Source organism: Gossypium hirsutum, chromosome D09 (genome assembly GCF_007990345.1).
Source record: "Gossypium hirsutum isolate 1008001.06 chromosome D09, Gossypium_hirsutum_v2.1, whole genome shotgun sequence".
Lineage (NCBI taxonomy): Eukaryota > Viridiplantae > Streptophyta > Magnoliopsida > Malvales > Malvaceae > Gossypium > Gossypium hirsutum.
This window is the reverse complement of record NC_053445.1, coordinates 26,997,870-27,069,958: the sequence shown is the minus strand read 5'-3', so window position 1 is coordinate 27,069,958 and position 72,089 is coordinate 26,997,870. Positions and strand designations below refer to the sequence as shown.

Below are 72,089 nucleotides of genomic sequence, written 5' to 3'. Positions count from 1 at the left end.
TTCATAATTTTCAAAAAAAGCTTGGTGTTCATAGTTATTGAAAGAATTGTGCCCTAACTTACTGAGCTTCAATTCTTCTCGACGAATTTGAATAGCCAAGTGTTTATTTTGGTAAAACCATACATTTTTAAAACAAAGCTTTTGAGACTTCAAAATGTTGGATCCTAACTTACTGGATATGGCATTTGTTATCTCGATTTTAAAATAAAGGCAATGTTTGATGTTTAGGAATTTCGAGAAATTGAACCCTAACTTACTGGATATGGTTTCGACAGCTTGGCGACTCCACTGAAGAGAGTAAGAGAGTCAGGCCGTAAAATTGATTGTTTCTTTTCTTATTGTTGAAAATTGAAAATTTGATTTGAAAAGATACATCCTCTTTTTTTGCACTTGTTTGTATGATTGCTGTAAATCGAGTTTTATATCTTGGCATCATATTGCATAAAGACTGTTTAGTCTTCCCCTTTTAAGTGGGAGTGAGAAGCTACTCCTTCGTGAGGCTTTCACCTCCATGCAGGATAGTGGATCACTTTCGGAATACATCCGTACCTATGTCTTTGTGAGATTTTCATCTCCGTGCAGCCATAGGGAAATGTATTCCCCTGAACCGAACTCAGTCTGTATGAGCCTATAATGGGTGAAGATCGAGGAATCTGCTGGTTCGGGTACCTTGAATTTAGAACCAAACCACATGTAGAAGACCTTAAGGACCCATCCTAGGCAGAGCCACTCCAAACCCCTAGTGGTACCCGACTTGGTACTTTTGTTTTCCTTGTTTGCTTCTGTTTTGTACTAACCTATCTTGTTTTGTTTTGATTATGATTGCATTGTATTTGCATATTAGGAAAGAGATATTGATTCAAATCCAATTACTAAATTAGAAAGCTTGTCATGGAATATGGATTCCTTGATAAAGTGAAAAACAATACGGCTGCCTGAATATATTCTGAGAAATACAGGAAGAGCGATGGAAGAGTTCGTGACCTTGCTTCGTGGCCTGAGGATTCAAGGAAATTTTTTAAAAGCCTTCGACGTTCCAACTCCCTTAAAGAAGCTGACGAACCTTATGAAGATGGGCAGATGATAGATTGCAACCAAGATCAAGAAAAGGAGCTAGCAGTGGCATCTATCGGCGAGATTATTTCAAGCATGCGGATGAAGAAAAAGATCGATATTGTCTCTTGGAATATAAGGGAGGGGTCGTACATGCATCTGCTTTATGTAAAGGAATTTACTTTCTAATTAAGTTTTCTAAATGTAATTGAATCAGAATTAACATCTCTTTAGGCATTCATTTCATGCATCTACATTACATGACATCATTAAAATCCATTAAAAGAGTCTAATTGAGTAAATTTATTTCAGCTAATCTGGAAAACCAACCAACCAAACACCCTTACGGTATCCAAGCAAAGATTAGAGAAATGGAACAAAGGTTGGAAAAATTAGAGCGAATGCAGATACAGATGCAGGAGCAATTGATCGAATTTCAACAGGAAATGAGAGATCAGATGCTAGAATTGCAGAGAACTATGATGAGCCAGTTCAACCGATTGCCAACTGGAGAGTTAGAAGAAGTGAAAAACCCAGTGGTCCACTTTGGGGTTAATACTGAGGATCTTGCCTATTCCCTAGATTGTACTCCGATAAGTGCACAGATCCAGCCAGATGGGCGTTCACACGGGGCACTCTTAACTATCAAATCCCAACATTATCAGACAGGTATATCAACACCAGTGAATTGTTTGACAGGCCTAGGATCCAATTTGAGGAACAATTTTCCTATTGCTCTTGATAACCCAGTAGAAACAAAACGGTCGAGGGTGGAGTATCTAGATACTACAAAGGCCCCAAAGAGGAAGCGGAATAAGGAGGATAATAGAAGGTCAGTCCCAAAGAAAAAGGAGAATGAAGTGAACCATGTGAGTACATACAACAAGTCAATTACAGTGAACCAACCAAGGAAGGTGGTTGCTAATCAACAAGGCTCATTGAGACAAGAATCTGGAGTGAAACCAGGTACTGAGAAGCTCCAGTTCACAACAATTCCGCTGTCATATAAAGAGCTATATCAAAGCCTATTTAATGCACGTGTGGTGTCCCCCTTCTACTTAAAACCCATCAACCTTCATATCCCAAATAGTATGACGCGAACGCACAATGCGACTACCATGCGGGAATTACGGGGCATTCAATAGAGAATTGCATTGCCTTCAAGAAACTGGTTGAAAAACTCATTAACATGAGTGTTGTCAGATTTGATGACTCGTCTAGCGCAGAAAATCCACTACCCGATCATGATGATAATGGGGTAGACGTAAGAGCGAGAAGGGGATTAGTTATTTCTGATTCAGTAGGAAACCATGGAAAGACAATGAACCATTATAAGTTCCATCACGAGAAGGGGTACAAGACCCAAGAGAGTGTGAAATTCAAGGCCTTGGGCATGATGGACGACAAGGAGATGAAGCTTTGTGAGAAAATTAAAGAGAAGAAAAACATACGCACAGAGTTGGGAAGTGTTCACATCAATGACATATTTGAAGACAAATGAAAAGGGACCTTGTTAGATATCTGCCCTTATAAATCTGGAGTGTTCTAAGCAATTAGACTGCAGAAGAAATCCCTGCAGTTTTTAGAGCTTATTTAGAGTAATGTTCAGAACATTTTGTTGTTTTTAACCTAAAAATGATAGAAATTTCTTTGTGAATTAGGCTCATGTCTAAACGTTATTATGTTAATGAAATACATCTTTGTAATTATTTTTGAGCCAATAATAATTCTGGATTCTTTCATTCTTTTGGATTTTCTTCCAAATTATTATTATTCATTCATAATCATATGGTACAAATAATTATTCATGAATTTATACATTCTTTTGTATATTCTTCGATACTTATTATGGGTCCCCAGATATCAATTTCGTGAATGACTCTGCTACAGACCCAGATTTTCCTTTTGAGCAAGGCATGTATTTAAAGGGATCTCATGACTTTGAAAATGACATGGATTGTAACCTGCCTTCTGACTTGTTGAGGATGGTAGAGAGGAAATTTTACCCTACAATGAGATAATAGAGATTGTGACCTCAAAGAAACGTGCATAGCCGAAGAAACAAAGTATGGCCTCGTCGAGTCACCTCTAAAGTTCAAAGATGTCTTTGTATGGTCATACCAAGATATGCCCAGGTTAAGCACTGATAATAAAATCTACACAACAGCACGATGTCAGAAATTTGCAGTATGAACGATGCAATTCTTTGCTGAGGCAATGCCTTTCTCGCTGACTCAATGTTGCTTCGCCCATTTGAAGTCGAATTTCCATCCCTTCAAGATGCTGTTGGATTTTACTTTGATTAAAGAGCAAGATCCCAAGTTTTCTGTCGTAGTTGCACCCCAAAAGGCTCTATGAAAGAAATCTAATACCAAAGAAGGTTTTTCCCATACAAGATGAAAGTGAGAGATCTTATGTGGGAAACTTTATCAAAAAAAAATATCGGTTCTGGTCAAAAGGGATAACAAGGACTTGCCTAATCCTATGGGTTCAGATCCAATCCAAAAAAATCAAAATCAAAGTCAAAATGAAAATGAAAAAAGAAATAAGGAAAAAAGGAAAAAGAAAAGGAGAGGCCAAGGCGAAAACCCGCAAAGGGCGCTTTGTGACCAAATGTAGTTTTGAGTTGAAAACCCGAAAAGGGCGACTCAAATTTTGAGCAAAATGGGCCATGGACATCACCATTATCGAAGACTTCTAATGGTAATTGCTTCACTATTGAGATCATTAATTACTTCATCAAATGGATAGAGGCTACTGCATGCGTCAATGTCATCAAATGCCGATGGTATTGGAAAATGCATTGAACTTGAATGATAACGCGATAGCTAAGAGCTGTAATCAATTCAAAATCAGACACCACGGTTTGTCACTGTATTGCAAGACAATGAATTGCAAAAATGACTGAGACTTACAAGGACTAGCATGAGAAATCACCATTTGCCCTCCTTGCTTGCCGAACATCTATCAAGATTTCTATCAGAGCAACGTTGTTCTCTTTGGTTTATGGGATTGAGGTAGTTTTACCTATTGAAATCTCCTCTCTCTGGGTATTAGAGTTGGAAGGATCCAATCGTGATGTGATTAGTTGGACCTAGGAAAAGGGTTAAAAGCTATTCATGAGGGTTAGATGTACCAGAAACAAATGATACGAGCCCATAATAAACGGGTTCGTTTTAGAGAATTCCACGAGAGAGCTGGACGTTGATAAAGATCCTTCCTCAACGAAAGGATTCTAGAGGGAAATGAATGCCAAACCGGGAATGTCCCTATGTTGTAAAGAAGACATTTTTCAGAGGAGCTCTGATCCTGAGTGAGATTGCTAATTCTATAAACTCGGATCTAGTCAAGAAATACTTCGTTTAAAAAAGAAGAAAGGACCAAGGTGAAAACCCGCAAAGGGCACTTTGAGTCAACAAAAAAGAAAAAAAAGAGTGAAAAATGAAAAAGTAAAAATGAAAAATAAAAAATGATGAAAAAGTAAAAATGGAGAGGCTAAGGGGAAAACCCGCAAAGGGCACCTTAGGCCAAAGGGGATTTGAGTTGAAAACCCGAAAAGGGCAGCTCAAATACTAATCAGAATGGGGCATGAGGTGATAAGAGCAACTCGAATCTTGACCAGATTAGGGCATGCGGTGATCTTGCTATACCTGAATCAACAGGAAAGGGTAGGCGACATCTTAGGGCATCGACAAAGCCCTGTAGATCTTCTAAACACATGTCAAACTCAGAATAGTCTTCAGAAAGTTTGTACAGAGAAGTTCAAGCAGCGATATCTAGGGCACCCAATTTTCATATTATTTATATTAAATTTGTTGTTCTTGGAATACTTCATTCTTCTCCAAGATACACATCCCAATCAATTTTTTTTTGTTATCCTTCGTTACTATTTTTGATAATTTATTCCTTTCGAGCTATGCTCAGAACCAACTTTATTCTTATCCATTGTTATGACCCTTTTTTTGCAAGCATGTTGCATTGGAATAATGATTAATGACTAATAAAACTTTCACAAGGGAAGTTTTGCATATTACTCTAGAAGTTTCTAAATAATACTGGAGGCTGAACCAGGACTATTGTTTAGAACACACCAAATTTAAAGATTGGAAATTTGAGAAAGAGTCTAAATTTGGACTTTCTCTTTGGATTTGTTGTCAAATGCATTGATTGAACAAAATGATAAGATGTCGGGTTAATGACAAAGCTTAAATAAACAAGCAAGCAATGATCACCAGGCAACAGGAAGAGGTTTCCTCGGAGAAGAAAGCCTTCATTTGTGCATGAGCCTTGGGTACGACACCTTGGGAATGGTGTAACGGACCAGAGAGATTTAGATCCTGTATCCTTGAATTGTGATAGAAGAGGATCGAAAAAAGCCATATATTTCTACCATTGGGTTACAGTGGGAGAATAATGGTACAGATTTTGCGTCCTAGTGGATTGAACTTTGAAGTTTATAATGGGGGCAATCTGACTAAGTGATTCTTTGAAAAAGCCGGTCAAGTAAGAAGGCGTTGTAGCACGTCAGTGTTAAAGCCTTAATAAAATTTGAGTAATGACAACCTAAGCGGGATCATTCTCGAAAAAATAAAATTCTGCATTCATGCAAACACCATTCACACATGTCTAGTTAGGAGCATTTGATTCATTTTGATCATGTCATCCTAATCATTATGCATAATTAGGTTTATTATACAGGTCATGTTTCCCAGAGAACAGATCAGTAAATATAGCAGATCTTGTCTCCCTAAGCAATAGCGGAGCAGATCGAAGACGAAAAATCTTATCTTCAAAAGTAAGGAAGCAGATTTAAGCCACAAGTCCTATATCCCTGGTCAGCAGTGGAATAGGTTGGGAAATTACAGATCTTGTCTCCCTAAGCAGTAGCGGAGCAGATCGAAGACGGCGAATCTTATCTTCAACTGTAAGGAAGCAGATTTAAGCCACAAGTCCTATATCCCTGGTCAGCATTGGAATAGGTTGGGAAATTACAGATCTTGTCTCCCTAAGTAGTAGCGGAGCAGATCGAAGACGGCGAATTTTATCTTCAAGAGTAAGGAAGCAGATAAGAGCTATAAGTCATATATCCCTGGTCAACAGTGGAATAGGTTGAGAAATTACAGCTCTTGTCTCCCTAAGCAGTAGCGGAGCAGATCGAAGACGGCAAATCTTATCTTCAAGAGTAAGGAAGCAGATTTAAGCCACAAGTCCTATATCTCTGGTCAGCAGTGGAATAGGTTGGGAAATTACAGATCTTGTCTCCCTAAGCAGTAGCAGAGCAGATCGGAGACGGCAAATCTTATCTTCAAGAGTATGGAAGCAGATTTAAGCCACAAGTCCTATATCCCTGGTCAACAGTGGAATAGGTTGGGAAATTACAGATCTTGTCTCCCTAAGTAATAGTGGAGCAGATCGAAGACGGCGAATCTTATCTTCAAGAGTAAGGAAGCAGATTTAAGCCACAAGTCCTATCTCCCTGAATGTGCAGTGGAGCAGATTAAAATAATAAGATCTTATCTCTCTGAAGTTTCAGTAGAGTAGATCACATCAGGTCTTATCCCCTGAAGATGCAGTGGGGCAGACTGAAGATGACAGATTTTACCTCCCCGAGATTACAGTGGAGTATATTGAAGCCAGTAATTCTATCTCCCTAGGCAGTAGCGGAATAGATTGAAGATTTTAGATCTCATCTCCCTAAGTAGTATTGGAGCAGATCGAAAATGGCAAATCCTACCTCCCCGACGTTGTGTTGGAATAGATCAAAGCACCAATTCCTATACCTCTGAAGATGCAGTAGGATAGAATGAGGCTATTTGAAGAAAAAGAGGTCAATGTTTGACAGAGCCAGGCAAAATAGGCCATTTTTATAGTCTTTGCTCCATTCTCGTTACACGACAACAAGCAAATAGGGGCAGCTGTAATAGGCCTATTTTGACCAGGCCCAAAGCATACCCAAATCCAAATAAATAAAGAATCAAACAAAACCAAATACAATAAAATAAACCCATTACAGGCCCAAATCAGAAATTACATGCCAAAACTAGCCTAAACATTGGGAAATCAGAAACCTTAGGCAGCTAACTAAGCCGCTGCAGCATCCTTGCAACACGCCACCTTCGGTTTTCACCACCATCGCGCCACGTTGGCATCCGTATGCCCTAGCTGGCCCTCGTACAATCGTACCTGTGCAGCAAACAAACAAACAACCACGCAGAAAAAGGAAATGGACAGCAAAAAATCGAAAAACAAAAATAACGGAGAAAGAGATGTTATTTTTATTTTTTATTTTTATTTTTTCCGATTCGGCTATATAAAGCCAAATACAACACTGTAAAAGGGATTCGATTTTGAAAAAAATCAATAAAAAAAAAGAAAAGAGCATATAGCAGAAATTCGAAGGTGAATTCATTTTTTATTTATTTTTTTGGCCTTCTACTCCGTCGCAATCGGAGTCGGAAGGAGGTTAAAGGCACGAAACGGTGCAGCAACGAGAGGAGACCGCTTAGGTTTTTGTTTCAAATGGCATATCAGGTTTAGTTTAAGTTTTTTTTTTATTTTTTTATGCTGATTTTTGAAACGATGCCATTTGAAGTTTGCATCAGTAGCTTCCAAACGGTACCGTTTTGGTGGCCATGACCCGCGCTTGAACCCGACCCGGATGAGACTAGATCCGCGCGTTTTTGGATCAAAGGGAAATTTGCGCAATGAGCCCCTCCCATTTTTTCATCGTTCTAATGCAGTTTTTTTTTATTTTTTTTAATTTGTTACCTCGCATTTGATTCTATTCTCAATTAGATCCACAATTAAACGTCGTCATTTTCGCTGACAAGTTTTGAATTCCCGGATTTGTGTGGTTATTTGTTGTTTTAGTCCCCCGGTGTTGAATCAATTGACAATTTAGTTCGAATTTGTTTTTTTTTTCTTTTCATTTTGGTTACAATTTTAGTTTAGTTTTTTTAGTACATAATTTCAAATATAATTAGATTTATTTTGACATATTTATTTCTAAAAAATATAATATTATTTTAATATTTAATTTGATATTGTTTTAAAATTTATTATTAGTGTAATTTTAAAATATAATGTGCTATTATTTTAATTTGTTAATTAATATTATTTAAATTTATTATACATTGATGTTTTAAATCCATCAGGTATTTTGTTTTAAATATAATATATTATTATTTATTTCATTGTTAAGTATTTTATGTATTTTATTGGAGTTTATTGTAAGTTGAACAAATTTTGATATTTTATTTTATATTGTTTTTTTTATTTTCTCTTTTTATATATATTACTATAGGGTACATCTTTACATAATAATATTTGTTATAATACTATTATTCATATAAGTATGTAGCTTATTAAATTATTTTTACTACGTATTAATGTTTTGATTTTATATGATAATTAATTTTAAGTGTTTTTTAATATATTTGCATATGTCTTTCAAATCAATTTTATTTATATGTAATTAATTCCTTTTAAATTTTGTAATATATTTTACTTACTTTTTATATATTAGTATGTATGTATCATTATTATTTTCATATGTATTATCATGTTTAATTAATAAACATTGCTTACTTTAAACCTATTCCTAATTTGTTCCAAATATTAACTATTTAATATCTTTTTGAGTTTATTTGAATTCATGTATGTAATTTATCCTTGAATTTTTGTATAATGGATATATTGATTACAATTTTTTTCCTTTTCATTGTTTTGAGGTATGTTTTTAGGAGACTGATTATCGATTTATTTGATGCTTAATTATTAATATTGGTGTTTGTATAATATTAAAATTTTTATTGCTATTTGTAGTCACCTATCTTGCCTGTTACTTCTTAGTGTAGGTTTGGGCTGCTATTTATCTTTTACATTATGTATCGTTATTCAATCATGCTTCTTTTGTAAAAAAAAAATTGTATTTTATTAAAGCATTACAATCCTTTTATTTCATAATTTTCAAAAAAAGCTTGGTGTTCATAGTTATTGAAAGAATTGTACCCTAACTTACTGAGCTTCAATTCTTCTCGATGAATTTGAATAGTCAAGTGTTTATTTTGGTAAAACCATACATTTTTAAAATAAAGCTTTTGAGACTTCAAAATGTTGGATCCTAACTTACTGGATATGGCATTTTGTTATCTCGATTTTAAAATAAAGCCAATGTTTGATGTTTAGGAATTTCGAGAAATTGAACCCTAACTTACTGGATTCTGATTTCTCGTTTGACTGAAATGACCAAATAACCTTTTCAAAATACATCAATTTTAAAATTTACAAATTAAAAAGACATGCTTAATTTTGACGATTGAATTGTTGCACCCTAACTCACTGAGTGTGGCAATTTATTTCTTCGAGATGAGTACGTCCTATTATTCAATTTGGTTTATTCAAATTTAAACTTCAAATGATCGTATTTTAAAATCTTTTCAAAATTTTGACCCTAAGACATTAAACAATCAATTTGGTATCAATTTTGGGCGTTAAATGGGTGCTAACCCTTCCTCGTGCGTAACCGACTCTCGAATTTTTTTCTCAAATTTTGCAGACCAAAATCATACCGATCACACCTCAATAAAAGATCGGTGGCGACTCCCATTTTCATTTTCAAAGCCGATCCCCGTTTTTTTTTAAATTTAAAAATGGTTTCGACAGCTCTTTTGTGACAATCTAAGAATACCTCGAGATTGGTCTTGATGTATCTGAATTCCTAAAACAAAAAAGACGTCCCCAAGATCTTTCATTTCAAAATGTTTAGATTAAAACCTCTTGATTTCGTGCAATAAGCCTACATCATTAGCAGCAAGCAAAATGTCATCGACATATAGAACTAGAAATATGTACTTATTCCTACTGAATTTGTGATACACACAATCATCAACAATATTCATCTCAAAATCAAACGAAACAATCACTTAATGAAACTTATGGTACCATTGACGGGAAGCTTGTTTGATTCCATAGATGGATTTTGTCAATTTTTTAAACCATATTCTTTGGGTCTTTTGACTCAAAGTTTTCTGGTTGCACCATATAAATTGTTTCTTCAATATCTCCATTGAGAAACGCAGTCTTAACATCCATCTAATGTAACTCAAGATTAAAATGAGCAACAAACATCATGATTATCCTGAAAGAATCTTTTGATGAAACTAGAGAGAAAGTCTCTGTAAAATCAATGCCTTCTTTCTGAGTATATCCTTTAGCTACAAGACATGCCTTATACCTCTCCACATTACCATTTACATCCCTATTGGTTTTAACTATCCATTTACAATCAATTAATTTTTCACCTCCAAGTAACGGGACAAGTTCCCAAACTTCATTGTCTTGCATTTATTAATACTCATCTTTCATATCATCAATTCACTTTTAAGAATTAGAACTTTTAATGGCATGATGAAAGTTGATTGAATCATCTTCCATCATTCCATTATCATCCTCATGTTCTTGAAGACATACAACATAATTATCTAGAATAACATTTCTCCTTTCTCTTGTGGACCTTCTTAATAACACTTGTTCTTGAGGTTGTTGAGATTTTTCTTCTGGAACAATTACCTCATTTTGAATAGGAAGTTGTTCAACATTGTCTTGTTGAGGTTTTGGATTCACTTCTTGATCAATGATAGGTATGAAAACCTGAACATTATCAAAAGTGATAGTAGGAATTGAGTTGAAATCCAATTCCTCCTTAAAAGCAATGTCTCTAACCTTATTTCTCCCTCCAAACTCAACATCCTTAAAAACTTTTACAGTTCCCGTCTCAAAAATATTCTTAATTATGGGATCATAAAACTTATAGCCCTTAGATCGCTCAGAATAACCAATAAAGTATATGCTTACTATTTTGGAGTTCAATTTCTTTTCATGTGGCCTATAAGGCCTTGCTTCAGTTGGACATCCCTAAATGTGAAAATGCTTCAGACTAGGCTTTTGACCTGTCCAAAGCTCATAAGGTGTTTTTGCAATTACTTTAGTTGGTACCCAATTCAGAATGTAAGCTATTGTCTTTGATGCTTCTCCCCAGAAGGATTCAGGTAAGGTAGAATGAGCAATCATGCTCCTCATTATTCCCTTAAAAGTCCTATTTCATCTTTCAGCTACACCATTTATACTTAGTGATCCTAACATGGTGCACTATGAGACAATACACCATTCATACCAGAATCTATCCACCAAGTGTTTCTAGGTATTGAAGCTAAATTAACCTCAGAACATACCAAATTAAGAATTATACCTTTCTTTACACTCTAGGCATGATATTTGATACATTCTTTCTTCACGTGTCCAGACTTGTTACAAAAGAAACAACTCTCTGTAGCTTGCTATCATTTCTTTTGAGTTAGACCCTTAGCAGTTTCATTCTGATATTTACTTTTCTTGTCATTGTCTTTAATGGTATTGGCTAAATGAGCACTTTTAAACTTATCACGCTTTAACCTTTCTTCCTCTTACACATAATGAGAAATGAGCTCATTTAGAGTCCATTTCTCCTTTTGACAGTTATAACTAATTTTAAATTGATTAAACTATGCAAGAAGCGATACCAAAACCATTCCTTAGAAAGCTCGATCTTAAGTGCCTTAAGTCTTGAAGTAACATGGAACATCTCCATAATGTACTTCCTCACGTTTCCTTAACCCTTATAGTTCATAAATATCAAAGAAGTTAGAAGTGATGTCATCTCAACCTTATTATTTTTAGCAAAACATTTCTCAATTTCGTCAAGGAAACCATTGGCCTGAGTAATCTCTTCAGATTCTATGCCCCTAAAGGCTTCTAGAATGTTGTGTTTCATGATCATTAGACTCGTGCGATTTAAACGATCTCACCTCCCAAAATCCCACTTAACATCAGGGGTACTTTCCGCAGTGAAGTGCAGGTTGTTTTTCCCTTAGTGTAAGGCCTATGTCCATATAGCCAAGCACCATAAGTAAGTGCCTTTTCCATTTCTTAAAATTAGTCCCATTAAGCATGGGTATAGAATTTATATTAGTATATATTGTGGCAACAGAAGATGAACTAGCTGAATCCATGGATTTCTTGAAATTTTTCGGATCTTGAGAATTTGATCTTCCAAATTAGCATACAAGTAATCTTGAGAAGGTGGCTCTCTCTCTTTTCTAAAGATGGGATATTAAAAAAGTTACATTTTGTATAATTTAGGGACCATAACCCTAATATATATAACTTTGGCACATTCGCCCTAATTTCTAATCAGCCTATCATCAATTAGAAATTAGTTACTAGAGTATCTATACATATTTGACTCATACTTTATTTAATAATTAAAGCCCAATAAACCTTAACCAAATTAGATCACTTTTAATTTGGGCTAACTTATTATGAAGGTAAATAATAACATGTAATTACCCTTATTATATATGTGATGTTCATATTTTTCAACGTTCACTACTTGCTATTACAAACCTCGAAACTGTGCCTTTCACGTGCTCATAAGCTTTTTTTATGCTCATCTTCGTGCGTGTCTCTAGAGTGAGTTGACTTTTCTTTCTGTTTTGAACCCCTTTTTTTTTCTCCTTATCCTTGTTATGGATAAATTGCTAGTGGTATAATTTACAAGAGAGGCGATATGGTATAATAATATTAATTTCTCAAAAAATATGTTTACTTGTTTCTCTTATGTATTTGAGAATGATAACTATACCTATATATGCGACGAACAAGATTACGATTCCTTCTTGATTTTATATGAAGAAACATTAATATACCTATGTGCTTGGATTGTCGAAAATCTTAAATAAGAGTTCCCTTCACTTTATTCTTCCACATCAAGCTCGATTATCATAAAATGAAGTTGTTTAAATGCTCAACCTTTAAGGAAGTTTTCATTGTGTTTAAACTAAAGCCTATGTTGGTAGTCCTTTTAAGTGTTTGCACAAATAGATAGATTTTTATGCTACGAACAATAGCAATTTGGAAGAAATCATGAATTACTATATTGATGTTGTTGTGTATGCAGGGTAAGGTCATAAAAAGGGAAAAGAGAAACCAAATAAGCAGAGAAAATAGAAAAAGAAGAGCCACCCAAGCTTTCACACATCAAGAATCAACGAGTTCCAACAATAAGGTGGAGTTTCTCCATTTTTTTTCCTTCTTGTTTCCTTTTATTATGTCTAGTTATTGTTTTAATTTTAATATGTTTCCCATATTCTTCATGAACTAAATCTTTTTTCTAGGGTTACAATGGATTTCATCCTTAGTTGATTGACTATTATCTATTTCCATATTTTTTTTATTGTTAATAGAGTTTTGATTATTTATTCATTCTTATTCATCTTTGATGATAGTCTAGCCAACTATTAGTTTGACAAGCCTAAAGAAATCAAAAAAATGACTTTTCATTTTAGGTCTTGAATGAATAACTCTTGGTCTTAATAAGATATGTTAATTTGTGGTTCGTAATTAGGATAGGAATATACTTGATTAAGTTGGGTAGCCATAATTGGGGTAGTTCTGAATCAATTTGGTCTACATTATTGGCATAAAAATATAGCTCAATAATTGGAATAAATTAGTTCTTTAATTGTTTGGAAGAGAATCAAGAGAAATTTAGTTCTCCAGGTTAATAATTAACACTATTAGGATAAATTGAGTGGAGATAGATCAATTAGTTAACACGTTGAATTAAATTGAAATTCTAGGGTTTTCCTATTGATTGTTTATTTTATTTAATTTGCATTGCTTATTTTTATTTACTTTAAAATTAGTTAGAAAATTTTATTATCGATTAATTTGGATAGGTTTTAAAGTAATATTTGGTGATTAGAGTTTCGATTAGTAATAGCTCTCTGTGGGATCAATATTTTATACTACTTGGAACGATACATATACTTGCGTGTGCAAGTTTAGATAAAAAAAATTTTGGTGTCGTTGTCGGGGACCGAACTGCTACTTTTGTTAACATCAATTTAATTACTTTTTGCCCAGCTCAAATTTATTTTTATTCATTTTATTTTCAAGTACCTTTGGCTTTTTTATGCGTGGAAGTCAAAATCTAGATTTGCTACCTCTTGATTTGGGAATTGAAAGAACTTTATGAAGACTCAAACGTTTAAACATTAATTCCTAGGTTGAACACGAAGAGTCCATAATGGCTAATCCTAATGGGAATAACAATGTTATTGACCAGAATGATGCACGATTTCCTCTTGTTGTCTCTCCTGCTCCTAGGTCTATCAGAGACAATGCCATACCACATGTCAAAGGCTTTGTACTAGTATTCGCTTTCTGACAGTGGAAGTATACAATTTTTAGATTAAACTGGCAGTCATTCAAATGGTAGAAGCTAATCAATTCCCTAGTTTCTCTCATGAAGATCCCAACCAACATCTGCGGTAGTTCATTAAACTATGCAGTACTTTCAAATTTAATGATGTTTCCGTAGAAGCTGTAAAATTAAGGTTGTTCCCATTTTCTTTAACTAGACAAGTTGCATACTAGTTAGATAAATTGCAGAATGAGTCAATTACAACTTGGGGGGTCAAGTTGTGAAAAAAGTTTCTAACTAAGTTCTTCCCTCCAGCAAAGACAACAAAATTGCGGAATGGCATTACTGGTTTCCAGTAATATGAAGAGTAAAATTTACATGAGGCATGAGAATGGTTTAAGGATATGCAAAAGAAATATCCTCACCACTAAGTGTCGAATTAGTTGGTGACTTAGACTTTTTACACTAGTTTAAGGGAGTCCATTAAAGGTAATCTGGATACAATAAGTAATGGGACATTATTGAGTAAGTCACCTAAAAAAGCTGCCAAGATAATTGAAGATATGACAGCAAATAGTTCGCAATGGATTTCAAGTAGAGTTAGGGCAAGCCAAAAGAAACCGATCTGAGTAGTAGAGGTTGATGCGACGACTACCCTTGTCGCTGAAATGGTTGTTTTGAGATAAGACATGAAAGAGAAAATTGGGGTTAGTAGGAAGTAATTGATTAGTGCAGGGATAATCATCATTCTTGGCAGTGCGCAGCTGAATCAAAACTGGTTGGATATGTTGGAAATCCAGAAAGAAAAAACAAACCCTTTTTCTAACACATATAATTTGGGATGGAGAACTCACCCCAACTTTGCTTGGGGAAATAACCAATGTAGTTCTTCACAAGTTAGACCAGTTGGACCTTCAGGTTTTTCTCAAAACCAGTTTCAAAGACCACATTCTCTATAACCACAGGTAGTAGAAAAGTAGTCGGCTACTTAAGAGGTACTTCAGTAATTCATATAGGTATCTGATGCTAGGATGATGGCTTTGGAAACTTAATTGGGTCAATTAGCTCAAGCTATTCATAGTAGGCCTCAATGACCATTACCATTAAATACTCAGCCTTCTTTTAATGTTAATAATTCGAAGGAGCATAGCAAGGCAGTCGCCCTTAAAAGCGGTAATGAGATACCTAGTATTTCTCCTTCAGTTAAAATGCTTTTCAGAGACTGAATTTTCTATTCCACCCATCGACGAGATTTTCGTCGAGCTTGACGAAAGCCTTAAAATTAGAATATCCTCATTTACATTCGCATGAAAGTTGGAAAGGAACAAGTTGGATAAGAAATTTTTGAAATTTCTTAAGGTATTTAAAAAGTTTTCCATTAATATTCCTTTTGTTAAAGCTTTAGAATAGATGCCTACCTGTGCAAAATTTATGACAGACATTTTGTCGAAGAAAAGACAATTGAGCGATTATTAGAATATAGCACTTACTAAGGATTGTAGTGCCATTATTCAAAGGAAGCTTCCTCCTAAGTTGAAGGATTCTGGGAATTCCACGATTCTTTTTACAATTGGCTACCATAATTTTGGAAAAGTGCTTTGCAATTTGGGAGCAAGCATTAATTTGATGCCACTCTCTATAGCTCGGAAATTGAGTCTGGGGGATATCATGCCATCAGTCCCATTAAAAATGGTAGACAAATTTTTGTTTCCCAAAAGGGTAAAAGTGGACAAGTTTTTTTCTGGCAGATTTCATTATCTTAGATTTGGAGGAAAAGAGAGAGGTTTCAATTTAAGCTTACCATGAGGTTTGTTAGAATTGTGTGACCCAAATTCTAAGAGATTGCTTGCAAGTCAAGTTAAACAAAAATATATTTTCTTTCTAGAAGATTTAGTATTTATTAGTATAATATATTTAGCATTTATTAGTATAGTTTATTTGACTTACTAATTTAGCCTATAAATAGGCTCCTTTACAATCTTAGAATTAAGAGACACCCATTAGATTAGAACTCATAACACATTCAGAGAATTTTGTGTTTACGTTTGAGGGTTCTTTGTTTTTTGGGTTTTCGGGGTTTAGTTTTTATCTTCATCTTTTGTACTCTTCATTCTTTTGCCATTATAGTAAAATTATCTTTGCCCGTGGTTTTTATCCTCTTTTGAGGGGTTTTTCCACGTTAAATTTGTGTGTTCATCTTCTCAATTTCTTCTACTATTTTTACTTGTTCGTTGCTTATTCGGGACGATCCTAACAAGTGGTATCAGAGCTAGTTTAACTTTCATAGATCAGCCCGGTCAGAGATGGCAGCAACAAGGTTTGAAATTGAGAAGTTCGATGGTGAGACAAATTTCAATCTGTGGCAAGTTCGGATGATGGCAATTCTAGTTCAAATGGCTTGAAAAAGGTTGTTACAGGGAAAAAGCCTGAAATCTAAATCAAACAGAATGGGAAGAGCTTGATGAAAAGGTCTTGTCTGCAATCCAGTTGTGCCTCGCGAATACAGTATTGCAGGAGGTATTGATGGAGAAGACCTCATTCGCCTTGTGGAAAAGGTTAGAAACTCTTTATGCGACTAAGTCTCTGGCTAACCGTTTAGTGTTGAAACAACGTCTATTTACGTTTCGCATGAACGAAGGTGAGCTTCTTAAAGATCACATCAGTCAATTCATTACTCTTTTAAATGATTTAAAGAACGTTGAGGTTCATATTGACGATGAAGATCAAGCTATGCTATTATTGTGCTCTTTACCCTCTTCATACAAGTCTTTCAGGGAGACCCTGATTTATGGCAGAGACAAACTCTCGTTCAAAGATGTGAAGGGTCATTTGTTGAGTAGAGACAAACTCGACAATGAGTTTGATTTGAATAGCAAAGCAGATAGACAAGCTTCCGTTTTGGTAGCATCAAAGAAACGAGACAAAAGGTGTCGCTATTGCAAAAAGTTAGGTCACGTCAAAGCAGATTGTTATAAACTGCGAAATAAAAGAGCTGCTGAGAGTAACGAGGAAGATGTAGCTGGTGCTAATTTGGTCGATGAAGGTGGTGATGATTTCTTGTTAGTGTCAACGAGCGATAACTCCAAGCTTACGTCTGAGTGGATCCTAGATTCAGGATGTTCTTTCCACATGTGTCCCAATAGAGAATGGTTCTCCACATACAGTTCAGTTGAAGGTGGAGTTGTGCACATGGGAAACGATTCATCTAGTAAAATAATCGGTATTGGTACTGTTAAAATTAGGATACACGATGGGACGATTAGGACACTCTCAGATGTCAGGTATGTACCTGATTTACGAAAGAATCTCATCTCCTTGAGTATTTTAGACTTGAAAGGATGCAGAATCAACATCGAGTCGAGCGACATTAAAGTATCTCGTTGAGCTCTCGTTTTGTTAAAAGGTAAAAGAACCGGCAGTCTTTATATTCTGGAAGATTCTACAGTGACCGGTGAAATCGGACGTCCCTCGTCCGTTACGGAGTCAAAGTCAACTCATTTGAAGCGGAGGCAACTTGGTCATAGGAGGGAAAAAGGTATGACCATTTCGTTGAAGAGAGGTTCTCTTTTGGATGCAGGTTTTGAAAAGTTAGGGCACTGTATTCGTGAAAATCAGACCCGGGTTAGTTTTGATTTGGCAGTGCACAAGTCGAAGGCTAGAAGTCTTCCAGCTTCTAAGCATAGATTCGACTCAGTTAATTCCCTGCATAGTTCAAGATAGGCCCGTGGCGGGTTTTGGCAAAGATGGCATTGAAAGAATTTGTGTCAATGTGGAGATCGTTAGAATTGTGTGACCCAAATTCTAAGAGATTGCTTGCAAGTCAAGTTAAACAAAAATATATTTTCTTTCTAGAAGATTTAGTATTTATTAGTATAATATATTTAGCATTTATTAGTATAGTTTATTTGACTTACTAATTTAGCCTATAAATAGGCTCCTTTACAATCTTAGAATTAAGAGACACCCATTAGATTAGAACTCATAACACATTCAAAGAATTTTGTGTTTACGTTTGAGGGTTCTTTGTTTTTCGGGTTTTCGGGGTTTAGTTTTTATCTCCATCTTTTGTACTCTTCATTCTTTTGCCATTATAGTAAAATTATCTTTGCCCGTGGTTTTTTATCCTCTTTTGAGGGGTTTTTCCACGTTAAATTTGTGTGTTCATCTTCTCAATTTCTTCTACTATTTTTACTTGTTCATTACTTATTCGGGACGATCCTAACAAGGTTCAATGATGAGCAGGTAACTTTCAAAATTTTCTCTTCTTTGAAACTTTCGAATGATAATGAAGAATTCTTATCAATTAGTGTGATAAACAAAGTTAATTTTGGTTCTTCTAAGAGCATTTATCTAGTTAATTCTATGTAAACTATTTTGGTTTCTAAAACTAAAAGAAAAGATGGCGTGCTTAAGGAATTTATGACCACTTTTGATTATATTTCAAAGTATGCAAGACCAATGTCAAAGTTTGAATCGTTGAGCTTACACATGAGATCTCTAAAGGATTTAAAGTCCTCTATTAAAAAGTCATTAAAAAAAGTTATAAGGTGAAGTGATGGCATGGTAAAAGGTTTGGTAGAAAACAACTTGAGCAAAGTTAGTATATTTTCTTATTAAAATCACGACAGAAGCTAAATCTTGGAAAGTTAAAAATTTTTCGGTCAAAATTGTTTCGAGTTTTTTGAGATATTTCTTTACGAAGCAATAAAACTTCATAGGCAAAGACTTAAGTATTTTTGGAGAGGTGGTGTAATAAGGATTATGTAATAGTTATTATGAAAATGAGTGTGTACTATGGATTATGTAATAGTCATTGTAAAAATGAGTATTTTCTTGGTATGAAGGGCATAGCATAGTTGTAAATTGAAGATCAAATTGAATGCATGTACATAGTCAGTTTGCTTATATTGCCTTGAATTGTAGATTTACCACTAAGTATATTTTCTCAGCGTACAATTTGTTTTTTCCGAGCACAGGTACAGTAGATTCTCGATTGTGAGAGTGGTTGGTTCAACATCCCAGAAGCAAATTCCTGACTCAACAAAGTTTGCTTATGTTATGTTTTAACGTTAATTAAGGCATGTACCTAAGTTGAATCATTTTGGTATTAAACTATGTTATTTGCACTTTTGATTATAAAATGTTGATATATAAATTGGTTAATTTTTTAGTAGTTTGTAAATGGCTGATGAATATGGGCTAATATGGTATAAAATGTTGAATATGTAAATGATCCTAGTGAAGTAGGTAGGAATGTTTATGTCTTGATTGATTTGACTTAAAAGTTAACTTATAGGAAATGAATCAATTGCATATTATTGGAATAGGCTTAAAAGTTCATGAATGGATGATTGAAATTTGCATATGTTAGCTAAATAGGGTTTGAATGTGATTAGAAATAGACTTAGAAAAATTGTAGGTTTTGTGCACCTTGAAATTACAGAAATAGTACGTTACATCGCGACGTCACATGTATGTCATCGCGACGAGATCTGGGCTCCAAGCCACAGCACGACGACAAACCCCGTTGCCATGACGAGGGCCAAGTCAGTATGTCATGTCACGACGAATAACTCCCTCATGTCGTGATGTCATCCCGATAGTATGGTTTCAGTACAATTTAGTCCTGATTCGATCTCAAGTTAGCATTAGACCTTTCACAAGCTCGCATTAGATTCGGGAATAACTACTTATCGTATTGTTTGCTTATAACTCTTGTGTTGTATTGTAACACCTAGGAATTTAGGGTTAGAAGTTTTGAGATTTGTAGGTAGAGTCAGTGCCTAGATAGAACAATTAGGTTTGTTGGTGTGTTTTTGTTGGTCTGATGGTTGGTTATGTGTTAGCGTACCTTTAAGTCCTAGGTTCGAGTTCTCAGGTGTGTTTTGAGGGACTATTTTTTATTTAGTTTGTTTTGTTTTAAAATTCTAAATAGTTATTTATTCATTTTCTTATTTTTTGGAAAAAGGAAAATCCCTTCTTACGTTCTCTTCTCCCTCTCTTACACGTTCTTCTCTTCTCTTTTCACATTTTCTTCTTTTTCTTTTAATCTTTGATTTTCTTCTGCTGCTTCGTTTCGGTGGTTTGTTTTCGTCTCGATTGGATTTCTTCTCTTTTGCTTCTACTCTATTTCTTTTGTTGCGTTTTATAATCTCGTCGACAGGAGTTTTTGGAATTGGTGGATTTGAGGCGTCGATCATTTTTGGGTGTTTAAATCGTGAATTCAGGTGTGGGTTTCGTAAATTTTTAAATTTATTCGTGAATTAATGAATCAATTTTGTGAAAAACAGTAATTTCATGTGTTCCGGTGATTGCGTGATCGTAATGTTGTATCACTGTTAAATTGAGTAAAAATTCGACTAGTTAGGGTGTGTTTCTGCACTATTAGAGGTTAAGGATCATTTGATGTCGGAATTCATGTTTTTTGGGTTGTTTTAGGGTGGTTTCGTGACCACATGGGCATGTGCATTTGGGAATTAGGGTTTTTGGGCAAATTTTGGTGCCACATAACCGTGTCGCTGATTTAGGGGTTTTGTCAATTTCCACACGAGCGTGTCCCCTAGTCACATTGGTGTGTGAGATTTCCATACGGCATATCTACTCTGCACTCAATTTTAGCACTTTTGGACAGTGACTTCCACTGGCTGCTCACACGAGCGTGTGTCCCCTCCATACGGGCGTGTGTAGCCTTTACATGGGCGTGTAGACCCCCCACATGGTCGGGGCACACGGCTGTGTGTCGCTATTTCGCCAATTTTTGTATTGTCCATTTTTATCTAATTATGATTCTGTGTATTTCGACCCTTGGCTAGGTCTTAGTAAGGGTGGTCGGGACTTCGTTTCGGCCTGGACTTGTGCGTTATTCGCAATCATAGCTCTAATTAAGCAATTCGATTGAGTGTTAATTGATGTTATGTTATATCTTATTCTAATTACGGGCATTTGAATGTGTGCATTTCTAATTTCGTATTCTATTTCTATAAGTCTATCTACGAATGGTGTGCATTTTGCATTTGCATTAATCTTTTTGGGTTTGGTTGAGAAGAGAAGGGATTCTGATCTGTTTTGGCAATTTCAACTGCAATACGTCTGTATAGCAGTTTACCGCATAGTACAACATATATGTTAGCTTTACTGCATATTAACATTTGAGTGGCTTAGTCCACATACATGGTGTGTAGGGTTGGATGTGCCTTTCGAGGTCCTATGTGGTGTGCATGGTTGGATGGGCTTGAATAGCTCATATGTGGTGTGCATAGTGGTTGGAGAGTCGTTTGGCTAGTTGGGTGGGTTTTTATTACTTGTTGCATTCATTCTACATTCTGTATGATTACGAGACTAACTATTTATAGATCGAGGTGTTTCAATATTGATACGTTCGATTTGTTTGTGAAAACTACTCGTATATCGGATTGCCATTGAGATATTTTTTTGTGACACTTTGGTGTTCGTTTTCTGTCTTTTTCGAACTCGCATTGAGCTCGTGTAGCTCACCCCCTTACTTTATCCCTTTGCAGGTACCCTCATTTTCTGTAGCTGGACTTGACATGCTGGAGGTCTCGGAGTGATATGTTTTAAGCCGGACTAATAGAATGACTTTTCAGATTTTTTATTTTGTGAATTGTTTTGGACTGTAAACATCTATAAATACAGTGGTACAATCAAATTTTGGATTTTCATAAATAGTTTTGTTTTGAATTCTAGAAACTTGGAACTTTACTTCCGAACGCCTTCAACGTGACTTGAATTCTCTATTTTGAATCCTAAAAGGGCTAAATGGTTTAGTTCGATTTTAATAATTGTGTTCATATAAGATTTTAACAACTCGCTTGTAAAATTGTTTCAGATCACTTCAGTGATCAATGTAACCTCCAGGATTCGGTCTAAACTTTTAGGTCGAGTTTTGCAGCGTTACATGTATGCCTAATGATATGAAATTGTAGTAAATTACGTCATAGTTGCTCCGGGAACGAATGTAGATTCTATGAAATTTATCTCTATTTCACCAAGTTTACCTTTGGTATTTCCTTTTCTGAATTTTTTTTGGAGTTCTCCAGTAAATGATCAAGTTTTCTAAATTGTAGGTTTTCTTTTTTTGTTATTTTATTGTTTCCTTATTTATTTTAATATCCTTCATTCGTTTTGAATCATCATTCAAAAATTATGGCACCCAAAAGATCTCATGATGTCCCAGTTGAGAGTGACAAATTTGAATATAGTACTACCATGGAGGAAAAGTGGCATCTATTAGAGTGTAGGGGGATTGAGTGTTTTTCTAAATTTAAATATAAATTTTCAATCCCTAAAGGAAAACATCACCTAAGCAAAGTAGGTTTAAAGGAAGGTGATTCGCCATATTTTTGGGTTTCACTGTATGGATTTTAAATAGGGTTTCACCTACTGTTGCATCTTTTCTTCGTGGATGTTCTGAATTCATGCGGGGTTGCACCGAGTCAACTAATGGGAGCATTTCGATTGGCCTTGGTGGGTTATTTTTTATATTGTCGCAATAAGAGGGAAGAAACTTCAGTTGATGTGTTCAAGAGAGCTTATATATTGTCTCCTGCTAGTGATACATACCAAAAGTGCTTTATGATGTTGATAGCTCACAAAGGCACTATAACGATGTTGAACAATACAAGGAATAATATGAATCTTGTAAGAGAGAAATATATCAAAGTAGAACAAATTTGCGCAGGTGGCTTTCCATTTCTACTTTCTTGGTGCAAGCTCGAGAATGATTGGAATACTTTAAAGCCCATTTTGGAGACTGATGTGGAGATGGAGAGTGCCAACATTTATGTCAAGGTTTGTCGAAAAAGTTGGAGGACACTCATATTTTACACAACATATGAAGATATTGTTTGATGGGGAAGAGCCCAAACAAATGGGACGGAATGGACATCAATATAATTGGTAGCAACTAATTAAATAAAAAAATTATATTAATACTAAAAAAAACACCTCCCCCTCTCTTTTCCCTATCGTTCCTCCTCATCCCTCTCCCTCTCTCTCTCCCTCCCTTTTCCCTCTCCCTCTCCCTCTCCCCACTTATATAATGTGACTCAACAATTTAATATTAATATAATTTTTTTATTTAATATTAATATTAATATAACTTTTATTTAATTCGATTTAATGACGTGGTGACATGGCACTTCTTGATTGGCTCTAGATTTTTTTTTTAACATGGTGTAATGGTAGGGGCCAATTTTGGCAACGAAATAAAATTTAGGTACTCGATTCGATCAAAAAAAATTTTAGGTACCTAACTCAAATTAAGGATATAGGTTAAGGGCATCCTATTTAATTAAACCCTTTGTTCATCATGAAGCCAAAATAAAATCAACTAAATTAATAAAAATGGCTTAATATTAAAAATGCCTCTTAAATTATACATTTGTTTTTCATCTTGATATTAAATTTTTTTGTTAGAATGGATACTTTCACTGTTTTTTTACATTAGTACCTTCACCCTAAGTCATTAATCAACTATGGTCAATAATAACGTGACCTAATTGTATAAGGACACGTGACAAAAGGCCACATAAGCAATGTGACATCGTTACTTGTATCAAATAATTTAAAAAAATAAAAGCTAAATATATATATAAATTACGGAAAAAATCTAAAAGTCAAATTTATATTTAAAATAGATAAAAATTAATTTCAGAAATTAATTTTCATAATATATAATTATATAAGAATATAAATAATTCAAGATATATAGAGAAATTTTTAAAAATTCAAAAAAAATAACCCAATATTCAAATTAAAAGTTTAAAAATTATATAAAAACTATTTTGATTTCTCTAATTTCCCCCGACTAAACCTCAACGATTGCACACCGGAAACAGCCAAAAAGAAGCCAAGAATAATTTATAACTAGAGAGTAAAAATTTATTTTTCCTTCCCTAAATCTGTTGTTGTCATGGCATTTTAGCAGTCTCCGTTGCTTCGTATATACACTCACACTGTACCAACATACGCTCCAACCATAGCCGGTCACAGCTCTCCCTCTTGGCTAGCTAACTATCTTCGTCGGTGCAGGTCTGGGCCATTGTTGCTTCCCTCAGTTTTTATTTCAGACTTAAGATTTAATTGTTGTTTGGATTTCAGAGAGTTGCTTACGTTTTGTGGTTACTAAATTGATTTTATTTTTGGGTTAATTGAACAGCATATAGGGTTTTCGATGAACCCTTTGTTTCGAGTCGGGTTTAGCTCACGGGATTTATTGTTGTTCGGTTTATTGGATTCGTAGGAATGTCTATATATTTTCTTGAATTTTTAAAAATCATTTCCTCTTTTTTTTTAAAAAAAATTCTATATTTTGAATTATTTGCATCCTTTTATAATTATATATTATAAAATTTAATTTTCAGAAAGATTTTTATATTTTTTGAATATTATTTTAAAATTTTATGTATTTTATATTTTTAAACTATATGTATAGCTTATTATAAATAATCATAAATTTATTTTTGAATTTATATATATTTCTAATTATTCTTATTTTTAGAATTATTTAATATTTATACTATTAATAAAATCTTTGACTGAGTTGGTGTTATTAGTCAACCTGCCACCAATTCAGTGAGAGATATTACAAAATTGATTTTACATATTTAAAATAAGTTATATTATTTGAGGGTATTTTAGTCTTTTTAATTTTAAAATATAAGAATATATATATAGTGGGATTAGAACCTATACCAATTACATTGAAAAACTTTAAACTTACCACTCAAACAATGTTTTATTTTAATTTGTTTATACATTTTAATTTTATCATGCACAATTTATTTCCTCCATCAATTGTATATATAAATATTAATATTGTTGATTGATATGGTGTCACGAATTAACTTGACCTCAACTTAGGATTGATGACGACAATATAATAAATAATTGTATTCATTTAGTATTCTTATGTATTTATGTGTTTAAATTTCGTTTTACTTACAATTTAATCTATTTTTAATTTTAATATCATATATATTTCATGTATTAATATTAATTAGTTTCAAGTTTTATATCTAATTATTTATTATGTGTTATTTTTAAACACATATTTATGTTCTAAATATGTGATTTTCGTATGTGTTTTTTTTTGTGTGTGTGATAAAGAAGAAATTACAAGAAACAAACTACATTAACAAGCCTAACTCTCCAATCGGGAATATTTCAAACATTCGCAATCCTTGGCTTCCCAAGTGAGCCAACTTAGTCATACTATCAGTTTCCTGATTCTCTTCTCTAGGTATGTAACATATATTCCAATGAAGAATATGAGACAATAATTAAAGAATTCTCCTAATCAGAGCCGAATTGGACCTTCCTATAAGACTCCCTTGGATGGTCGTAACCACCTCAAGACTACCAATCTGGATCAGCACATTACCAAAACCTTGATCAATTAAGATGTCTAATCCATCCAATATGCCTCACAATTCAACTTCGAACATGAACAGCTCCCCAAGAACCAATTAAAACCAATTATCCACTCTCCATTTTTGTATCTCACAACTCCTCATGCTGCCACAGAACCATCATCAAGCCTAACGGAACCGTAGTAGACCTAACTCCTAGATGAGTTAGAGCATAAAATCAGATCCTGAACAGTACTCGATGGACTCTTACCAGACATCAAGAATTGTTTGGACCAACTATACGAGACCTTCATAGTATCATTACTGCTCCAGGTCGCTCCCTGAAAGATAAAAAGATTGGGATTCTTCCAAATACGCCAGATGATAATCCCAAAAAGACATTCCCAACTTACCTCTCCAAAGCAAATGTCATATTGGTTCTGTAGATTTGAGACGAGCCATTCCTATAGATTACCAGAGTAAAACCTGAGACATCCGATAGTAGGAATTAAAAGGTTCTGAATATTTATTGCTGCAGGACAATCCCTTATGGCATGTAACACATCTTCAAATATATGACCACAAACTCCACATGTCAAACTATGATCCAAGCCCCGACGAACACTTTCTATGTTGGTGATTAATCTCTGCTTGAATACAGACCAAACAAAAAATTTAACCCTTTAGGGGCCTTTGAACTTCCAAGGGATCTTCCAAACATCTTCCTTCGATTTTCATGAACGTTCCCGAAGTTTCTCATAGGCACTTTTAACAGAAAAGGAACTTGTCATCATTTCCCCTAGATTATCCTATCAACTCCTGCTGCTGAATGTGGTGGGGGTATCCCAATAAGCTTTCGAATGATTGTCTCATGCAACCATATCTAAAATAAATCAAGGTTTCAAGTACCATCTGTTGCAACCATATCACTAAGAAAATAGTGCAAATCCAAACTAGAATGTCTGAGAATCATATTAACGAGAGGCCATACATTTGGAATCCAAGGATCACGCCAACACTTGATATTTCACCATCCCCTACTAACCAAAGCAGAATCTCTCGAATAAGTCGCCAAACCTTAGTAAGGGTTCTCCACAGGAAAAAGTTTCTACTACGAGATAAAGTTTCTAAAATACCAAAAGCCACCCTATACTTCGCTCGAAGCACCTATACCCAGAGAGCTTTAGAATCAGCCACAAGTTTAAATCTCAACTTCATCATAAAGGAAGTTTTATGATCTTGCAACTTTCAAAAATCGATACTGCCATGTTCTTGAGGCCAACACACATCCTACCAACCAACCAAAGCCACTTTCTTACCTCTATTCGAGGATCTTCAAACAAACTAATGCACCATACGTTCGATTTCCTCACAAAGATCCTTGGAAATCAGCATTGACTGCATGAAATAACTAGGAATCGCCAGTAGAATCAATTGAGCCAAGGTGACCCTACCAATAAGAGAAATAACCTTGCATCCCAACCCTACAATTTACTTTGAACCTTGCCCACCACAAAATGAAAAGAGCTATTGGGTACTCTACCATGAAATAGGGGTACTCCCAGATAGTTCTAAAGACTACGTACTCTGCGAAATCCAAGAATACGACACAAGTTACCTCCTAAAGCATCATATACACCTTTTGAGAAACAAACATTCGTTTTATGTGCATTAATCTTGTACCTTGAATACTCACATAAACTATCTAACATTTCATTTCATTCAAGACTGTATCTTGATCCTCTTTAGATTGACCAAACAGAATTGGGTCATCTACAAAAAAAAAAGTGAGACAGGGGAGGGCCCGATCAAGGTAGACAAATAGGTCTCTAATGTCTAGAATTAATATTAGATTGGACACTATGGCCAAGCCATTCCATGCATAGAACAAAGATATAGGGGGATAGTAGGCACTCTTGACGGACCCCCTAGTCAACTAAAATTTCTAAGTTGGTGTTCTATTCTACAAAATCCGCATAGTGGAGTTAGAGATAGAAAACATAATTACATTACAAAGGTAATTCGAAATACCTATAGCTTGGAGAGATTCACTAATAAACTCCTAACACACTCGATTATAAGCCTTCTCAAGATCAATCTTGATGGCCAACCAGCTCCTAGTCTTCTTCTTGATTTTCATGGAATGAAACACTTCCTAAGCAATAATAATATTATTCATTATGCTTTTTCTCGTAATAAACTCAGTCTGCTCTTGGCCAATTATTCTTGGGAACACTAGCTTAAACCAATTAGCAATGATTTTCATTACCCACTTGTAGAGAACCGAGTGCATACTAATCAATCAAAATTGAGAGAAACAATTTGGATTCGAAACCTTAGGGATGAAAACTATTAAGGTATTGTTCAGCTACGGATCATTTTTTTCTCTGTTAAAAATATTCTTGACCTAGGTACAAACCAAATCCCCAAGACGATTCCATTGACTTTGAAAAAAAAGCCATGAAATTTGTCACTCCCGACGCCTTCAAAAGACTCATATTAAACATGGCAGACTTTATCTCCTTGTTGGGGACTGGTTTGCTCAAAAACTGGATCTCACTATCTTCAAGCTTCGGAAATGAACTAGTGGGAAGTCCCCTCATCGTCCCGGGTCCTCACCATACAAATTCTTGAAGAATTGAATCACCTCCTGACATAGTTCCTCCTCATCAAAAGTCCACTCCCCCTTCACATTTTTTAAAGCCATGGTCCAATTCTACTTTCTCCTTTTCAGGGTGCACCTATGGAAAAATTTTGCATTGCGATCTCCCAAAGAAAGCCAGTCACACTTTGCCTTTTGTTTCCAAACAAGTTCCTTATGATACAAGACATGTCCAATTCTGACTAAAATAAATTATCAGACTATGAATAATCCATACCTCTCTTAATTGTATCGAGTTTTTGAAACAGTCTTTTTTTACGTAACCCATTATGGTCATACATCTTCTTATTCCAATCCTTAAGCTAACTTGTGAAATTAGAAAGCGAATTGGATATAGAACCAACAAAATTTCAATTTTTGTTAACGAAGTCAAAAAAAACTCTACATGCTCAACCTATCCTGCCAAAAAATGAAATAGACGACCCAAAGACGAATGAAGCATAGTTCGTAATGATAGAAGAATAAGCTCATGATTAGACTTGAGTCTAGGGAGATAGGTCACAGAATAGTTTCGGAACAACACAAACCACGCATCATTCCCAATAGTTTTGTCAAGACGCTTCGAAACTCCACCCCTTTGCCACGTAAAAGGAGCACCTCTGAAACCAAATCATGTACCAAAGAAGAGTCTATAAAGTCTTCAAAAAATGGACATATTTTTCCATTGAATCATCCATCCCTCTTCTCATTAGAGGTTAAAATTGCATTAAAATCTCTTATTGCCACCCAAATCAAAACAAATTGGGGATGACTCCAAATAATATCAACCTGTATCAAATCTTTCCATCCAACCCAAATACCCCTAGAAAAGCCAATTGCTTCCACTCGATGAGAATACTGAAAGCCAAGACTTTGCGACAATCAAATCATCTTTGTCACCGCTAACTTTAGTTTTTAAAAGGCCAACAATATTTGATTTATATTCCTAATTATACTCACAAAAGATCCTCGAAAACTTGCTACTCGCACACCCTTGACAATTCCATAAAAAATGGATAAATTCATAAAAATAAAATAGAAAAAAGAGGGTAACTTACCATATCTCTTGGCTAGCATGTGCCTTCATTGAGTTTCTCATCGTTGTTCAAGTTCCTCATCTTAGCCTTGTTATTAATTTGTGAGTTGATGAGTTTGGCCATGGAATTCATTGTATCTGACAACGAAACCCTTACACTCCTAGAATTTTTAAATCACCTCCCTCATTCTCGAATTATCTTACTAATAGCACCACCACTTCAGAAAATACCCCCTTAATTCCTGATCCCCTCCCTTTCGAAACTGGGATCCCTTTACCTTTCCCAACCAAAATATCAACTTCAATAGGATTGACATTATTGAGTTTCACATTTTCCTCAAAGGTAATAGCCGAGTGTCTTCTAGAATCAAGTAGCTCATTATTAAGTTCTACTATCGATTCCACTGGGCTATCAAAAGTTGGATTAAAGTTATCGTTCCCAAAGGGATTGGCGTTCCTTCGTAATTAACTCTCTTAAAAGGGGATTAAACTTTAAATTTCCTCCTACACTATCGTGGAATTACCCAAATTAATTGGAACCTCTAAGGCCCTATTTCCTTGAGTTGATAAAACAGGCCCAATAGACTTGGCACTTTCAGCATTCCCAAATGCCGTATTCCCAAAACCTGGTGGGTCCACCATCATCCCATTTTATTTGCCCAATTTAGTTAAAGCAGGCTCACTATACACCAAGCCCTCGTTTCATTTAAAGAATCCAACCCAACCACAGTATTTCGTCCCAAAACATTGAAACTAATTGTTTTTTTTTTTACACTAACCCATTATTTTTCTTTACCCAAGATAGACTCCCTTGATTCTTGATTGTTAGAAAATCCCCCTTTTGAAACCTTATCCCCAAAAAAATCGCCTCCATCGCACCATCTCGGCAATTCTCATTCCAGGCAAATTTGAGGAGTTATTCACGGTCAGTTTCGTCTCTAAACCTTGCTGAGCCTTAGAGCTTCACCGTGACTTCCTCTCAACAATCATCCAAGGCCCAAACAAATCCAACGGCTCCACCACCTTGTCTACCTCCAGTAAGTCTTCCATCGCTTAACTTTTACCCATAACAACATCCTTTGAAGTCCCCACACCCAAGCACATTTCTTTTGAATGGCTAAACCTTTTACAAGAGAAACAAATGAATGGAAGCAATTCAAACTCCACCCTCTGCACTGCCCCGTTAACCAGGATCTGAGAGACTAGAGGTTTCCTCTAATTGATACACACAACCATCCTGGCAAATTTCCCTCTCGACCCCTTGTCCGTCTGAAAGTCAAGCTTGGTAACCGTACCTATCAGACGCTCTATTTTCTCCAAGATTTGGCGCTTATAGAGGAAGCCCAAAAGACCAAGCAATTTGACCCAAACCATAGTATTTCTAGGGAAAGCTTGAAGAGGGTTAAACTCTGGTGTCCATGGTTAAACCGTGAGATACTAACCGAGCACAATCTATGGCCCCTGGGTAAGCACTTTCTCATAATCGTCTCAACTCTGAAACTTAACCAGAAAATATCTATTTTCCACACCCATTAGGTGAAACTGTTGGGAAGGCTTCCTAAGGCTATGAATCCTATTCTGCAGTATAATATATGATAAATTTCGACCAAGTAGCTTTACCACCACCGTAGTCACCAGATCTCTAATAAGAATTTGTTGAACCCTCTCGGAGAAACTAATAGCACGTATACCATTAACCATAGTTCTCACCACGTCTCCATCTAAAAGCTCAAAGTCCTCATCCCTACCAGAGTTAGGAGGCCCTTGGCCCAAGACTTTATCCCTCCATGAGATTTCTGGCATTAGGATTGAGTCTACAACCATATCATTTTCCGAATCAAAATCCAAACCCTTAAAGCGGACCTTTTTAGTGTTTCGATCTCCAATCATGTTTTCACCTCCGTCGTCCTCAACCATCTCTACAATTGACTAATTGTAATTTTAAAACATTAATATCATACAAAACGGTAATCCATTAAATAAAAACAACTTATTTTTATTTTCGTATGTGTTTTAGTAAATAATAACATAGCATTACTTATATAGTTTTTTGTCACATGTTATTACGTGATTGGATGATGTGATTATTGATTATAGTTGGATATTAACAAATCCTTAAATTATTGATAAAATGTTAAAATTATTAGGAAAACGATAAAGGAATTTCATAAGTTTTTGTTAGTGAAGCTGATTGTAGAAATTCCCAATTTGGATACCATTTCTTTAAAGGAAAATTAGATATAAAGATTGGAAGGTGACAGTAAAGGGTAATTTCTATATTAAGCCCCCCGAAAATATCGAAGGTAAAAAACTAAGAACTCAACAACTGCGACCAAACTGGGAAATGAAATGAGAAGTAGAAAAGCCATAAAAACAAACAATGAGAACAGATATTACCAACATATTACCAGAAGAGTGTATTTCTTACATCCTTTCCTTGACATCCCCAACCGATGTTTGCCGATCAAAGCTTGTCTCTCCGGTCTTCAGATCGGCAGCTGATTCTGATACCATTTGGGGAAAATTTCTTCCCTCTGATTGTTATGATATCATTTCCAATGCTTCATCATCATCATCCTCCAAGTTGTTGACTTCTTCCATGTCCAAAGCACAGCTTTATTTCCATCTTTGCAAGAACCCCATTATTATTGACAACGGTACCATGGTAAAACTTTTTATCTTCATTTTTTGTTTTTAATTTTCTTTTTCTTTTTAAATGTTATAATATGGGTTTTTCAAGATTTGGGTAGTTTTCTTTTGATGAAATTAGGGTAGCCCAGTGTATGATTCATAATTAATCTAATCTATTGGGTGTTTATTTTTATGGAAAATTTAGCTTTAGTGTTATTCTTTGTGGGAACCCCATTAGCCTAGTCTGCTTTATGTTTGGAATTTTCCTGGAAAATTGAAGAGCCAATAGCTTGGAGTTCAAATTTATGGTGGTGCAAATTGTAGCAAACATGTTAGGCAGTCCATATAAATGATTGGATGATTGGAATTTTGGAATCAATCAGGAAAAAGAACTGTGAAAAAGGGCAAACCTGCTAAGACTAGAGAGATAGAATATATTAGACATTGAGTTTACTTAGATACATTGATGCCTACGGTAGCAAGAGACTCATATGCGAAAGGAATAATATCTATGTAGTGTTGATAGCCTAGTTGGTTCATGTAGTAACCCTTAAGAATTGACAGACTCCGCCTCACTTCACCCGGAATATATGAGCCTGAAGTGTTGCATATATTACAACTGCTACATGAATCATAAGTTACTGAGAATTCATTGGAAGTGTAGTTGTAGAATTAATCATTGCATATGGTGCTTTGATCTTGAGTCTTTAGTAACTTGAGCATCAATGAATGGCCAATGTTGTGGAATCCTTTCCTTATCTGTTGATATATATAAAGAAGATCAGTATGTTGACTAACTTGATTCTTCTATACAGAGTTTTGGCCGCAACAGGGAAAAAATGTTATATGCTGGGGGCTCGACGGCTTTCAATTGCTTGGGCAAACACGCCTAGGTACTGGAGATGGAAACGTGTGCCTGAATCTAGGTGTGCCTACTCTTGCTTTCTTTTCTTATTGTATTTAAAAGTTAAATAACTATGTAGCTATGTTATACTGTCTTAGGGACTGACATTTTATTTCCCGTAAAATAATGCATGTTTGACTGCATTTTTTAGATTCTCGGAAGTGGCTGAGCTCAAAGAAGTGTGGTGGCTAGATGTGAAGGGAACAATAGAGACTAAAATTTTGTCTCCTAACACAACTTATGTAGCTTACCTTGTCTATAAATTTTCATCATCTAGATACGGCTTCGAGAAAAAACCTGTAGACCTGCATGTCGAGTTAGGAGAAAGTGATGCCGGGCGAACTTTTCGTATATTCCTAGATCCTTCAGCAAATATTCCTCAATTCTCTCGCGAGAGAGAAGATGGGTGGATGGAGGTTAAGTTGGGTGAGTTCTTCAATGAACATGGGGATGATGGGAAAGCTACTTGTAGTTTAAGGGAAGTTGATAATTATACCCTTAAGAAGGGCCTCATTATTGAAGGAATCGATATTCGGCCTAAAGATAGCAGATAGAAAAGAATTACATACTATGTATGATAAACATTATTGCTTGTGACATTATACAACATATTTAGTGGGAATATTTGCTAGCATGGTATATCTTTATTACCTGAACTCTTCATTTTTCCTGAAATACCCGTATTTGACACCAATGTCCAGCACATCTTTGGATATGAGTATGGCCAAATACATGGGAAGAACTTAGAAAATATAACCCATACGCAGTGGAGTGTAGGCAACCTTGGGTATGCTATAGTTATGGAAGTGATTCAGAGTTTGAAATTATTGCTTGGTTTTTGAGTGAAGAAATTTCAGTCATTTTATGCATTTCTTTTACAATAGTTGCAGGCTTGTAGTACTATTGCCTTGGTAAAGCCTTTGTTCTTTTTCCAAGTAAACTGGATTTAAACTTGATATCTAGTAGTTTTGTAGTTATTTTCTAATACTATATATCAGACTGATAAGTCTATATTAGTACTTGTTTACTATTGAAATTATATATAATTTAGGGTAAACTACATTAGTAGTCACTCAACTATGAATTTTTTTTCTCTTTTGGTCATCCAATTATGAAAAATTACAAAACGATCACTCAACTATTAGTAAAGTTCTTTGTTGGTCACCCAATTATGAAAAGTTATAAAATGATTACTCAACTGGTTAATTTTGTTTGTTTTGGTCCTCTAACTATTTTGGGTTTTCGGGTGTTTCCATTTTTACATTAGTCAACTAGTGATAAAAGAAAGACAATGTTAAATAATAGGATGATTATTTTGTAATTTTTTTATAATTGAGTGATGAAAAAAAACACATAATTGAATAATTATTTTGTAACCAATCATAGTATCATGGTTTAACCTTAATTTGGCTTTTTGATTCATTGATAAAAAAGATAAGACTTTCTATTACCGTTTGGATAGAAATCTCAATTGGAGTTAGAAAATTGGACCTGATTGGTTGGTTCAATCAAGAATAGATAGCCCACTTGGTTTGAAACTTCTCCCCCCCCCCCCCAAAAAAAAGAAAAGAAAAAAAGCATATGACGAAACCAGATATTTGATTCAATTGATAAAAAAGGGGTAAATTCATAAATAGTAACTAAACTAAGGTAATAGTTACATTTTGATTATTCAACTTTCAAAATCTACATCACGGTCATCTATTTTATGGGGTTGTTACAATTTGGTCACTTATTCATTAACTTTCGTCACCCCTTTAACAAAAAGGATAAATATCAAATTTAAACAAACTTTGGTCCAATATGCAATTTGATACATGGTCGCAATTATACATATGAAACTTGAATTGTAGTTCGTGTGTACATAGAATTTTTATTTTGATTCAATTGTATGCATTTAAAGAAATAAATACATACATTTATCTTCATATTGGATTAATATAATTGTTTGTGTATGCAATATATCAACGTAAAATTATGTTAATTCAATAATGTCATTAGTGATTTATGAAAATAGAATCAAATTGGAATTCCATATATAAAATTGCACAAAATCAAAGTTTATGTATGATATTACGCATTGGATCAAAATTCATGTATAGTTTTAATAAACTATCTCTTAACAAAATAATGACATAACATGTTAACTTACAGGATAATAATTAATTTCGCTTTTTGAACCATACTTAAATTTTAAGTTGGTATTGCCAATTGAGTTTTAGTTTAATTGATATTGGCATTATTTCTAGTGTATAATAACGAGGATACAAATATGCTGAAGTACATTATCTGCCTATTTAATGGTTGGAGGCTATGGCCATTTCCAGCTTCTAAAATGACTAAGATATTTACCGGTAAAAAGAAGAAGGAAGAATTGACTATTAATAAATCTAAATCCCAAAGTACACCGTTTTGCCCATTTGATTGTGATTGTGGCTTTTGGTCATGAGTTTGGATGTTAATTTAGATTTTGTTACTCTGATTTGCGAATTTCAATAAATTGAGGGTTTTAGGCTATGATTGTTGTATAATGCAAAGCAATAATTTTTTACATGAAATGTAAATTTTATTAATTTTTAAAATTTCTTTAAATTTTTTAAATATTAATTTTTTATGATTTTAGAAAATAAGTTATGAATTTTTCACATATATATTTTAAGAATTTTACGACATTTTTTTTATTTTTTAATTTTTTAAAGATCTAGCCATTAAAAAAATCTAAAATTAATATTTAGTTATAACTCAAGGGTTAAACTAGTTATTAATAGTTTGAGTTAATATGTCACATCATCATTTCGTTAAAGGGTGATGAAAGTTAACGGATGAGACGAGTGACTAAAATATGATAACACTAGTGATTATTACGTAATTTTTAAAAGTTAATTGATTGAAATGTAATTTTTCCTTTGATTTAAAGGTATTTTTTGTAGTTTACTCAAAAAATCTAAAAAAAAAGATAAATTTATTTTTCTAAATTATTTCAAAATTAATGAGATTTCAACTTTTAACATTTTATTCATGTATTAAAAAATATAGCATTAAATCGAATGCAAATTTTAATTAATCAGTTACCATGTTTAATATTTATATTTGGTCAAAATATGTTATCAATCCTTGTATTTAATTGAAGTTTGAGATTCAATCATGTAGTTAAAAAGTTTTAAAAGAAATTTTGAAAATATTTTAAAAAGATGATTTTGAGTCTATGTTAAAATCCAAAGAAAAACTTAAGTTTGAGAGTTGATTGCACAAGAAAGATTTTAGCACCCACTCAAAATTGATATATTGTTAAATACATATTATCTAAAATTCAAAAATTAAGAATTTATATCTCAATTTTTAATTACAATTCAAATTTTTAATAAATTTATTATATGATTGAATCAATTTGTTTTAATAAAAAATTCAAAAATTATTTTTTCACATGATTTGATTAAATTGTTGAGACATAAAAAGTAATTTTATTTTGAAAACACAAAATTTATTCACTCGATTCTAATAAGAATATTCTTTCATTTACGAATGATGGATAGGGACTAAAGATTTTAGTTTTCATTATAATTCAAAAATTCCTGTATTTAATATTTTAGGACCATGAAAATATTTTTTTTCTATTTTTTAGTTATTCCCAGCAGCTCTTTTATTTCGCAGTTTATAACAATCTGCTTTGACGTGACCTAAGTTTTTATAATAGCGACGCCTTTTGTCTCGCTTCTTTGATGCTACCAAAACGGAAGCTTGCCTATCTGCCTTGCTATCTAAACCAAACTTATTGTCGAGTTTGTCTCTACTCAACAAATGACCCTTCACATCTTCGAACAAGAGTTTGTCTCTGCCATAAATCAGGGTCTCCTTGAAAAACTTGTATGAAAGGGGGTAAAGAACACAATAATAGCATAGCCTGATCTTCATCGTCAATCTAAACCTCAGTTTTCTTTAAATTATTTAAAAGAGTAATGAATTGATTGATGTGATCTCTAAGAAGCTCACATTCGTTCAAGCGAAACATAAATAGACGACGTTTCAACACTAAACGGCTAGCTAGAGACTTAGTCACATAAAGAGTTTCTAACCTTTTCCACAAGACAGATGAGGTCTTCTCCATCAATACCTTCTACAATATTGTATTCGCGAGGCACAACTGGATTGCAGACAAGGCCTTTTCATCAAGCTCTTCCCATTCGGCTTGATTTAGATTCTTAGGCTTTTTCTCCCCAACAACCTTTTTTAGGCCAATTTGAACTAATTGCCATCATCCAAATTTGTCATAGATTAAAATTTGTGACACCATAGAACTTCCCAATTTCAAACCTTATTGCTGCCATTTTTAAACAGGCTAATTTACGAAAATTGAACTAACTCTAATACCACTTGTTGGGGATCGACCTGATTAAACAATGAACAAGTAAAAATAGTGGAAGAAATTGATAAATTAAACACACAAATTTAACGTGGAAAAACCCCTCCAAAAAAGATAAAAAACCACGGACAAAGATAATTTAACTATAATGGGAAAAGAACGAAGATTACAAAAGATGGAGATAAAAACTAAACCTCGAAAACCCGAAAACAAAAAACCCTCAAAACGTAAACACAAAATTTTCTAAAAGTGTTATCAGTTCTAATATCTAATGGATGTAATTTTCTAAGGTTGTAAAAGAGCCTATTTATAGGTTAAATTCATAGATGAGATAATAATAAAATAATCTAGACTAATCAGAGTTTAATTAAAACAAATAGACAGAGTTTAACTGGAAGAATAATTCTTAAATTTAACTGAAATAAGAGTCATACTCAACAGTAATTAATGTCAATAAAAGTAGAAAAAGTAGTAATACTAGGATTGAGAAAATAAAAAAAAATAGTATAAATGTTTACTTTTTAAAATTATGATAGTTTATATTATTATAAATTAATAAAAAAAATAAACTTAAATTAAGTAGGGATATTTATCAAAATGATAAAAAAAAAATTTAGAATTTAAAAAAAACGGCACATGATATCAATGTTCCTGTATCTTTAATAGAAACAAAAATCTTAATAATTAATCACATGTATAACGCGTGTTTACTTGTATAGAATGACATAATATTTAAAAATATCTACACATTTTGTATAATTCATGTTCAATAATTACTTGAAAAGGTTATTTTGGAAAAAAAATAAAATAAAATAAAATGGGTGGGAAAAATGTAAATTTAGTAAAATAAAATAAGAAAATCTCAATTGTAATATTTTGATTTTTTTTGTTAATGAAATTAGTAATGATAATTATTTCAATAAAATAAATTTTGTATATTTTTTAGGAAAAAGAATAAGATCTAACTTTGTTAGTTTAATAATTATTTTTCTATAATTTTGAAATAGGATAAATCTTACTCTTTTTTATACATTTTTAGTTTGATGTTCAATTTCCTTCTCTGATTAAACCCTAAATATATAATGAAGTATGATGTGCCACTTTATTATTAGTGACAAATTATACTTAATTGTTTTTTAATATAACACTTTTTTGGGCAAAAACTGAAGCACTTTAATATGTTTTTAATTTTGTTTAACTTTACATAAACATCAATTTCTATTGTAATGTTAAATCAGTTAATAGCTAACTTTTAATTATAATTTATATAATTTTTAAATGTCTAAAAACAATGGTCATAAAAATGCTCCTACCATTTTGTCAAAAAAATTCCAAAACTTTAAAAAATAAAAAACTTCAATTGAATGATTTTTTCAGCAGGAATAATATGCCTAGAAAGCAAGAAGTTATTATGATTTTATAAAATAATTTAGAATAAAATTAAAAAAGTTCTCATATTAGTAATAGAAATTGTGAAATAATGTTAAAATGGCACCCACTCTTTGGGTGAGAAATTATATTTGTTTGAATAAAGATTTATTAGTTTTTTTACATATATATAATTAATATTGTTAAAAGAATTCTATTTTTTTAAAGAGTTTATAGTTTTTGAAAAGGAGTAATTTTTACAAATTATAATATATTTAAAATGTAAATAATATAATTGTCCTTTATATATAAATTTGACTAGTTTAAAACCTGTTGGTGTCATTTAACTCGTAACACCAAGCACAATCAAATCTTTTATATTGATATATATAATGGTATGTACAATTGATTTCATAAATTAACCTCCTGAAATTGACCCAAACCCAATCTAAAATCAATCAATGGTTGATCTTAAAACTGAATTAAAGACTGATATAAAAATATTTACACTCGTCCACATCGTTCAAATTTAGCTTCTCTATAGGCCAAAATTGAATGAACAAATGCAAAGAGCATAATTTAATTAGGCAAAAGATAGAACATGGTTACTAAAATAAACAAATAAAATTATTTTGGAAAACTAACAACATAAAAAGGAAGACAACAACTAAACTAGTTATCTCATGAATACTTTTCTGCTATCACATTGAGGAGAGTCAAAACCGTAACATATACCTTTTCAAGCATTCATAGTGGAAAAATCTAATTTGCTACCTGTAACCTCCCAAACCCGGCCTAGACTTTATGACTAGATTGAGAACGCTGCATTAGCCACCGAAATCGCTAAACTAACTTACATTACTTTTGAAGACCTTCAATAAACTTATTTTAGAGAAAAACTGTAGTTGTACTTTTGTGTTAGTTTAAAACATTCATTTTTTAGGTCAACTGTACTTAATATTCATTTTATTGTTAATAGTGTTGTTTTAGAAAAATCATTTGCTTGTCGCTTTTCTTTGTAAAAACTTGATGTTAAACTAATGCAGTAGAAAAAACCATTTTTCAAGTCATTTTGGAAACTAGTTGCTTTATCGATTTGTTTTCTTTTCAAAAATGGTTCATTTGCAATACATCGGAAATTATAGAACAATGTCAAATTTTACTTAAGCCCGATATCATGCATTTTCCGGTTATTATGCTTGAGTAATCCATGAATGCAAAAATCCCCAAATGGAAAGTTACCAAGCCACAGACAAAAAATAATTAAAAATTACAAAACAAAAACCAATAGAGACTGATTAATACTTATTAAAAATAGTCTGAGGTCCAAGGTGATTCTCCGTATGTCGGGTCCTAGTTTCGAGGTTTACCTAAAAAGTTAAACACTATGGAGGTGAGCTTATGAAAGCTCAATATGAGTCGAACAGTTATTCAAACGGACATAAATATCAAATATAGTGAATCATGTTAGCATTAATAAAAGAACACAAAACCATCATTGGAATTTCATATCATTACATAGTCATCATCAAAATCGATGTCAAACGGTGTATGAGCATGAGTTATCATTCATTCGAGTAACAATCATTAATTTAATACCATTAATACAACACAAAAATGTCACACCCCCAAACTAGGGCCTAGGAGTTTTAGGGGTATTTTAAGAATTTTAGCCTTCGAGTGTTCAGAATTCTATGACATGGCATATCGGTAATGTTTACAATTATGGTTTTTAGAAAATTAAATCAATTTTTGAAAATGAGTTTTAAATATCTTTAATTGTAGAAAAGTGATTTATTTGTAAAAGAGTCAAAATTGTGAGTTTTTAAGAAGTAATTAGACCAAAATTTAAAAACGTTTGTAACATTGGAATCGTTCTAGTATTACTATTAATGTTACAAGAACCTACAGGGTCACACCCTATAGTTGAAATGAACGGAATAAAACATAGTTGGTATTGTGTTTGGTTGTCGCTTGAATTAAATTAATTATAGAATTAATTTAATTGGGTAATCAAATATCAAATACATTATATGTACAAGGTTGTTGTACGCATAATGAGAATATGAATTTGGTTCGTATATAAATTCAAATAAATATATAGTTTACCGAAATCATTATTATAATTAATGTAATTATAATTTTCAGTTTAAAAACATTGTTATATTTATTTAATTTCTAGAAACCCTGAAAATAGATATAAAAATCTCGTTTTTCTTTGTTTGGGGGTCTAACAGCCGTCAAAGCAAAGTCTTCTCCAAAACAGTTTTGGGGATTCCTTCCGTTCATTGTCAACTGGGTAGATTACGTAGAGGCTGGAGTCACGATAGATTACGGCTTGGTTCGATAGTAGATCAGATTACTCGTTGCCGAGGCGTCACTGTCTACTCAGAATAAAGATTCGGTAATTTCGAAACCTTTATTTCACCCCGATTCGTTCCTCACACATGGATCCATGGTTAGGATCACCGGATGTTTTATTTTTTCCGCTGTGCCGTAGGGGTGCCGACGTTCCAACAATCTCAATATTCGGCCTAATGTCCAGGACGGGTATGGGGTGTTACACGATACAATACGTAACATAAATCAATAATATTCGAGTATGTCATGAACATGATGCAATGCAAAAAGGTTCCTACCCAAACCATCAGCTACACACCATAAGATCCCTAGAACCTGTCATCTGAACTCCAAAACAATATGGGTTTAAACCTATTGTGGTTAAAACCACCAATAAAAATATATAAAAAATTATGTCAGTAAAAATGTAGACAAGCTGCCAGTAAAAATGCGGTAAATTATTGTTCCCCTCAGTACTCCAGGTGCACTGCACTGACTACGTATAAATGTAGACTTTATATGCCTCCAATACTCCATGAAACTCCTCCATCAACCACAAAATAACCCGCCCCAATGCACATGTAATATGTCACACAATCTCATGCATATCCATACATCAATACTTTCACATTTAATTGAAATTTTCAACATATGTCCTCATTTATCAAATACTTTCAGTAAATGGAAATAATATTCCAACTTTCAATTTACCAATAAAATGGTATAATTCAACAAATCACAATTTCATGTTTATTTACAACTTTTCTTTGTGTGCATGTATAGTAGTCTTTCAAACATATCATAACAAATCACTTGTATAAATATACCATGCATAAGCCTTATTTCATTCATAATCATGCTATACATACAACCCAAACATATATCAAATTAACTAAACATTCATGACAATGTCAACCATTCAACCATTCAGTCAAACTAGCAACAATACTATCGTGCCAAATAGTTAGGGCTTGAAACGTACCTAATTCGGTCGCTTACAAATTCAATTATTTAGCTATTAAGCCAAGCCCAATCAGCAAGCTAAATCCTCAATTTAATCATAATATTTTTTATTATCAAACAAGTTATTGAGTTAGATCCCACACCTTATTTTATGTTCTTTCGCCGCACACTAGCAAATCTTGCAATTTCTCTAATAAACTTTAAAACGGACCTAAATTAAATATAAGTATTGAACTCAATTATTACACCTCTTAAACAGCCCTTAAACACCCACTTATGGGTTCAATCTAATCATCACAATTACAACTATTTTTCGAATCCAAACTAATTAGATTTCTTACATTGATTTGAGGCGAATCGTATGCGCAAATGTCTTTCAGCTTTACTATTGATTTAGGGCGTTTAAGTCGGCACCTAACACATTTAAATAATGGAAAATAAGTAGCTATATTGATTAAAATCATTCATTTAATCAATCCATAACCTTTTCCCAATATCTATGTTGAAACAACAAACTACTTTACAATTACCTACACTTACGCTTCCCGAATTGTCAGATCCGAATTTTCGATTGATCAAGAAAAAATTTCCCTAACTAGCATGTGATTAAAGGCTGATTAGGACAGTTTCAAGAACCCAACATCATGTTGGAAAATATGGGAAATAATTAAAGAAAAATAGCCCCATTTCTTGCCTATAGGCATGCGCGCCACCACCCGCGGTGGCCAATTTGGGGCTGATTTAAAACCACTTTTGAAATCAATTAAAAATCTGGAAAATACCCATTAAATCATTAAAAATACCCTAATTTCCATATTTTAATTTTTGAATTTTTTAACTCACAAGATTCATTAAGAAATTGAGAGAAAACAAGAACTTACACAAGCTAGGTGAAAAGGGCGACAATGAAGTTCTTTTGGGGCATCAATGGAGGCCGATCTTGAGTGCTAATATTTTAAATTTAAATTTTATGATAAAATTACAGAAAGAAGAGGAAAATAATGGTGCAAGAACCCGCTGCAAAAAGAAAAGAAATTAATGGTAAATCTTGGTGTCTTGGGCGGCAACACACAAGGGAAGAAAGAAAAAAATTGAAGAGAAAAGATGAGAGGAAGAGGGTGAACGACTAGGGTAGGGAAAAATTGGCTTAAAGGCTAAAAATATAAGAAAAAGTTACATTTATACTTAGGGATTAAGGGTATGGACGGCACACACATTAAAAAAACAAGGGAGTTTACAAAACTTAATTCTTTTACAAGGGAAAATATTCGAACTTGATACCTTAATCTAATTTCCCTGATTTTCCATTTATCAATTAACCACTAGGATATTTACTTATTTTTTAAATAATTTTGCAATAGTTATTTTAAAAATAAGGTGTGTCACATACTAGGGTTTGATGCAAAATTTGTAAAATAATAAGAATGATGCGATAGAAGGGATTTGAACTTTGGTTTCAAGGAACGTTTCACTAACACTTATTCAACAAACCAATACCTCATTTATTTCCTAAAAATGCACGGGTAATCTCAAAAATTAGAACATGACCACCCTGCCTCTCGATTCACAAACTCGATTTTACTAATCCCTACTTTTTGGGATGTTACACTACTGAATATAAAAAAAATAATACCCTACTAGAAAAAATCTAATTTTATTCTGAAGCTTATAACATTTTTTTATGTGACCATTCTTTTTGCAATAGCTACATTCTTTGTCGCAGTTCCTTGGCTTAGATCGTGCCCTTGATCTTCCTTGACCCAAATCCTTAGATTGTTGCCTTCCTCTGGCAACCAAAACCGAGGCTTGCCCATCTGATTTGTTCTTTGGCCCTAACTCGTTGTCGAGTTTATCCTTACTCAAAATATTTCCCTTCACTTCCTCAAACAAGAGTCTCTTTCTCCCGTAAATCAAGGTTTTTCAAAAAATTTTGCATGAATAGGGCAAAGAACAAAGTAGTAACATTGCCTAATCTCCGTCGTCTATGTTGGCCTCAACGTTCTTCGGGTCATTTAGAAGAGTTACAAATTCACTAGTGTGAGCCCTAATAAACTCACCTTCTACCACGTGGAATGTATATAATCGTTGTTTCAATACCAAGCAATTTGCGAGGGACTTTGTCATATACAGGGCTTCCAATTTTCTCCATAAGGTTGCTTCCATCTTCTCCGAAAGTACCTCTAGCGATACCAGTCTAGGCTAAATCCCCTGCAATATAAACTCATAGAGTATTGTCGGGATTACCAGTCTAGGCTAAATCCCCTGCAATGACAATTACTCTAATGAGCTTGGATCTGAATTACCAGTCCAGGCTAAATTCAGACCCTAATTCGGATAACCCGTCCGGGCTAAATCCATTTTCCACATATTCTTCGGGAGGGCTATATCAGGATAGGATCACCCGGCCGGGCTAGATCCTTTTTACCGTCAATTCCTTTTTAAGGATCCATCGAATTTTCCTTCCATTCAACCGGGATTTCTTCCCCTTTTTATCAAATATATCAATGTTTCATAAATTTTCATAGAATGAACATTCAAATCATATTCACATCACTAACAAACATTTCAAGCATTTAAGAATATAATTCAAGTTACACGAACTTACCTCGATACTTGTTTGTAAACAAAAATCTACTAATCTCAAACTTTTTATTTTTCTCCATCTAGCTTCGTATTTGAATTTTTTGGATCAAATAAATAAATTTAATCATTAATCTACTACATTTCATGTTCATATGTAACATTCTCTATAATTCCATTATTATTTATAGTGCATTCAAAGTTGTCTCATTGAGTCATAATCACTAAATTATTTATATATTGAGCTACGGAACTCAAAATTAAGATCCAATAATTTTCCTAGAAACTAGACTCACATATCTTCTTATCATAAAGTTTTTAGAATTTTTTGTTCAGCCAATAAGTACAATTTATTCTTTAAAGTTTCCCCTGTTTCACTATTCGACAGTTCCGACCCCTCTTCACTAAAAATTAATTATCTCATTGTACAGAATTTGGATGAAGTTCTAGTTTGTTTCTTTTGAAAATAGACTCATTAAGGATTTTAAAAATATAAATTTAAGCCCATAATTATTTTTCTCCAATTTTTGATGATTTTCAAAATTCAAAACAGGGGAACCCGAATTCATTTTGACATTGTCTCACAAAATCTATTATATCTCATTATTTACAATTCCATTGCTTACACCGTTTCTTTTATAAGAAACTAGACTCAATAATATTTAATTTCATGTTTTATTCATTCTATAATTTGATCTCTAAAATTTTTGGTGATTTTTCAAAGTTAGACTACTGTTGTTGTCCAAAACTGTTTTAGTACATGATGTTAATTACCATTTTTCCCATAAGCTTTCAATAAATGATAAGTTCATCCCTGCTCAATTAACCTCTCAATTGAGCTTATTTTTATCAATTAACACTTTATTCTATCACTTTAAACTACTTTATAACATTTGGAAATCAGAATTTTAGGACTAGACTTTAATTCCAAACCTTTTCACAATTAGGTCCTACAAATCAATTTGTTTTGAAATTACCTAATAAAATCATCTCATAAACAAATTAAAGCTTCAATTTCATGCTATTTTATCATAAACTTACAGCACTCAACCATGGTGACTTTCAATTTTATTCATGAAATCAAAAACTGATGAATTTAGTAATAGGACCTAGTTGTAAAAGTCTTAGAAACATAAAAATTACAAGAAAAAGGTAAGGATTAACTCACTTGGTGTAAAAATTATGAAAAACCAGCTTGAATAAACCCTTAGGACGTTTTTTTCTGATGAGAATGCAGAAAAATAAAGAGAATTCTAGATATTCCAATTTGGTCCCATTTTTATGTTAGTAAAATTTGTTATTTTCTCATTTTACCCTTATTTCACCAATTCTCCTGATTTTTCTCAGCTTATGCCGCCCAAAATATCTTCTTTTGGGCTTATTTGCAATTTATGTCCCTCCGCATTTAACAATTGAGTTATTTAATCCTTTCAGTAACTTTTACACCTTTTTCAATTTAGTCCTTTTCACTTAATTGACTACCCAAACATTAAAATTTTCTAACGAAATTTTAATACCATATTACTAACATTTCATAAATATTTATAAAAATACTTTTGACTCTGTTTTATGAGATCGAGGTCTCGATACATTGTTTTTACCCAATTTCTTCAATAATTTCATTTTCTAACTAACCACTAAATCGGTAAAATTTTTCTATCTATATTTTCATACGATTTTCCTATCATATCAATATTCATGCAAAAATATTAAAATAAATTTATTTTTAAATCAGATTTGTGGCTACGAAACCACTGTTCCAATAACCTTGAATTTAGGCCATTACACTTGATCGTGTGAAACACACGGCCTAGCCACACAGACGTGTGTCCCTTGCATCTTTGAAAAATTTTGATATTTTTCGAAAAAAATTTGAGTACCCGGTTTAGTCCCGACTTATTTCTAATGAATATTTTGGACCTTGAGGGTTCATATAAGGGACTTTATGATTGATTTCTGATATGAATACTGTATGATGTGAAATATCTGTTTACTTGATCTGTAAATTCTAGTAATGCTTTGTAACCCTATTTCAACGACGGATACGGGTTAGGGGTGTTACAGGGTCCATGCAATGGATTTTCCAGTGGTGGGTCTTTGTCGGTGTAAAAAATAAATACAAAGTTTCCATGTGATTATGATGTTGAAATCCAAAATCTAGCATTTTTGTTTAAAACAATTTTTATTTTTTCTTTCATTTAATAAAAAATTTCAACCTTATATTATTAGTGAGAATTTAGTTTGGTTTGGTTTAGTTTGTTCATAAGCATTTGCACTTTCTTTTCTATTTTTTAAGCGATGTGGTTTTTATTTCTAGTTTGAGTTCATCACATTGGCGTCTAACATCTTCTAACCTTTCTCCTATCTTTCTTTATTCATCTTTTATGCATCTTTGATCTTCCTTTATATGTCTCGTATCTTGTTTTAGTCCATGGAATTTGGCGTTCAAACTCTTCAATTTTCGTTTCGAGGCCTTATCTTTTTTGGTCATACTCAAGTTCGCAACTAAAATCAAATTGAGATTTAAACTTAGATTGGGGCGAGTGAAATGCCATGAACATTAAGGGATTTATATAACAATTAGGGAAACAACGTTTGGAATTGGGAGGAAACAATTGAGGAAGGTGAAGAGAAACCGTGGCGAAAGGAAGAAGAAGTAATAGCTTGTGAGGGAATCGGGTGTTGGGCTTAAAATTGCTCGATTTTTCAATTTGTATCGGATGATATTCAAACCCAAAAATAAGTTTTGAAATTCCTAGAAATCAAACCCAAATATTAGTTTTGAATACTCTATATTTTGGTGCAATTTTGGATTTGGAGTTAAAATTGTTAGGACCAAAGGAAAAACATGAAAAATAAATTTAAATACAAAATAAGAATGGGATTATGTTGGATAACGAGGAAGAAGAAAAAATACAAAGAATAAAAGAAAAAGTGGAAAAATACAAAGAATGAAAAGAAATGGAAATATTTTTATTTATTTTTTAATTTTTTAGATTACGATATCATCATGACATCATTTATGTCATGTGTCATAGTCTTATTCTACCATCTGTCTTGAACTTAATGACATTAGGCTCGGGTATTGATTTAGTTGACAGAAAAAAAGTCCGGGCATCAAATTGGGACCAAAAAAACCATAAGTACCAATTTGGGAGAAGTGGATAAGTTCGGGTACTAATTTTATATTTAACCTTGTAATTAATCTTACAATCATTAATCCAATTAAACTGATGCATGTAAGTATACATATTTAGAATTCAAGATCATATGGTGAAATATATCAAAACTTTGGGCCACTGATGTTTAATTTTAAAATTTTTGATCAATTTAAAAGTATTGATAAATTATACACTCCTCTAGATACTAACGTTATAGAAATATTATGACATTATTTGTATAATCATTGATTCAATTTAATGAATTATACAATGAACATTGATCAAACTAATAGAATTATACAATTAATCAAACAATCACTTGATTCAATTGAATAGGTAAATGTATAAATGTAACGACACCATGGTGCATGAGTAATTCTTATCGGATCATTTTAGGTTCGGGTTATATCGGGTTATGATCATTTCATGTTTAGTAATTCAATTTTAATTTAACACAAAGATTATGTTGAATAGATAAGTTTAAAATCAAGTTACTTGCATGATTTAGGTTTGACTATTAAAGTCGATAAAGTTTAATTTGTTAGTTTTAAAATAAAATTAAATCAAAGTTAGGTAATTATTTAATTGGTTAAATTTATTATAAAATTAATAATTATCCGAAATATGTTTGAAATAAAATATAATAAATTATTATCAATTTAAATTAATTAATTCATGGTATATAAAACCATAAAAAGTAAAACCTTTTTAATAGAAAAAAAATAATTATTTTTATTTACATTAAATGTTCACCATAAATATTCTATTGTTAATAATATTTTTAATCTCAAGTTTTGATGTCATTCGTTAATTACATTATTTTAATTAAAAATTTGTTAATAATTTGTGGGATAAGAAGAAATCAATCAGAATATGTAAAAACAAAAAAAAATTGTCAAAAATCTCTTTCGAATTTTTAAATAAATTATAACCAAAATCTATAGTAAAACAAAATCAAAATAAAAAAATTTGGAGGTCTTGAAATATATAAAAAATTTTGGAATATTGTATTGTATTTTGATAATTTCTCTTCACTTATCAATTTTACTTGGGAATAAATAGACAAAATATAATTTTCGATTAAATATTTATTTTTTGAACATTAATATCATTATAGGTTCTTATCATATATGTTCTTTTTAATATAATGTCTAAAAATACCCATAACCCCTCCTCAATCCTTAAATAGGAAGATAATGCGTTTCAGCGTACTTGAACTCAAGTCCTTTTAATGTCGATGCCAATTGAGCTAAGACTCAATCAACTTCTGTTGCTATCAGTATCATATGATATTATCATAAACAATGATAATTACATTTACAAGTTATAATTAAAACAAAATAATAATTTAATTTATAAGTATTGTTTTTATTAACTTTTAAAAATATTTATTTAATTTGTTATAATTATTTCAAGTTTAAGTTGGAGGAATTTAAATTGCTGACTTCTCAACATAAAATTAGGTTGATGGAGTCAAACTTTTAAATTTGAATCGAAATTCACAAATAATTGATTTGTAGTTTAATTGGCGAGAGAATTTTTTAAGGTATAATCCTAGGCACAAGATTTATTTTACCAAAAAAACTAATAAATGCTCTTTTGAATTTTCCATTATACTAATAAATTTATTTTATAATAAATTAATTAACTGTACAACTCTTACCCAAAAATCTCTCATTTAAGGTTTTCTTTGGCTGCTTTTCATTTTCTCATCTATTCCACCATTAGGCTTTTTTTTTCTTTTCTTCTTACATCTTTTAAACTTCAAATTTCTACTCAGTTTTCAAATCATTCAAGTCTTTTTCTTTTATCTCATAATCTCTCTTCTCATCTATTCATCATTCAACAAAAGAAGACAAAGGAATTAGATTAAGAATTGTTAAGGGACCAAGATGTAATATTTTCAAAATTCAATGACCTTGTAATTTTTTTCGTCTTTCGTATTTTTTTTTTTGCATTTTTGTAAAATATACAAGAAAAATAGTAAAATTTTAGAACTATATAAATTTGTAAATAAACTTTGGTCATGAACTTTTAATTTGTACAATTTCATATATGAAATTTTAATTTGATCTAATTATCACAAATTGCTAACACAATTATTGATATAACTTACATATACAAATAATTATATTTATCTAATATAAATATAATTTGATATATATATTTTTTAAATGTGTATAATTGAACTATAATCAAAATTTCATGTGTACAATTACACTAAAATCAAAATTTATGTATCAAATTACTCATTAAATTAAATTTGAAATTTAATGGCGCTATAAAATTTGAAATTAATGGGCCAAGTTGAGGAACGTCCGAAATTGAAAATGTGAAATTAAATCGAACAGAAACCAGTAGTGATTCAAAATTTAATAAATATTAGCATAATTCGATATTTAAAAATAAAAGAAAATTGAATTTTTGGTTATTTAACACGGGGGGTTTTGGACAAATTCCGGCCCCAATAGGTAAAATTTAACTCAAAGTATTAAATTTTTTAAATATTTCTTTTTTAACATTTTAAAATTGTAACAACAATTACACGTTTTTTCAAATAAATAACTGAATTAAGATATTTCGGTTAACCGAATTAGTAATAGCCTAATATATATAATATATAATATTATTTATTAAATTCGGTTAATTATTCGATTTTGAACTGAATTAACTGTTAATTGAAATTTCAAAAAAAATTAATTGACCTTTGAATTAGACCAATTAAATCGGTTAATTTGATTTTAACCGAAATTTGAACGTATTTTAATTAAAAAATTGGATTTAATTAGGCTGAATAGTATACTTGGTTGAAGCAGTGGTTATTATTTGTAACTCCTTTTGCCAGTGTTTTTACCGCGAGTGCAGAAACAACTTGAAATTTTCAAAAACATTTGGCGCCAAAACCCAGAAAGAGAAATTCGAGAAAACATACAGATCAAAGTAAATAAAAATAAAAAATTGAAGCACAATAGTAGTGGAAAAAGAAGAATGAATTCAAAGCAGACTCCGACTAGGGGTTTTGGACAGTATTCTATTGCTTCATCGTTTCTCTCACGTCCTTCCCATTCGTAAGCAAAACTCGAATCAGTCCTATCTCTCTTCTCTCTTTCTTTTTTAGAGTTCCATTCTAATTTTCTGTTTGTTTTGGGGGGGGGGTAAAAATTGTTTACGAAGTTAGTTCCAAGGAAGTACAGAAGGATTTGCGTTGCAAAGATTCGAAGAAGCTTACATCATTATCAGATTTTCTAAATCAAAAGCTACCCAGAAATTCGGGTATTCCCAAAACTGTTCAGGTAAATTTTCACCATTTCAGTTACCCAGAAAATGATTTTTTTTTTCTTTTGAATTTTATAACAATACCCCAAATTTTGGTAGGAGAAATCAAGGCCTTTTTCGTCGCTATTATCTTCAAATGAAGGGAAACCTATTGACAAGCAGAACAAAAGGAAGAAAGAAGAGAAAATTGATGGTCTTAATGAAGTTGTTTTTGAGCAGTTCAAGCAAGATAACTCTGAGAAAATAGATAGTGTATTAAGTTCAAGCGTTGTTGGTGAAGAAGAAAATTCAAGAAAAAAACGGAATCCATTTGAAGGTATTCAATGCTGTGTGTTCTACTTTTTCTTCTTCTTTTTTTTTTTAGCCAGAAACCTTAATATGAAAAACTATGCTTTATATTTGCAAAGAATGGAAGATTAATGAATCTACAACTTGTAGGTTGCAAGTAACGTGTTTAATAAAAATGTTGGACAAAATATTTTAAGGAAAATAAAGAGTTTGAATCAAGTGGAAATATGTGATGATGAGTTATCAACCTTTATAGATTTCTGTTTTCAGTTTGGTTGTAAGTATGTTTGCAAGTTATTCGAAATTTTTTCTAATTCTACTGACTCAAGATTGAGTAGTTTGAGCAATTGAATGAGTCAAATTTAAATATTTTGATACTTGATTTGAGTAACTTAGAAATTATTATTTGAAAGTTTTATATCAAATTCGAGTTGAAGCACAAATACTTGAACATAAAGTCAAGTACGAGGATCTAGCTCGTTATTTATTAAATAAATGAGCTTAATTAAACCTAATTAAGCGAGCTTAACTAGTTCAAATTTATCCCAAATCAAGTTTGAATTTTGAAGAGTTAGAATAAAGCATCTGAGCCTCGAATTCTGAGTCAAATTTTTGCTCCACTTCTTATAGCTAGAGCTCAGCACCACTCAGTTACACCCTGCTTGCAACATCTCTTATTGCCATATAGGAAATTTGATGAATTTGACATAACTGTTGTCTGTTTAGAATTTGATTTACATAAGGAGTTATAAAATTTTGGTTGATATTGTGTGGATTATCAGGTGTAGATGAACAAAGAAGAACACGGAAGCCTTTTCTAGTTCTGGGAGAGGAAGGTGATGATGATCCACAAAACATAAAGAAAAGAGGAAGAAAGGAGTGTTCTACAAGCAACAAGAAACCAAAGCCCCATTATAATCACTGTAAGTAATAATTAATGCTCAAATTTCTGTTCGGTTAGTCATCTCATATACCTATGCTATTCGGACTTAATTTATGCCTAACAGAATTTGAAAAAAAGAAAAACTAAACAGTGAAAATACTTCAAAATGATGAAAAAGGCGTAAGCCTTGGTTGTTGTTTGATAGCAAAAGTAAGAAATTTGAATGTTTTGTTACCATGGTGGCAGATGCAAATGGTAGTGGGTGGTGGGACTGTGTCATGGAAGGCGTGGACAGCGAGGAAGTTGGCTATGGCGAAGTATGGGAAGGGGTGGGCTCCACAACCTTTGGTGGAATAGTAGACTGGCATTGATACTAGTCCCTGTTGCAGTAAGTTCTAAACTTAACTCATGCTAACTGCTATGAGATATGTTCATCAAAGTTTCTAATTTTGGTTATTATGAATAGAATCTAAATCCCTGTTTTCTGTCAATATGTATAACTGATCTAGATGTAGAAATACGGTTTGGAGTTTTTCTCCTATGGTGCAAATAGTTGTTGCAACTCTTCTATCTCATATTGAAAAACTTTGATGATCAATTATGATATACATGTAGAGATTTAAGCATGTGAGGTGCCTATTATGCCCTGTTTTCAAAACTGGACTAGATTGGGAATTGGTCGGAGTATCAGTGTGAAATAAGAAATTGGATTGATGAAACCAACTTTTTCTATTTTATTCTTTTAATAATTTATTCAATTGACTTGAACAAGCTGGTCAAACTGAACGTTGATGATTTGATCGATTCAACACTTCAACCAGTCTGATTCTAACTTTTACAAAGCAGATAATATATTAGGGATTAAGTGCAAAAGTTTACAATTATGAAACTAGATATTTGTTTTGAGTACAGATATTGTAGTTCTTATCATGTTATCTATTTGACTTTTATTGCATTTGGTTTGCTTTGGTTTTAGGGTAATGGTTAGTAAATTGTAATTATTTAAAAATAAATTTTACTTTTTATTACATTTTAAAATTTTATAATACAAAATAAATATTTTATTTCTAAATTAATGAAAAATATAAAATATTATATAAAAATATATTTTTAGATATTAAAATATTAATCGATCAAATCAATTATATAAATCATAAATAATACATGTTTAATCAACTTCACGGGAATCAATTTGATACAAATGGATTGAAAATTTAAATATGTTTGAATATAAGGTGTGAAAAATAACTTAAAAGAAATTTTTTTTTTTTGCAAATTTTTATGTTTGTTTCATAAGAAATAATTTGGCCAATGAAAATGGATTCCCTATTAATAGAATATAAGTATTTTTTTCTTATAAATGAAATTTTTAAAAAAAGTATAGGTTATTTTCTTTTGGAAAAGAGATTATTTATTCGTAATTTTATTTTTATATAAAAATTAACTTGATTTCAATCTAATATTATTATATTAATAATAAATATCTAATATTATTTTTTTAAAATATTAAAATATTAAAATAAAATATTATAGTGTTCAATATTACTAGACATACATATTTGATTATTTGTATTTAATAATATAATTAATATAATTTATTATTTTATTAAATTATTTAATATTACAAATTTATTTTAGTAATAAATTTTAACCATAATAATTTTAAATTTTAAATAATATTCTTAATATATTATTAAAAATATTTATATTAATATATTAATAATAAATATATATTAGAATTTATAAATATTTTATAATATAAATATTTTACCAACAAATGGTTGAAAGAAATGTAAGTAGATTTTTCCCAAAGTATTTGGATCAAGTTCAAATTTTAGAGTCATTATTAGAAGGGCTTTACTTGAATACTACTCTTGGCCTAAGAACTAGACTCAAATTATATTTATTTTGTGTTTTGTTTCACTAAGAAAAACTTTCAGGGTATGTTTGGACAATATATAACAATTGGATGAAAATGTAATTATTAGGGTTGTAATTACATTTTCCTGTAAGAGTAAAGTATATTAACAGTTACCCAACTTTTAACTCAGTCACGCAATTTTCAAAAAACAATAAATTAATCTTAGTAAACATTTTCCGTTACAAATGTAATGACAAATTGACTTAGTATTAAACTGGCCACGTTGGAGTTTATGTTGTCACTTAAATAACTCCAATATAAGAACCCTAATTGAGCAATAGAAAAGAAGAAGAAAATAGGAGAAGAGATGGAGATGACTTCCAATCCCACTATTAAAAACCAATCTTCGCCGGAAATGAAACTGAAGACAAAACCTAAACATTCAATTTTAGTTTTCTAAAAACAGAAAATCCTTAGATCTCATCTTCATTTAATTATTTTAGCCATTTCTAATGACTGCATAATTGAGAACTTTTGTTGTTAGACAATAAACATTAAAAAAATACGTATACAGACTGACATTATTACCAGAAACCATAGACTTACAAGGAAGACAATAATTGGAGAGATTGTCTCATTGTTGAATCTTCTTGCTTGAGTTTCCTCTAAAGTTTATAAGTTTTTAAAGAAATGGAGGAGAAAGTAAGTAGAAGTGGAGTTTGCTCCGGTTTTGCAAACTCAAAAACTTCTCTAGTTTTTTTTTAATAAAACCCAAACCTTTAACTTCAAAATCAAACTCTACCAAATGAGATTATTTCAAATATAGAATACAAAAACAAAAGAAAAAAAATGAAGAAAAGAGGGCAAAAGAAAGAAGGGATTGATTTTAGAATTCAGGTTTCACTTTCACCACAATTGCAACTACTGCTTGGGTTTTTGCTTCTTTTTTTTTCTTTCCAATTTTACTGATTAATAAGGTCTGGGAAGGGAAGAAAATTAAAATGAAAAATGAAAAATCAAAAAAAGAAGAGAAAAATAATGGGGATAAAATAGAAAGGACTATTGAACATAAATGAAAAAGAAATTAGGTTATTGCTTGCTTGAGAAAGAGAAAGCAAAGGCGGCAAACAGAGCAACGATAGTGGCTATGGAAGTGGCAATTGTCAGTTTGATGGTTAGTTGAAGAAGAAAGAGAGGAAAAGAAGACCCTTCTACTCCTCATGTCCAATGTGGCAAGTTAATTGGTCACGTGGCTGTCTCATTAGACATGTAATGGAAAATACTAGTATCTATTGATTTACAACTTTTTAATAATGTTAGTGGTTGATTTGTTATTTTTTGAAAGTTGGGTGACAAAATTAAAAGTTGTGTGATTGTTTTGTTATTAAAATCAAAGTTGAGTAACTGTTGGTGTACTTTACCCTTCCTGTAATTACAATGAATTGTAATTCCCTAGACATGTTTAGTTGACAGAGTGTAATTACATTGTTATTCTTAATGTCATGTTTCAAAATACAAATTATAATTACATAGTTACATTATTTATATATATATTTTTAAAATATTATTTATTATAATAAATTATCAATATGCTAAGAATTTTCTAAACAAGTAACAAAAAATAAAATAAAATCATCATATGCAATATATTAATTTAAGAAGGTAGTCGATAATATGATTACATCACATTCAATTTTATCTAATTGCTCTAGCATTTCATATTTGTTAGGCTATTCCCTCTTTAACATTTAACCTATACTCTTTAACATTATCCTTAATTGAGTTTATCATCTGAATTTGTAGAATTAGTATTATCAATATCTCCTTATTCCATGTACTCTTTAAAGTATGGATCACCCCAATTTCATCTACGAATGAAGTTATAAAGTATGCAGTTATAAAGTATGCAAAATGCTAGTATGATCCATCTTTTTTTTATGCTCTATTGAGATGATGTTGTTAATATGAGAAATTATTTATAGAATAACGAATGTCCTCCCAATCACATTACAAAGCTTTGAATATCTCAAGTTAAAAAGTTTGCACGTTTTCTCTCGTGTTTATGTCTAGCTCTATTTTCTTAAATGGTATCATATCCTCACGATTAAGTAACTAGCATTTACCACATAATATTTGGGTTCAAAGTGCAAAGAGTTTGTAGCTTTAATTATAAAAACTTAAACAAACTTAAATTGAAGAAAAACTTATACTCAGTTATAACCCTTTTTATAATACACAAAATAAGTTTAAAATAATATAAAATTTATAGTATATGACATTTATAGAAAAATTTATAAAGTCTCTAGTAACTTTTATTAATATAATTTTTTATTATAACTTTAGAAAGTTGTTTTTTTATAAATAAGCTACGAAAAGAATTATAATATTTTTCTATAAATAAATATATTGTTTTTTTGGTCATATTTTTTTTATAAATGAGTATTTTATAAAACTTTTATAATATGCAAATTATTATTTTTATAATATACTTTGTGGCTATAATTTTAAAATTTAAATAATATAATTTTTTGTTATAACTTTATAAAATACATATAAATTTTTTATAATATATTTTTTAGGATTTATATTATAACTTAAATTTGTCATAATAATCCCAAATATTTGTACGTGTTCATACTTATAATATAATTTTCATAACTTAAAATTGTATAAAAATAATTTTTTAAAATTAAATAATGTATGAGTATTTGAAAAATCATAGGGCAATTGGATTTGGACCTATGTAATTACTCCAATTCTTACCCTTTCCCTAAGAATTGGAAAGTGTAATTAGGGTGTTTCAATTACATCCAATTCAGTGAGATCTCTCAATTTACCTTAAAAGCAATTACTAGGTGGCTTTCCAAACATTACCTTAAAAGATCATTTCAAGAAAATTTGTTGGAAAATAATTTACGTAGAATCATCCAAACACTATAAAATATTAATTTTTTTTTATAAAATCAATCTATTTTCTAAATATCATTTTTAGAAGTTATTTTTAATGAAATAAATGCAACTTAAATTAGATAAATTTAGTTTGAAACTTAAAATTATATTTTTTAAAAATTACACATGATGTTTGTACATTACTATACTTGAATTTGAAACGTTAAAGAATCTCATGCTATTAATTTTTGCCAACACTATTATCGCTTCATTAGCTTGCCATTTAATTTTTTTTTTGAAATTCAAACTATTATATATTGATTGCATTTAAAAAAAAAACAAAGTAATAATACATATACTAGATATTCCATTTTATATTATCCAATCGACTTATATTCTTCTTGTGGGAATAAATCGTTGCCCTTATGATTTGAACTATGACGTGGGTGTTTTAAATTAACATCTAGTACCATTAAACCAACAGCTAAAGTTTAAATTTTTAAAATTTTTTTTGGTGAATTATGAGAGGACATGACCTTAATAGTAATGTAACTAGCACGATTTGAATCCAGATCATATTTAGGGTGATAAATTTTTAAAGTTTTAAACACCAAATAAAGACACTTTCCCATATGATGGGTCTGGATGGGCGACTGAGTGCAGTGCGTTTAGCTTACTTTTTGTCTCACGCTACAGTATCACTACAGTATCTAATCTCACCGCCATCGCTGTTTTTATACTAACCGCAGGTAAACGCACTGCCCATCCAAACTCACCCATAACCAATAGATAAAAAATTTAGCATCTTGAAATTCCATCTTTGCTCAAAATTGTCGAAAAATTTCACATATCTTATTTCTTTTTTACACTTTTTTTACCATACTCATTTGTTATTATTTATGGAGTTTAAAAATTGCAGTAGCGAATAATTTATCATAAATTCTTACCTATTTTCTTTATATTTATTAATAAATTTATTTGTTTTTGCTTGTAGTTTAAATAAAAAAGCCAAAAAATACAAAATGAGAAAATAAGAATGGGAGGAATGAAAATATGAGGCTAAATAAGGTCTATAGGCCGTTTTTATTTTTTATTTAGGCCGATTTTAATTTTAATTAGGGAAATAGGTTGATTTTAGGAGAGAAAATGTGAAAGCGCGTCCAGTTGGGCACGTTTTACTGCCATCTGTCAGAAAGCGCACCCAGCTGGACGCGCTTTCACATTCTCTCTCTAAGGTTAGGTTTTGTAAGGGTTAGGGTTAGGTTTATTAATTTTTTAAGGTTAGGGTTTTGGGTTTTTTAAGGTTTATGGTTTTTAAAAAGTGTTCAGGGTTTTTGACTGTAACGACGGAAGTTCTTAGGTAGTTTTGAGGGGTCGGGGATGTGATAATGTGCCTCAGTACACATACATTTCATATTTCATGGCGGGATAGGACCATCACCTGAGAAACCGATCATGAGGAAATCAAGTTTTGGGGGCAACATGGATTAATACGATCAGGGGTCAAAGTCAAAGTGAAGGTCCTAATTGGTAGTCGTGATGCGGTCACGGGTTCGAGTATAACCGGGGGGCCAAGTGGCGGTTGTTATCCGGTCTGGATTTCATGCTTTTTGGATACTCGTAAGATTGAGACTATAATCATACGGAAAAACTCTAGGGACTTCTAGTGTAATAAATGTAATTTTTTTCTTTATTTCCAAGCTATCGATATCTTTAACCTTTCAATTTTATTCGAAGGCTGACACCAAGGTGGACACAAGAGGGCTCTTAAGAGGAAAGCGAATGTTTTGGCACAATAGAGGTCAAACTCGGGTCGAAGCGGTAGTGGTTGTTGTTATTAATGGGTTGTGTAATAACAACAATCGTTGTCACTCCGAAAGGAGCATCACCTTTACTGCATCGTAATAGTTGTTCCCTGCTTGAGAGTCTTCTTGCGTCCACGACGGTGCTGGCCTTCGAATAAGAAGGAAGGTTAAAGGTACTGGTTGCCTAGAAATGGAGAAAAAAATTACACCGATTATAGCTAGAAGCCCTAGATTTTTTCTGTATGAATATGCCCGCAAACTTTTGTATGGTATTTATAGGGCATCATTTTAGGTATTCGAAAATATTGAGCTCATGTCCCTATAACGATCGTCAACTGGCTCCCCCGTTATACCCCGATCCATTATCGTATAACGACCGCCGATTAAGACCTCCACGTTGACTTCCACCTTTGATCGTAGAAAGCAAAATCAACCCATAACTGACTTTCTTAGGATAGACTTCGGAGGCAATGATCCCATATCTGCATGATATATGAAATGTGTGCGACTTGAAGCGATATTGCATCACCGATGAATCAAGAATACCTCGAATGTAAACTAGATATTTTTAGCGACTGAAATTTTTAAGACCGAGAAATGATTTATAGTGGAGAAATAGAGAGGATTGGAGAGAAATTATATGATTGAGAGATGATGAAGCTTGGTATGTGAGAGTCATCTTATAGCAGCAAGGAAGGGTCTGTCTGCAAAGGAAAACGTTAAAAGTGCATTGGAACATATTCTAAACGTGTTGAAGAAATGTTTAAAGCATTTGAATTATTCAAAGCGTATGCCTGTTGAGCACGTTATACAACGCCAAATCTCAATGAAATTATTTGACTTCTGATTACATGATATAAAAATTATTTGCATCATACAATATGCAACGAATGTGTGCATTCGTAAATGAGATTCATATCATGTATTTTCTTTCTCCATACATAATTCTCTTATAAAAGGGGCGTAATTTTCATAAAATTGTCACGTATAAAGTTTTTATCAAGCAGAACAACCTTGTATCACAGGTGAGAGTTGTGTGTACTCTTTTGGACAACTCTCTACTTTTTTTTTGCATTTATTCATCCAAATCGTGAGCGATATTGAAATGAGCCGACAAGTGAAATCCATTATATACTACGACGGTTAGATCTATAATACAGAGTTCAGGGTGGTGTTTGTAGGAGCAAAGTCCGTGGAATTTGAGTTCAATAGTATCATTCAAATGTGTGAGCTACAAACTAGAATCAGGAGAAAAGTCGGGGGATCGGCTTGGGGAAGAATTACAAGGTTGTAATGTATATATCTTGCATCCGTTGTCCCTTATAAGTATGAGCTATTCGATGTGATTAGTGAGACACATCTCGATATAGTCATATCATCGTACATCGAAAGAGGAAATGTTGTTATTGTGTTATATGTCAAGTTCGTTGATGCTAATGGATCTGGCCCATCTTCAACCACAGTTGTGGTGAATATAGGTACCGAAGCTGAAGCAAAAATCCCTACTACGGGGTTATGCAGTGGGTTCTTTGGAATCTTTCAAAGCGGTTACTACGGTGTTCCTGAAACATCTATAGGTAGACACTCATTGGTTTCTTAAAGCGATCTAAACTTCGGGGGTTAGTACCAGTCGAGGTATCAGCATAACCCAAAATTAGACAATCGGGCTCGACATTCAATTAATGCATTATATTTCAACTTTGGCATTGGGTCGATATTATGGGGCAGAAGCAGTTATACCAGGGGTTTATCGACATACACCGGTCATCAACCGATTGAATATTTTGGCTACCATATTGGTTACAGCAGAACTGATGACCTATTCCTTTCCACGGGGGATGATGAGGGTATGCCCAACATTGTGCTCGAAGGTGACAATAAGGGAGCAAACGAGGAAGGGGATGCAGGTGAGGAAGAAGGGGCTGCGAACGTAAACGAGGGGGAGGATTTAGAACCTGAGCCAATCTGGAAGCGTAGTCCGGATGGTTCAAAAGTGGCACTTTTTTTTCGAGCCAGATCCAATTGCAACGGAGCCATAACTTTACGAGTTTGACGATGACTTATTGGATAATTCTCTAGATCCAAATGCATGATTCAAGGCGTATGAACCTCTACCACTCATAAAGAATATCGACCTATCAACCGAGGGTGGTTTAGAGTTTTCACAGCTTTCGTACAGAACACCTAGTCATGCAAACACATATCGTGATGTATGAGTACTGGAAGTTGGAATGGAATAGCCCAACAAAGATGCTTTTCTTAGTGCACTGAAGCGGTATAGCATCAAGAACGGTGTTAACTATTATGTCACAGAGTCTCACTTCGTGAAATTTGAAGGACAGTGTGCAATGGAGGACGAGAGGTGTAAGTGGAAAATCATGGTGTCTTATCGAAAGAAAATTGGGATATGGATGATAAAAAAGTATCCTAGTCCTCATATGTGTGTTGCGATGGATACAAGTTAGGACCATCTGAGGCTAGACTTGGATATGATTGCTGACATTATTCTATCGATGGCGAAGGCCAACCCTAGATTGAAATATCGGTGCTGATTGTAGACATACGTAGCCAGTACCAGTACACTCCAATGTACTACAAAGTGTGAGTTGCAAAACAAAAGGCTATGGAGAAGTAGCATCATGGGTGGAAGGGTTCATATAACTATCTCTGGCAATGGTGTCAGGTATTGTTACGTATTAGGTTCTATAACCGACCTCGAAACGCGCTCAGGGTACTACGACGATCAGTTGGTCCTTGGGAAAAGAGTATTCCACCAATTCTTTTGGACCTTTGAGCAATGTAGAGAGGCATTTTAGCACTGCAAGCTTATGGTCCAAATGACGGTACCTGGCTGGATAAAACGTATCAGCAGTGTCAGTTGCTTGCTGTTTCTCAAGATGATAATCGAAAGATTCTTCCAATAGTGTTCGCAATAACTCCCGGAGAAATGAAAAATGACTGGGATTTCTTCCTGAGCTAGTTGTACCAACTCATTTGCCCGCAGCCCGACATATGTGTCATATCGGACATGGGACCCAAAATAATATTGGCGATTGATCGTCATGGATCCTTCTGGGATTGCACTCAACATTTGTTTTGCATACACCATGTGGGATCCAATTGCTACCAAAAATATTCTTTGGCAACTGAGTGTGATCTAGTTATCGACATGGATTTGTAGTTCCAACTACGTATTCACTGCACATCGAATTTTCAAATACTTGGTTATTCCCTTGCACTAACGTGTAGCAAATTATCGATAAGATACAAGCTCATCCGATATGTTTTCCATCAAAAGTTAAACAACTTGAGCACCATTAACACCTACGGTGTGGCGTACGTTTCAAAATACCATTTGAACAGTAGACCCAGTCATACGATGGGGGTCTACGATACAGGCACATGTTGTCAAAATTGGCCGAGTGCATCAATTCGGTATTAAAGAGAACACGCCATTTTCCAGTAACATCGGTTGTCAAAGAGGCATATTTTGAGTAGCCACCTTATTTCCTAAGAGGGAGTCAGTGTATGCTGGACAGATAGTGGGCAACAGTACATTTTATGATGACGTGATGTAAGAGATTTGGAGAAGTACAACGAGAGCGAACATGATATATGTAGTGTGCCACTCGCATCAGAACCTCAATTTTTGAGTCACAGAGCACGCTAGGCACGACCATGAAATGTCAGGTGCATTTTATCGTGTGAACCTAATGAAAGGGACCTGCGATTGTGGGAAATTCCAAGCACTTCAGTTCCTATTCACACATGCAATTATCGTATGTGGGAACATACGAATTAAGCATGCGCCTTAAACCAACGACGTCTACCGAATACAATGTATTCGTAGTATGTGGAGTCCTAAATTCTAACCCATCCTAGATGAGAGTATGTGGCCACTTGTGTCTAGCGCATCATTCGAGTTGGTGCCAAACAAAGACATGCGTCGCGTCTTGAAAGGTCGTCCAAATTCCACCCGGATAAAGAACAATATTGATATTCAGGAGAGGCACGATCAACAGAAATTATGCGGGTATTGTAGAAACTAGGGCATACAAAGGCAACATGTTCTCTGTACAGGGATACGTTGGGGCCTCAGCGTCAATAACATTACTTTCAATGAAATTTCATATTCATTAGTATTCTTCGTGTATTCACTAGGGTTTAATTTCTTATTTATTGTTACTTACGCATAACTAATGAAAAGACTAATGTATTGTTCAAATAGAGACGTTATACTAATAGTAATAAGTAGTAATGTATAACACCTAAAACGATCGTTTTGTAAAAATAAAATATATTTTTTTATTTATGACATTTTTATTTACATCAAAGTATTTATAACAAAAAATACATCGCACTCATCGTCGAGAAGAATGTGTGCCGCAAGGCGGTGGACGACGGTTGCGTGTAGGATTCCACCATGGAACCAGGCGTACAACCAGAGGTTTAATAGGAAATGCAACTTGAGGTGCCTCCGGAGGTGATACCGAAGGTTTATACAAAAGTACGGACCTGTAGACTTCCTCCTCATCGTGATCATCGCCTGAATATTAAATTTGCATGGCCCCCTGGGCAACTGTATCTTTTGGATCGATAGTATCATTATCTTCCTCTGTGGTCGATTGCTGCGTCGTCCTTGTCACCCATCATGTATCCACCACTCCCGCATCCAATGTTTGTGATAATGAGCCACCCCGGTAAAATAGTGATACGTGCGATGTTTGAGTCACTATAGGCGTGTAACTATAAGGTGCCCCAAGTCCCAGGTACATTGGCATCGATTGATGCATGGACGTCTGTATCGAAATCGTTGTTGGTGGCAGTGCATACATTATCATCTATCTCAATACGAGGTTTGTCCTTGTTATCGACATGTGGGGGTAGCATGCGGGGGATGCTGATGCCTCAAAAGATGAACCTATTGGAATAGAAGAATCAGCCACGTGCGGTGGCAGTTCGTAGTGTAGTGGTGCTTGTGAAAAATGCATGTGGTTAGTGAATTGAAGGGGAATAAATTGAGGGAACTGACCTGGATATTGCGTAGCTGTAACACCTCATACACGACCTAGATGTTAAGACCAAGTCTGGAGGCTAAATCAAACCACCAACGAAAACCAACCTTAATTGTTTAAATTTTAACTGCCAACACTATTTATAATATCAAACCAATGTAGAAATCCAAAATAAACACCTAAAAGGATAAATCCAAATAAAACATTAATTAAGCAATAAATAGATGACCGAGCTCCTACCACGTCAACCACTTAATTGTTGGGGTTACTTGCAATTTAGTTAATAAATAGAATGAGTTTATAACTCAATATGTGTAACCGATGTAAAGGCAAGACAACAGTGTAAATATAACAATAATTTCCCAATTTTAGATACAAAATCAGAAACATATGATACTTAGTGTTATCGTAACAGTTTAGATAAGATACAGAACATATCAGATACATATGCAAAACATATTGGAATCAGATGCAGTTTTTTACCCCTTATCCGCTACAAACCATCTCCAACCATCCTAACACACCATTTAGGGTATCAAGAACCCATCCAACCCTATACACCAATTAGTGTTAGTATGACACACTTCCGAATGATTACAAACTAGTTGTCAGATCAATATGCGATAAATCGCCATAATGAGATACAGATTTGTGGCTTAGCCACTTAATTCAGCAGATCATTAAACTATCAGTACTTTCTTTTTTTTATCATTCCCACCCAATGCGGATACATATTATAGATATCAGATATCAAGGATGTACATATAGTTATCCAAATACAATTCATAATCAGATAATACAAATCATTTAATAGTTATCGCATAAATTATACGTACAGATAATAATTATTCAACCTCAAAATATTGGATATCAAATTATACAGTATAATTCAAATAATATGGTCCCTACGAAAGGCCTACGCTTGAATCGAACGACGCTTACGACCTTAGGGAAAATTTTAATATTTTGACCAACACGTTCATTTAGATTCACATTGCCTGGGTGTCTGGCCCGTGTGGCCTGTGTGGCCCTTTTAATGCCAACCGCATGCCCATGTGAGTTACATGACCTAACACACGCTCAGAACAGTGAGTTACATGACCTAACACACGGCCAACCGCATGCCCATGTGACTCCAATCTCAAAATAACTCTCACACGACCTGGACACACACCCGTGTCTATGACCTGTGTGACATTAATTCAGAAATAGTGAGTTACACGACATGGACACACTCTTGTTTCCCTGGCCCGTGTGACCTTAAATCACAAAAAGTGAGTTACACGACCTATCATACGACCTACCATATGGCCTGATAGATGACCGTGTGGCGTCGACAATCATTTTTAATGACATTTGAATTTTGCAAAAAATTGGGTGTTCGTTACACACCTTATATAGTTTCGATGTAGGAGTAATGCAAAAGAATCTGAAACCTAGAAAAGAACATCTATTAACTAATTATACGATTAATCATAACCCAACGCCAAATTCACAACTAAACTGAAACTACGTCGAAGAACTTTGATAGAAACCAAGTGGAAATTAACACCTACCCTTGCGTAAAGCAGCAATTACGAGAACCCTACGTCGATGGAGGAACGTTACTCTTGAGAACTTCGCCTATCACAGACTTCGGGAAACCAGGAATTCAATCCAAATAAAAGAAGAAAAATCGACCATTATCAAACTCAAGCAAAAACAATTGGGTAAAGAACACTTACACAGTTTAATTGAAAATTAACAACACAACGAAACAAAATGCAACAGATACGAATTGATTCTTAACCAATTAATATAACCAAAAAGAAAAGAAACAATTCGAAGCAAAAAGGAGAAAAAAGAAAAAAAATGAAAAGAAAAAGAAATGTTTGTTTCTTTTTTTTGTCTGGAACAGGAAAGAATTTGGGAAAGTGAAGCTACCAGTTAATTTAAAAAAAAAGAAGATAAATTTTGCAAAACAACATAAAAATAGTATTTTCCTTGCGGTCCACACAGAGATTCAAACACAAGACCCATGAGTATATAGAAGATTAACCATTGAACCAACAAGCTCATTCTTGACAAAGAATCGAACTTAAGTCTAAGGTTCAGAATAAGAGTTGATTCAAAACAATTGACAAAATTTCCAGAATTGAGATTTGAACCCTGGATCTCAAACACATAATTAAGGCAGTTGATCATTGAAACATATATTCATTATTAACAGAATTTAACAAGTGAAAATTCAAATTTTTGGGGCGTTACATCTCTATTCACCTAAAAGATATTTTGGCCTCAAAATTTACCTGATTTAAACAAATGAGGGTATTGCTGACGAATCGAAGCATCAGGTTCCCAAATGACTTCCTCGGTGCCATGATTCCACCACAGGACCTTAACTAGAGGAACGTTTTTCTCCTCAAGACCTTAATATCTCGATCTAAAATCTGAATAGACTCCTCGTCAAAACTCAAATTCGATCGTACCTCAATCTCCTCAATAGGAACAATGTGAGACGGATTAGACCGATACTATCTCAACATAGAGACGTGGAACACATTATGAATTCAATTTGACTTAGGAGGTAGCTCTGGTTGGTAGGAAACCGATCTGACACGTTTCAGAATACGGTAAGGTCTAATGAACCTTGGGCTCAACTCGCCCTTATGCCCAAACTAGTGAACCTTTTTCTATGGAGAAACTTTCAGAAATACCTGATCACCCATAGAATACTCGATATCACGCCTTTCTAAGTTTACGTAATATTTCTATCGATCGGAAGCTGCCTTAAGATGGTCTCAAATCAATTTAACAGTATTTTTAGTCTCGAAAACTAGCTCGGGACCCAAAACCCAACATTCACCTAATCCAGTCTAACACAGAGGGGTTCGACACTTACGACCATACAAGGCCTCATAAGGTACCATCTAGATACTAGACTGAAAGCTGTTATTATACATGAACTCGGCCAGCAGCAGATAGTCCTCCTAATTACCCCGGAAGCCAATTACACAACTCTACAACATATGTTTCAGAATCTGAATGACTTGCTCAGACTATCCATTGCAGTACTGAAATCCAATCGGGTATCTAATGCCTTGTGAAGTCTTTTCCAGAATCGAGAAGTAAAATACGAGTCTCTATTAAAGATAATCAAAACCGGCACGTCGTGCAGTCTTACAATCTCTGAAACATACAGCTTAGCCAACTTTTTAAGTGAATAATCTATCCTACTGGGTAAGAAATGGGTAGTCTTGGTCAATCGATCCACGATGACCCAAACTGAATCTTTCTTGGTGAGTGTTAATGGTAACCCACTAACGAAATCCATCGTTACCAGCTCTTACTTCCAAGGGGAATCGTAACTGATTGTAGTAGGCCTGAGGGTAATTGGTGCTCAGCCTTAACATTCTGACACGCCAGATAGTGAGAGACAGAAATAGTTACCTCCCATTTTAAATCGGGCCATCAGTATAACTCTCGAAATCCCTATACATTTTATTTCCTCCGGGGTGCATAATATAAGGACCGTTATACACTTTCCATAAAATTAATTGCCTCAACGCAACATCGTTAGGCACACAAATTCAATCCCTGAAACACAAAATCCCATCATTGTTTAATCAAAAATTAGAAGTTCCACTATCCCCAACTTGACGAAAATAGGAAACTAGAGACTCATCACTCAACTGTTTAACTTGAATTTGATCAACCTAGGTCTGTTTTACCTGCAACTCGGGCAGTAGACTACGATCATCAAACAAAATTAGAAGAGCAAACATCAATCTCAGATCAGCCATTACTCTATGACTAAGAGCATCAGCCACAACATCGGTATGACCGAGATGATAGTCTATCATACAATTGTAGTCCTTAATCAACTCAACCTATTTTCGTTGCCTAAGGTTCAAATCCTTCTGAATTAGCATATACTTGAGGCTCTTATGATCGGTGTATATGATACACCTCTCACGATACAGAGAATGCCTCTAGATTTTTAAAGTGAAGACAACAGCAACCAACTCAAGGTCGTGCGTGAGATAGTTACCATGTGTGACTTAAGATGTTGGGAAACATAAGCCACAACTTGACCATCCTGTATCAAATCACAGCCTAAACCGACATGTGAAACATCACTATAGACAACAAACACTCTACTAGAACCAGGTTGTACTAAAATAGGTACCTGCGTCACAACGCTCGTTTGTTGTTCATCAGACCACACAAACGACACGTTCTTACGAAAAAACTTAGTTAGAAGAGCTGCGATAAGTGAGAACCCCTCAAGAAACCCCCGATAGTAACCTGCCAACCCAATAAAACTCTAGATCCCAAACATATTTTTTGACTGTTTCCACTCGATCACAGCCTCAATTTTCTTAGGATCAACTCAGATCCCATCAGCCGGCACTACATGACCCAGAACCTCCTGTAACCAAAACTCACACTTGCTAAATTTAGCATACAACTATTTCTGGTAGAATATCTATAGGACGGTTCGAAGGTGCTCATTGTGCTCGCTCTCAGTCTTCGAATAAATCAAAATATCATTGATGAAAACTACAACAAACTGATCAAGATGCGGTTGAAATACCCGATTCATTAGATCCATAAACGTAGTTGGAGCATTAGTTAAACGGAAAGGCATAACTAGGAACTTGTAATGCTCATAATGAGTTCTAAAAGCGGTCTTATACACATTAGTCTCTTTAACCATGAACTGATGATACCCGAAAAAAGATCAATTTTGGAGGATAACGATGCCCCACAGAACTGATCAAATAGATCATCGATTCTTAGAAGTAGATACCTGTTCTTTATCGTTAACTTATTTAATTGACGATAATCCACACACATTCTCATCGTGCCATCCTTTTTCTTAACAAACAAAACTGGTTCTCCTCACAAGGACATAGTTGGTCGAACGAACCCTCGATCAAAAAGTTCCTAAAGCTGGGCTTTTAATTCCATAGGCTCCTTTAGTGTCATGTGATAAGGGGCAATATACACAAGAGATGTACTAGGTAAAAGTTCAATGCCAAACTTAACCTCTTTGTTCGGAGGTATCTCCAACAACTCCTCTGAGAAAATATTTGGAAAGTCTTTTACAGTTCGAATGTCCTTAACAAGAAGTATTACAAAACCAGAGTCAGACACAAAGGCCAGGTATGCTTCACAACCTTTCTGAACTAGCTTTTTAGCTGTAAGCCTGAAGATTACATTAGAAAGGTAATCTCAACACTCACTGACCTTAATGACCTCAGTATCCTCATCTGATCTCAGAGTTACCCTCTTAGAGGCGCAATTTAAACTAACTTGATGTTTCACGAGCCAATCCATTCTCACAATCAGATCAAAATCTCCAAACGATAATTTTATTAGGTTAGCCGGAAGCACAATACCCTAAATTTCTAACGGAACACTTCTATACACTTTATCAACTTGGATCAACTAACCTAAATAAATAATTATAGATATCTCTCTAGCAGTATATTCAGCAGATATACTCAGATTCTCAAAAATAATAATATATACATATGAATGAGTGGAATTAATATCTATTAGAGCAAAATACAGAATAGAATGAATAAAGAACATACCCGCTATAACGTTGGTGTCATCGCTGTCCTTACGGCTCCTCACCGTGTACACAAGAACAGGGTGTTATGCCTCAGTTTGAACTAAATCTCAGCTAGGTGCTCTCTAGCCTTAGCTGGAACCATTATTGCCCTAATTGTACCACAAACTCTAGGTAGATGCTAAGCTACTCTCGAAGGCTAAACAGGCCCTAAAGCTAGGGCCTCTGCCGGAGCTTGCACCTAATCAGATCATTGAGGGAAGTCCTTAACATGATGCTCTATCGACCCACATCGAAGACAAGCCTCTATTTTTCTCCAACACTTTTCTGGGTGGCATCTCCCACAATCACCACAAGTCTGAATCTCAATCAGTGTAGATGATGCCTCAATCATCGGAGGCCTATCAACCCCAACCTATTTCTTAGGGTATTGAAAAGAACTAAAGGGATTCAAATCCCTACTGAACTTACTCTGACCTTTCTCTCAGTCTCTACTCTTGCGCTCAGTGCGTTTAACTTCCTCAGCAATCTTCACCTTACCCACCAAGACGGTAAAAACCCGCTCCCTCAGTGGAGCTATCAAGACTCTCAAGTCATACCTTAGTCATTCTTAGAATTGGTAACTCTTATTATAATCAATTGAAAGTAGTGCTAGAGCATACCTGTTCAATCTAAAAAACTCAGCCTCGTACTCGACTACAGACCTCTCACCCTGAACTAAGCTCATAAACTCGTGTCTACGAGCCTCTACATAACTCGCCCCTACATATTTACTCTGGAAGGCATTCTTGAAGAAATCCCAAGTAATCTGTTTGGGCTAGGTGCCCTACTCAACAATCAACCACCACTAGTACGCCTCATCTCGGAGTAGAGACACTGCACCCCTTAGTTTCTGCGTAGGAGTATAGTCCACTATTGGGTCGACTCCAGTAACACTGTTCAAAACCTTCACAATGTTCGATCGGAGTCATTCTGAAACCGACCCATAACCTTTAGATCTAGAATGGGTCCCAGCGACCCTACCTAACACTCGTAGCTTAGCTTAAGACAATAAATCATCCTTAGATGTCTGGGGTCTGAGACCCGGTATCAGTAGTAAGAGTACAACAGTCTCGTTAGTCTCCAAATTGGGCATACTACCCATAGAAAATGACTTTGCTCGAGCTCCTCCTCGGCATCCGCGGTGCCCACGAGAACCACGTTCGCGACTACCATGCTAAATCATTCTATTAATTTATCTACAATGTCAGAAGAGCACAGATTAGTTTGAAATTCTTATCAGATATATTATGGCAGTTCATAGCAGATGATTCAACTAAGCAAACCAATTCAATTGCTACAGTATTTTGTTAGCTAATTAGTGTAGCTAAAATAGGAATACTTACAGGTTCGACGCTGGAGACTCGGTCTTTATACAATCAGGTTTCAAAGTTAATCAGATAAATATTTTAAATGAAACCATATTATTCCTAAAAATGGGAACCCTAAAAACACAACACAAGTTTTGTAACCTGGCTTTGATACCACTAAATGTAACACCCTATACTCGGCCTAGACGTTAAGACCAAGTCCGAAGGCTACATTAAACCACCAACGAAAACCAACCTTAATTGTTTAAAGTTTAATAGTCAACACTATTTATAATGTCAAACCAATGCAGAAATCCAAAGTATAACCAAAAATCCAAAATAAACGCCTATAAAGATAAATCCAAATAAAACATTAATTAAACAGTAAAGAGATGACCAAGCTCCTACCATGTCTAATTCTTCATGTTATTTTTCCACCGAAATAAGAAGGGAGAAAAGCCATAGCTAGGGTTTCTTGGTTTGACAATTTCAAGTGCTTGCATGTAAGTGTAATTTTTTCCTGTTTTTGATGATTTTTATGTTTTCAGGATCGTTGTAGCTTAATCTAGCTAGCCTGAGGATCAATTTGCAAAATTTTTAAATATTTAGGGTTTTGCAATGAATGTTCTTGCATGATTTTTTATATTTAATGAAGGTTATGAGTCCTTGTTGATAAATGAACTAGTGTTGTAAAGTGATTTTGGATGACAATGACATTTAGGGACTTATTTGTAAAAGTGATAAAAGTTAATGGTAGATTTGTGAAGTGATGATTTTTATGGATTGATATAGGTCCCTAGAGAAATTAGCTAGCTTGAGAAAAGGATGAAAATGTTTAGATTTCAATTTATAAGCTTAAGGACTAAATTATAAAAAGTTAAAATGTTAGGGATAAAATAGTAATTTTGCAAAATATGAAATATGGACTGAATTGAATAATAAAAGTATTAAATTGATTGAATTTGTCTATTTAGATCAATATAGACCATGAATGGATTTAGATCAGGGAAAAACTAAAGCATCGGATTAATCGACTTTGTTTTTAGGCTCTAATTGTCAAGGTAAGTTTGTATGAAGAAGTATCGTTTTTAATGCTAATTTAAATTATATGTTAATATGTTAGTTTTTATGTAATTGAATGATAAATATTCAACAATGTCATGACGATTATCGAGTCCCGGTTGAACCTTAGGAATTTGTAGGATACAAATGACATGTCATTAGGGATTTCATGTTTTGGGTGCTGGTCTTGAATGTCCTACCGATGGATGAGGTCCTGTGTTTGTTGCAGATACTCTATAGCTCATTTAAGCAGCATCGTGTAGCTTACATTTTGACCCATAGCTTGTGTGAGTAGGCCCATTTCACAACTCATGTGAGCAGTGATGTAAAGGAAAGGTTAAAGTTATATATTTAAGCGCAGTTTGTGTGAGCTTTTCAGAATATGCGATGATATTCTAAGTGGTTCAACGAGCATGAAAAGGAAAGGAACAGTAAGTGTTCAAATGAACTAT

At 33.4% G+C, this 72,089-nt stretch overlaps 2 protein-coding genes, 2 long non-coding RNA genes and 1 other non-coding gene across 7 annotated transcripts; 3 read left to right on the top strand and 2 right to left on the bottom strand.

Annotated features, from left to right (window-relative positions):
• Positions 1–14,622: 14,622 nt before the first annotated feature.
• LOC121221499 (small nucleolar RNA R71) lies at positions 14,623–14,729 on the bottom strand. The gene has a single exon (XR_005918891.1). It is a non-coding gene; the product is annotated as a small nucleolar RNA R71 (small nucleolar RNA).
• A 911-nt stretch (positions 14,730–15,640) lies between these two features.
• LOC121221164 (uncharacterized) lies at positions 15,641–19,467 on the top strand. The gene is made up of 3 exons (XR_005918632.1): positions 15,641–16,103; positions 18,523–18,538; positions 19,273–19,467. It is a non-coding gene; the product is annotated as an uncharacterized lncRNA (long non-coding RNA).
• A 5,977-nt stretch (positions 19,468–25,444) lies between these two features.
• Positions 25,445–29,766, bottom strand: LOC121221163 (uncharacterized). The gene is made up of 2 exons (XR_005918631.1): positions 29,365–29,766; positions 25,445–27,438 (listed from the first exon to the last, which is right to left on the bottom strand). It is a non-coding gene; the product is annotated as an uncharacterized lncRNA (long non-coding RNA).
• A 317-nt stretch (positions 29,767–30,083) lies between these two features.
• On the top strand, positions 30,084–33,527 carry LOC107891946 (F-box protein PP2-B11). 3 transcript variants are annotated; one of them, XM_016816874.2, is made up of 3 exons: positions 30,084–30,379; positions 32,789–32,899; positions 33,029–33,527. In XM_016816874.2, exons 2-3 carry the CDS (start codon positions 32,820–32,822, stop codon positions 33,429–33,431), a joined length of 483 nt encoding a protein of 160 aa, XP_016672363.1. In that variant the 5' UTR covers positions 30,084–30,379; positions 32,789–32,819; the 3' UTR covers positions 33,432–33,527. The 3 variants fall into 3 exon arrangements, with proteins under 3 accessions (XP_016672363.1, XP_016672361.1, XP_040957690.1); XM_016816872.2 differs by having other exon boundaries at positions 30,084–30,807; XM_041101756.1 differs by having other exon boundaries at positions 30,167–31,999.
• A 17,051-nt stretch (positions 33,528–50,578) lies between these two features.
• LOC107892973 (uncharacterized) lies at positions 50,579–52,702 on the top strand. The gene is made up of 5 exons (XM_016817982.2): positions 50,579–50,717; positions 50,828–50,942; positions 51,025–51,241; positions 51,996–52,136; positions 52,343–52,702. The coding sequence occupies exons 1-5, from the start codon at positions 50,638–50,640 to the stop codon at positions 52,465–52,467; spliced, it is 678 nt and encodes a 225-aa protein (XP_016673471.1). The 5' UTR covers positions 50,579–50,637; the 3' UTR covers positions 52,468–52,702.
• Positions 52,703–72,089: the final 19,387 nt, after the last annotated feature.

What these genes read in the sequence shown, in the direction of transcription:
- LOC107891946 (XM_016816872.2), top strand. An exon ending in AAACGTGTGCCTGAATCTAG is followed by an intron (nt 32,900 to 33,028) that starts GTGTGCCTACTC and finishes TGCATTTTTTAG; the next exon opens with ATTCTCGGAAGTGGCTGAGC.
- LOC107892973 (XM_016817982.2), top strand. Translation starts at nt 50,638, where the DNA reads ATGAATTCAAAGCAGACTCCGACTAGGGGTTTTGGACAGTATTCTATT. An exon ending in CTCTCACGTCCTTCCCATTC is followed by an intron (nt 50,718 to 50,827) that starts GTAAGCAAAACT and finishes TTACGAAGTTAG; the next exon opens with TTCCAAGGAAGTACAGAAGG. An exon ending in AAAACGGAATCCATTTGAAG is followed by an intron (nt 51,242 to 51,995) that starts GTATTCAATGCT and finishes GTGGATTATCAG; the next exon opens with GTGTAGATGAACAAAGAAGA.